Genomic DNA, 71,178 nt, shown 5'->3' on the forward strand with positions numbered 1-71,178 from the left:
TTACTGTGCCAGTGTTGTTACCAAACCCCACAGCCAATAACTCCTGAAACCCTGAAGTTTGTGCACTGTCTATACCACGTCAGAATGAAAAATGTCAAAATGTCAGCCTTAGTGATCAGATTTCCCCACTTGTCTGCTTGATTCACTGCCTTCCCCTGGGTTTCCATATAGCCCATTAAATAAAACAAACCCAAACCAGGCCTTTAGAGAAAGAAGGAGTTTGACATGATTAAGTAGCCTTGCTGGTAATGTGTGTGCAACCCACCCAGGTGTCTAGACGCTCTGAAAAACACAGATCATATTCAGGAGGAACAGCTGGTATTCCTCAAGTCTCTCTCTGTTGGACCTCGAATTAAGTAGGAACAGACCTTATCAATATGAGGTGATCCTCTTCCAAAGGAAACATCCACCGTGTTGCAGGAAATGAAGTTACTGGTTCAGTAGGTGGCACTCACCATTCAGATCAACACCACTTGTGTAACCCAAGAGGAAGTTTTGCACTCCCAAAGGTCCCTCATTTTGAACATTGGAGAACAAAGAGTTCAGACTCTCAGAGATTAAACCCTCACTATTCTTTATGATAAAAGAAAAAAGATCACTATCTGTGTCCTAACCAGATGGCAGTTTAGGCCAATGTTTATTGCCAATGTACCCTTTATAATAATAAGTTGGAGAGCATGTTTGCTTATGTAGCTTTTAGACAGTAAAATTGTGTTATGCCCTCCTAGGTAATAGTTAAAAGCTTAGCAAGATGTTCTGAGAAGGAACAATGACAGACTCTGGTAGGAATAGGCATCTGTGGAACTCCTCAGGACAAACAAGGTGCTATCTAGAAGATTATGCAGAGGTAGCATCTATTTCTTGGCCTGTTTTCCACACAATTACACAGCACAGCTTCCCTGGGCCACAAGCTCTTGCATGCAGAACAGTCAAAGATGACATGAGAGGAAAATGCAGATTAGTGTGGACCCAAACCCTCAAATTATTTAAAGGTGTAAGGCTGAGCAAAGTGAAAAATTGCAGGTTAAACACATTTAACAAGGACTCACAAGATGCTGTTCTTGTACAGATGTGGGATTGTAGGAGCTTGAGTGGTGCAGCAGTACAAGAAAGCCAAGGATGTGTGCTTGTAAACGTGGAGGCTGCTCCCATCTGAGGAGCTCGACACAGATAATATAACTGCTTGGGATGCTGCCAGAGCCAGGCAAACACCAAGAGAATCTTGAGGTATCCCTGTTGGCATGTCTTTCAATTGCATCAAATGTGTCACAGTTCTGCAAAACACAAAAGGTCTTTGCCCCACTTAATTGTATTTGAGAAAGTATTGCCAATGTTACTCCTAGGGGTAAAGGAAGATCTATAACTCAGCTAAGTTACAGCCAAAGAGGCTGCCCAAGGCATGAACTGTGGGTGTTCAGTGTAAGAGTGTTTAGCAAGGCCTAAATTCAGGCTTTAAGTGTTTTTATAAGACTGTAAATCACCTTAACTTTTATACACCGTGGCAACATGGGAGCAGAGGAATGTGGCTGGTCTGTGCTAGTCCCAGAAAAGGTCCTAGATGAGGTCAGCAGATTGGGCAGCAGACGTGCGATGCTGAGCCTTGGAGTAAAATGCTCACACTTGTATCTCCCCTGTGCTACGTGCATGCGACTAGGGCCAAGGGGCAGGAAACAAGTACGGAGGTGCCACAGGAACAGAACGCACAAGGACAGCTTGAACACACCATGGGAAGAGCATTGCAAAGCAGTAAGCAAACTGTAAAACACAAGTCAGACAAAACATCTGGCAGCTGCTTCAAATAGTTTTCTGTCTGAAGGGCAGACAAGCCTGCAATAGTTTCGAATCAAAACATGTGCAAGGACAGGATTAGTGCTCCAATGTGTTTTGTGCAAGCACTGAATGAGTTTTGTTCCCTTCAGCACTGTTTTGTATGCCAAGAAAGGTTTTGCTTTGGGTTAGGTTTTTACTTTTAATAAACTTGACTAAATAAATCCCCATGTATTTCCTTCTCCAGTCAAATGCAAGTTAGTCTCTGGCATAAGATCAAGAGCATTAGGTCTGCATGGGAAGCACATGGGAGAGGAGAGGGGGAGCATGTTAGGAAAAGTTCTTCATAATTGTCTTACCTTGTGCAGGGGAGAAGGTGTAACTGCCAAAATAAGTTCTTACAAGTATGATGCACGTCCTTTCAGTTTGCACATCTCAGGCACAGGGAGAGGGAAAATTGCCTTGTGCTGCAACTGGCAAAGGACTTGACAGGCACAGACTGACATGTAGGCTCCAACAGGAAAGTTGTTTGAGCTTAGAAGTAAATTCTTAGTTCAGCACATGGAGAGAATTGGCAACTGTCCCATCTCCCCAAAGTTCTTCTGTCTTGACAATGTCATAGCTTCAACCAAAACCCACAGTCGGTATGTCTGCTGGCACAGATACGCTGCACAGGAATGTAACCTGTACCTGAGACACGCTTTCCTTTTGAAAGGACTTACGACAAGACTAAAGTAATGACATACAAGTAATATGACAGCTACTGAACTCCCCACTGAAGACTCTCCCCCTTGCATGCATTTCTAGACTTGAATTACTTTTGCCAAAGCTCAACTTCCAGGAGTACACAAAAGCGACTCCACTGCTTGTCTGGAGCATCAGGATACAAAAATTCCCTGCAGAATTGCCACAGCACTTCTGCATCACCAGCAAGGCAACAGCAGGCAAACTGTCAAGGCCAGAAGCCTCCTATAAAACGCAGGAACAGTTCCATGTGCATAAACATGATTAGTCAGCAGCAGCAGGCAGATGAGATGCTGGCCAGCAATAAAAGGGCTCATTTTCAAGGAGGCCCTGATACGAGTAGGACTAGCAATTTTTAATGCTGCTCAAAAAGGAGTGTATATGCCTGCCATATGCCAGTGCTTGAACACAGGCACTAGCAGGCAGCCACTGATTCATTAGGACTTGCTAATCTGTGATATCATTTGTTGATTCCAGCAGGTCCAATCCCCATCTCATGACTTCCTCCACTGTTACCATGGCACTGTACATAAACACCACAGGCTCCCAGCCCTGAGCAGGTCATTTGTTTCAAATATTCCATGCAGCTGGAACACAAGCCTGTTTGGGTGTCTGGAGCTGAGCATGAACTAATTTCTCAGTCTTCTGCACCCGCCCCACCTTCTGCAGCCTCCAGAACCCCTCCAGCCACAACCCCAGCAAAGCAGAGGCAGCCTTTCCCTGAAAAGAAAGGGGAAGCTGGCCTTCTTCGCACAGAGCCAGAAAGTAAGTGCTCCACTCAAGTCCTCCACTACATGGAGCAAAATACAAACAGTTATTCAATGTTGCATGTTTAGGCTTCGGATCTACAAACCCTGTCTTCTACATGTGGGAAAAAACAAGTTTAAGCCATCCAACATTCACAGAATGCTTGCCCCGACTGGAGACAAAGGCAAGAAACCACTTGCTTTTTTTTATTAAGCTCTCCTCACCCAGTACCCTTATAAGGCAGTTTATAAGTATAGCTCTGAGCTTGAGATGAGCCTCACATGTTGTAGTGTTTGTGTGAACTGATTAAAGCATTTGGTTTCCACACACAAGTTGGTAGCTGCAGGGAAGACAAAAAAGCACGTGGACAGGAGAGGGAATGAAAGCCTTTGTCATAATTGACAGAAGTACCAAGTCATCTCACTTCCAGTCTGGGGAGGCTTAACCTCACCACTGATAGAATTTGAGAGCATCTCTGTACTGCACTGGTTGGAGGTGGAGGAGACTGAAGGCACAACCCACAAGTGAACACTTTGTAATCCAGTGTTATCTCCACCTCCTCACAGCCCAGGAATGAAGTCTCTTGTGCAAACAGATCTCAAAATGTATGAAAACACAGCAACTTATAACAGTGGGTAGGGAGTGACTGAAAACTAGTATCAAGTGACTTAAGCTAAATCAAGTTCATGACCTAAAGAAGTTACCCAGAACACACTGAAATCAGTCTGCCACTTTTCAAGCACACATCATACAAGAATGACTTTCCCAACACTCAGCTTAATTTGCCACAGCACCTTCTGTAATTCACTCTGCTGTTCTATGGGCTAGGGAAGCCTTTAGCCCTCACCATTTTTATTTTGCTTTCTTCTATCCCTCTCCATCCCTAACAAAAAGGACAGTCTTGGTATCAACATAAATAGGTTAGTGATTTATTTTTATAGGAGCTGCTTTTCCTGACAGAAAAAGGAAAGTTTGTTGTAATCTAGGAATGAAATTTGCAAACCTGCCCAATGCAAGAAGATAAGCAGAGCTCTGTCTATTGAACCTACTTCTAATCTATGCAAAGAAAAAAGAGTTGGGCTTTAGTAAGTCAGTTGTAAACCAAGTTCAGTTAGGAAACCAAGGCGGTATCTCATCACAGCCTTCATCCAACTCCATCAGGAGTAGCTATTACTTAGGGCTGTACAAAATCTGATGTTACCATCCCCTGCCACTCTGCACCAGTAGCTGCATCTTGACGTCCACCTTTCAGATGCTGGCTTTAAGCTGTTATTCTTCCAAGCAGAGATAAGGCCACAACAGCCCTTGCTTTACCTGTTTGAGCTGCCTTCTTTGGAGTAAGCTCACCAATCATGCAGAAACTAGATAGAGAGCACTCTACTCGATTCATGCAAATGAAAACCGACATCAAGTAATATTTAATAAAGTTTATTAGGTTACTGAGTATTATCTACAGTCATAAAATAGAAAGTCAGGATTTAAAACTGTACAAAGCAATGTACTGGTGAGGTGAGAAGAGATGGAAACAAGGGAGCACAAAGAGCATTAGAAGTAGGAAGAACACAGCTTCTTCCCTGGAGTTCTGGAAGACACTGGTTCAAGTTGAAGGCAACCAAGCAGGGCTCCACACACTGAATATTCTTGTGTCCCACCCTGTAACAGAAACTAGTACAAACCCCTACATTAAAAAAGAAATCATATAACATTAGATTAAAAAAGGGGCACATCACACCCCACCCAGTCTTGGCACCAAACCTGTGCTTTAAAAAATATACTATGCAAGTAGTTTATCTTAAAAAAGGTACCCTACAGCAGCTGTTTAAAACATGTTCTTATACATAACACCACAAATATATATATTAACATTTTCAACAACTAAACTCATTTGTACCTACACAGAACTGAAGGGATAACTCAAGAGAAAAAAAAAAAACAACAAAAAAACAAACCAACCACACAAACATTTTTCAAGACAAAGAAATGTGCAAAATAACCCCAGAAAGGCAGCATAGTAACCTGTGGAGAGGTCAAGAGAGCAGCTCCTGCTAGTAAAGGAGTGTCATCCTCTTTACTTGGCTACTGAGGTGAGAATCTATTTGGGATGTGCTGATTTTGCCTGAATTGCTTGTCCTCTTTATTAAGTTCTCTCCTACCCCCACCCTCAGCTCTAGAGAGGTTCAGTTTCTTCTTGCTGTGCCTGAAGATCATCCCATTGTTTTCTGGTAAAGTCTCACCAGCTACATTCTGCAGCTTCTGGATTTCTCATCTGCTGATGGGACTTCTGCAGCCACACTGCTGCCACGTTCTCTGGGAAGACTCCTACCCACAAGCAAGGAACAGAACTATTCCGGCTGCATAGTTAAGTGGAGATTACACTGATGGTCTATGACAGAAGAAAGCCTGGTCTGGATGCCTCTAAGCAGCTTATCTAAGAAGCGAATTCCCTGGCAGAGCCATGAGAGAAACACATGAGTATGTTTCTCTAAGGCCTTAACATGGAACAGGCTGTACAGAAGACAGACCTAAAATACAGGGTGTATAGCTGTCTAATAAATCCCAGCTCATACAGCCTGTCTCAGCCTACTGAGGGAGAAGTTCATACCTTCTCTGTGCTCACATCAGCAAGGGACCCCTGATCCCAGACTAAAGCCTGCAGTTTTAAGTCAGAAAGAAGAGAGCAGGTGAAGACACAGTATGACTGCTCAGTCAGCTCAGTCAAACCCACTAAGAGGCAGCAGAACAGAGAATGGAGCAGGAGAACTGAGCAAGCAACAGTGATAAACAAGCACACAGGATTCACTATGAAATAACATTAGTACATAGTGAGAAGTCCTGGCAGAGATACTGGCATCACTGACATCGCCAAATTAGAAAGTCTCCTGGTGGAAGGGTTCTTGTTTTTGGTGTTTCAGGGCTTGGGGTTGTATTCTTTAATATTTCTTTTTTTGGTTTTTAAGAACTCAGCAATTAATTCTTGGTATTCCAGACTCTTCCCAACTCTGCTGGTCACCGCATGCCTTTCCATTCTTGGAACCTGGTTTTAAGATTTCCACTCCTAACGCCTTCCCTTTCCCCACATTATGTTCTTCCCTTGAGCTGGTACAGAGAAACCATTCACTCCTAAACTCTACAACCCAAAGGATGCAGCGCAGCCTTTCATCAGGAGAAGCAGGGAAGCACAGAGCTTCTGTAAATGTTCCTTTTGTAAGCATGCTAGGGAAGAATTCCAAAGAACAAAACACTTTAGTTGTGAAACAAGGATTACTTGAGAGTTGCCAATAAGGGCACATGGAGATCTAAGCAGTGGCAGGAATACTTTGGCCAAGGAGTTCCAACAGTAGCAATGACACAAGGGTGGAGAGCCCATTGCTCAGTGGGTCAGCTGATATTTTTGCCTTGGTTCCAACTCTCCATCCTTGAACACGAAGGTCATTGGTAGAGCAGGTAACTCTTGAGGGATGCTGGCAGTGGCAGTGTAGGGATCTCATTCAGTCTTTCCTTGCCCAGAGCAAGCCTCACAGCTCGCCGACACAAGTCCATCAAAGGCAGTGGTTCAGCTGGGAAAAGAGACCCAAGACATTAATATACCAACCCACAAGTTACACTAGAAACCCCACACGGAAGTTCCCCTCTGCAATACCAGTTATTCAAGTCAGAATTCAACTTCTACCTTGTGCCACTTCCTACAGTATCCAAAAACCTTAAGATTCACTCAAGTAAAACACTGCAGCGCACAGTCTGATAGCATGATGTGGTATGAGTGGCCAGAAAGTACCATGATTTGTCTCATAGAGTAGGATAACAGCTGTCAACCCTACATTTGTATACATGCTTCCCATGAAAAAGCCATCTGTCAAAGCTTCACATCACTACTTGTACTGTGACATTTTCCATTAGAGGATTCCCTCCTGTGTCAAATCCGGGAAAGACATGAGCCTTTGGCTATCCTTTCTGCATCCTGTACTTACACACACCGAGCAAGATAATACTAGTTTTTCAGGAATGGCACATGGGGTCCTTTGATGCTGAAGGGTCATTCACAACATACAGGGTACTAAGGTCAAAGCCAGAGTTAACACATCACAGCTGCGCAGAAGGAAGAAACAGATTTAGTTTCTCACAGCTTCTGTCACTATGTCTGTCCAAGCTCACCTTTATACAACACACTGCTCAAGCCTAAGGGGTTTCTCCTCCCCCAAGAGAGGGCTAACACAAAGACATCCCAAATTAAGCAGATATCTGGACATCCTTCTAACAGCCTGAAGGCTCAGCATGCATCATTAGAAAGCTTCCTTTACAGACATCTTGGGCTAAACACAGACACACCTAAAAACATCCACAGGAAGTGGAACAATTTGGCTGAGAAGCTGTAGTTTTCAAGAACCTTGATAGAAGCCAACAGCTTTAACTTCCACTATACAAGCCAAATTAATCTGACTGTTCATATAACTGTTTTCAACAGCCGAGACACAGGGAAAGCTTTGTTTTCTCTGAGCATGGTCATGTTACTACATTTCTCACCAGAATTCGTTCCGTCAGTAAGGTGGACACAAGTTCGTCCCTTCCAGGTTCAAAGATAACAAACAGCTAACAGTGAAAAGCTGACGCAGAAGTGTTGTCAGTAGCCTCTGATCAGGCCACTGCTGATAAAGTAAACAGACTGCTCCATGTAGAAAACACTTCCAATGAGAAGTGGAAAAAAGCTAATTTTCATCTCATGTTTGGCAACAAGTCTGTGAGAAGGAGAGTTTGTAAGCTGAGGAGAGACTTGGTAACAGAGTCAGGAAATGCATGCTTGAATTGAGCTGTCTCCTCCTCAAATTAGCAGCCAGAGCTGAACTAATGCCCTATTCCCCTCTCCTTCCCGGCTGTGGATCACAAGCCGTTACCTGCTCCAGGGGAAGCGGCAGTGGAACGTTTTCTCTAGCAGTTCTCCAGAGTTCTCCCCATGCTTGAAGCACTGATTACTGTGAGGAATCACCTCTATATGCACCCCTCTTCTGCACTGATAGCTGGTTGGAGAGCAAACAGATCCATCAGGGCAGTGCTGTTGCTCCCCAAGCCCTGCCATGTCTCACACATGTTCTGTGCCACAAGTGAAACGAAGGCTCTCAGCCCAAAGTACTGCTGGTCTTGCCTGCTCATGACCTCCTTCAGAATCCATGCTGCCTCTTCTGCAGGGACAGGTCTTGACTGCTGGCCTGCACGTCTCAGCTCTGGCTGCAATACTGCAGGGAAGCCTGTTACTGGCAGCACTCCTCTGGCACTTCCCAATGTAGCTTACTCTTAAACCACTGGGATACAAATATGCTGTCTTCTAAGTCTGTCCCAATCACTCCTGCTCCGTATGGAGATAGCTGGGACAGAGGCATTGTCTAGCCAGCATCCCAGAGAACAAGGGGCCCTGACCTGAAAAGCCTATAGACATTAGCCTAACAAACATATTCCAGCTTAATGGCCTTAAAAGGAGAGATCTTCTTCCCACAGAGTTTAAGGACAAGAACTTTGTCCTCATCTAGTTTGTACTGATAACCCTGTCTGACAGGAGGACTCAAGACCAAAAGAGAAAGTACACATATATCTGACCTCCTTCCATTCACAACCACTGCAATCACTGGACAGTGTTGCTATTGAATGCTCAGAAGCAGTTAGAGCCAGACACCTTCTTTCTATCTGTGCCAAAATAGCATCCCGTCATTCCTGGCCTTATGCCCACAATTCACTCCTATGCTGAGAGCACATTACAACCAAATCCAATACTGGAGGTGGCCATTTCCTTGCTAAATGCAGTTCTGTGCCAACAGCTCCACAGACTTGCTGGCTTTGAGGGGAGCTGCAGATTTTGGCTTTGACCCTTCAGAAACCCCTGGATACTGTAAGCTTGTGTGGCACAACGAACTGGGTTTCTTTCTCTTGGTGAGAAAATGCTCTGCCAAGAGCTCTCTATCTGGTCTTGCTGAGTTGAAGCATATTTCCCAAAGCACTTCTGCTCCTATCCCTTTGCAAGGCTTTCCTGGCTACTCTGACAGCTCAGTTTTCGGGGTGCCCACTGTCAGCTTTGTTATAGCTCATGTCACCAGTGTCAAGGGTTTGCCATTGTTTGCCCAGCATTAGAACATGTTCTAAAGCACATATCAGAGCCCAGTATGTTACAGCCTTTGGGCAGACACTGTTCTGGAATGCAGGGGAAACACTGCTCTTTTCATATCAATACAGCCAAATTTATTTCACTAACATCATAAATCCAGATTTTAATCCACTTCCTTCACCTCTCTCCTCCACCCTACCCAGAGGACTGAGTCACAGTCTGGCCCCATGGGAACTTCTGACTATGAGAGATAACAGACTTTAGCACATTTGGACAGCGAAACTTATTACTAAACTTAAAGAGATTGATGCCCCTATTAGTAAAAGGCCTGGCATGCAAGTTGGGCTGGCTACAACATCCAGCCCCGCACTAGAAATGAGCACACCCTGCCCTGAAAGAAGCAGAGAAATGAGCTACTTTTTGGAATATTAGATTCCCATTTCCTTAAATAGGGACAGATCTTCCCACTCTGGCCTGCAAGGGATTTTAAAAGTCCCTTCATCAGCCATTTGAGGAAGAGAATTGTCCCTCAGTGTTTCCTGCTAAGGGACACCAGGATTATAGCCCCAGTAGTACAATTGTCAGGACATTCCTGTTGATACTTGGGTAGCAAAATAGGAAGGCTTGTCATGTCTAGACAGATTGCTGGCATCCCCTCCCCAAACCCTACTTACTCCCTGTAGTGCCTTAGGAACAGTACATGTGTACAGCCAAACTGTTTGAATTAGCCATTAAAGCTTCAGAGCTGTATCCTGTTCTGCCAGCATGAAGTCCTCACCTCTCTAGAAGAATAAAAACCCTCCCCAGGATGGTCTAGTAAGCCTGCACTTAAGTAGCACACGGATCTGTGCTGTTAGAACTAATACAAGAAGTTATACTCACGGTCAAGTCCATTCAAGTAGCACATCCGTATTTCACAGTGTCCCCACACCGCGCTTACCACTGGATATAGCTTTTTCCCTTTGAGTCCCCGAAATGCAACACCCATGTATTGCCCATCTACAATGAAGCTCAGTGTCCCATCATCCATGTCCAGAACCACCAGGAAAGAATCCGGCACAATGAAAGTTTCATCTGGTTCTAAGAAGGCAGGGTAGGTTTTACTTGGCTGGTTCTTGCCATCATGGTACAGTCTGTTGCGCCCTAGGTCCCAGCCCCAAGATTCATGGTTATTTCCTACCAGCGTCGTGTATCCTACTGAATGCAAAGGGGCATCTGCTGTTGCCACCCCGACCACAGCATGTGTGCCTCGCTGCCTCATTGCCCACGTGATCTGCCACACATGGAGTCCTCGGGTATATCCCACTTTGCCTCTGATGGCATCTGTACTCTGAGCCACCGGATGCCGGTGAAATATGAGTTTGTCATCCTCTTTCACAAACACGTTCAACGAGCGATCATCATTGTTCCATGAATGTAGTAACTGCACTTCATAGGACACTGGAGGCATGTCCAGTAGCAAATCCAGACGTGTGGGTTTGCTGTAGTCAAGTCCTTGGAGTTCCTGTTTCAGTGGCCTGTATACAGGGTCCCTCATATCCACGGTCTTTATCCCACCTGTGACCTTCTGACCCATGGTGCGTTCTGATTTTGCCTATTTATAGGCTCATGGATTTAGCCGGCCGCTCCTGCTGGCATTCAGCCCTACAGAACAGGTTGCCAGGAGACTCAGTCAAGATGTGCACCAGTCAGTATTGCCTAATGGATGGAAAGAAAAACAAGGGAAGAGTTAAACATCACCATACACAGCCTTGTAGGCAACATTTACAGAGCACTGCTTTAATCTGTTTACCCTGACAACTCATCCTTCCTTTCCACCAGCACAGCAGGGTAATGTGCGCTACTTATGCGGTGTGCCTGGCATAGCAGAGACAGCATATAAATCAAATAGATAGGTACAAAGTTTCTCATGTCCCCTTCAGAAAGGCACTTTCTGCTTCTTTCTCTAAGGAACGTATAGATTCAGCTCATCATCTCTTCACGCTGAACGCACTGCTGCTTATTACTGCGTCACTAACCCTTAAGAGAGCACGTTTATACTTAAGCTGCCTCCAGCAAACCTTGCTTTTGTATCATGATCACTTCTATGTTGTCCAGAAAAATTCAAGAGTTTAATCAGGCGGAAGACTTGGAACTCCATACACAGTAATGCTGCAGACATAAGTCTGCCCTGTTTATCTTCAGTTGGAAAGAAGACTGACAACAGGGTCTTGTGTAATTTTGCCTGGTCTTCCTGCCCTAGTTCATACCACAAGGTCAGGCTGAGCAAGACATCCCAGTGAAGACCCAGGCTGCCCACTGGTGTTCAGCACTCCAGCTTCTTCCAACCACCATGGAGAATTTCTCCTGCCAAAGCCATCTCTGTAGCTATCCACAAGGGAGCCAAAACACACAGAACATTTAACAGAAGAGGAATCCCAACAGCTTCAGTCAATTTCTCAAATATAGACTTGAGCTGACAATTGCATTGTCTTTGGACACTGTAGTAACGTGCTATAGCTGACTGATTGTTCCAGGGGAACCTCTAGGACATAAGCAACTCCTAGAATAAAGGCTACATACTGCAAAGACACACACAAGTAATGGCAGGATAACAACAGACAAGATTTTCTTCCCTCAGCACAAACCGTTCCAAAAGAGAAGCAAAACACTGAACACAAACCATCTCCCCAAAGCAGTGATCGAGGAAGGTAAGAGCCAAGAAATAAAAAGAAAAGCTTCTCCATCTGGAGAATTACAAACCTTCCACAGAGCAGCTTGGCAAAGCAGCCAGCAGCCATTGATACAGGTTTGAGCATCCTTTGCAACCCCACTACAGCTCTAAGTACCTTAGAGGCCTGACTGCAAAGCAGCAGACAAAACCTGCTGGGTCCAGCTTTGAGGGATGCCCATTCCAACAGCTATGGGCACTAGGGGCACTGCTGAATTACTGTAGTTAAAAGCTAATAAACCTGCTGTATGCTGCGCCTTGAATGAGTAGCTTCAGCTGGGGCAGCTGCTCTTCTCCAAAAGGAAAAAATCCCCGGCTTGAGAAACAGGATCCAGGGGGAGGAGCAAGACGCTTCTCACAGTTCTGCAGTTCTTCTTCCAAAGTTCAGAGAAACCTCTGAAGAGCTGAAGCCAGCTTGGCTAGAGATAGTACTAGCTCACTTCATGTACCTCTCCTCCAGCACTGCATCCACCAGAGCGTCTCTGCTCTCACTCAGCAACACAAACAAGCCTCTAAGGCAGCTGCCAAACTGGGGGCAGCTATTAGGAGAATGAGAAGTGGGAGGGGAGGGAACCAGCTTTCTAAGAAAAAAAAAAAAGTGTTATTTTAACATTTCCTGAAGTGAGGCAATCACACAGGGCTCCTGCCAGCTGCACTCCCAGCACTCACAACCAAGGACCTCATCTGGCATGGAAAACGGAGCATGAATCATATCTGCTTTAAAAAGAAGGTTACTGGACCTAAGAAGCAAAGCTTCAGCTAGAAGGTGACAGGGAAGGCTCATGTTTGCTCTAGGTTAGGGAGCAATTCACCAGCTTCCCAACAGGTTTTTACTACTAGTGCAGAGTATGCCATTGGAACCGCGAGCTCAAATTGTAGCTCTTAAGAGAAAGAAAACTACTTTTCCTTCCCTCTTTTTAAATATGGGAAGAAAAATGCCAGAGGGTCCTTAAAAGTCACATCCCAACACAAAAGCTGTCAAACAAAGGCTGTCAACAAGGCACTGGCTAAAGCACACTCAAATCTACAAGCAAATTCAGCTGTTGGAATTCTGATTAGGATAAAGCAGCAAAACATTGTTAGGAGAGAGGCAGATTTCCTAAGGGCTCTACAGTGTGCATGAGAGCACTCCGCAGGAAGCTAGAACCAAAGCAGACTGCAGGGCTATTGGTGCCGCCTGCTCTGAAGCACAAAATGCTCAAGAGAAGTAAGAGAACACAATTCTGTGCTCTCCATTAGCTCAACAATGCCTCATTCCTTATGGCTTGTTGCCTTTTGCCAACAAAAACTTCAGCATACTTTTCTAAAGGCTGCTGCACTAGAAAGGGAACCACCACAGTGAAGGACAACAGGGAGTTCTGAAGCACATGCGATAGGGATACCTCTCATTGCCTGCTTCAGAAAGAAAGCAGCTCCTCCTGAACACAAGCACCTTGTATTTGGTTAGGACACTTTCCCCAAGCAAACTATTAACACTAAATGAAGGACAACAGCTAGAAGAAAGCAGACAAAGGGGAAAAGGCAAAGACTGGAGCAAAGGGGTGGGTTGGAGTGAGAACAGGTCTAATGCTGAACACCATATGCCAAGATCAAAGTGCATTATGGCTCCTTATTAGGGCAAGGCAACAGTTCCTGCTCAGAGCTGGCTCCATTGTTCCTGGCACTGGTCTAGAACTGCAGGGTGGCACCTTGCCCTACAGCCAGGAAGCACAATTACACCCTCAGTCTTCAAAAGGAAAAGCCTCATCACACACAAGACAATACAGGTACTCTCACTCAGGACAGATACAGGAAAGCTCTCCCTCTTCAATGAATGGCTTAATGCCTTAGGCAGCTTGATATGAGACACAGCCAGCCATAAATGAACAGATGCACGAGGGAATTAGCTACTTCAAAGCCTTTGAGCTGTTCCAGGTTGAAGTACAAGTGTAAGCACTGAAAGTGCTTTTATCTGGCATTATCAACAGCTCAGGCTTGCTGCAATTCTGCTCTGCTTTGTAAACACAAGCTCATCCCCATGACGCTCTGTTCTGCTCCCATGCTATTTTCAGTTCTTTTGTTCACCTCTAGGCTTAAAAGCTTTGGAACAAGAGTGTCTCAGGAAAACAAATATTCACTGCTCTTTTCAGGGAGAATTAGATCTCCCTCAGTTTAGCTGTTCTGAGCAAGTAGGCAATTTGCCATACTAAAGATATGCCAGGTTTCAAAACCACTGCTTGCTGCAAATTGAGCAAGGCAGGAGACAGCAAAGGCATTTCAGAGGCAGATGTTGATGCCCCTGCTGCTGAATGGGGAGAACACAGCGCCAAAGAGTATATATGGCAGAGCAGAGCCGGTGTCCATCTTCTGTTTGCACATTGACATGAACCAGGCAAGATAACTGCCTATGCAGACTTCTCCAGCTGATGCAGTCACCTTGATTTAGTTTACCAGTATGTTGCGTACCATGGAACACAGGCATTCCGTGTGCCCATGGACACAGTTTACCCCCTTCAGCTTGCAATGAAGCTCAGGATGCAGCCAAGAACCCAGCGAGGGAGATGTTCTGCTGTGGATAGTTAAGACCTTTGTGATGTTTTGTCCCCCAGTATGAATTGAACAGCTAATCTTGATTTCAGTTACCTCCCTAGTGTCCCCCAAAACCTTGCCAGCATGATGCTAAGCAGGCTAAACAATTCACACAGCTAGGTTTAAAGAAGCCATCCACATTCAAAACAAGGCTCCTTACCGCTCCCTGATGATTCACCTCATTCCTACCTATTCAAACCCATTCACCTCATCCAAACACACACTAGAAATGCAATCCAAGCTATCAATATAGTGAACTTCAGCCAAAGAACAGTCACCCAAAATACCCTCACTGTTTTATCTGAAGCCAAATGGCTGTTCTTTCCCATGCAGGTTATATCACCCAGTGGGAGGTTACTTCAGGTACCTACATCTCAGAGTGATGTAAGAATTTTAACAGGCTGCTGTGCAGATTTCCAGCTCCATATGGAAGGAACTTGCACAGCAGCAAGAACCCTCAAAGTCCCAGTCTAACATATGCACACAAGGCAAAGTATTAGTACTTGCCCTTCAGGAGCTACTGTCACTGCTGGTTCCAGTAACTAACACAACTGAGCTGCCAAAGTGCTGCCAGAGGCATAGTATAGCACTGATAGTTTACAACTGAGAGATCCAGAGCAGAGTTCTTAGAAGCATCTCTCCAAAACAAAGGGAAGCAAAAAACAACCCCAAATTTATTGCAAGACACCTGCAATTTTTTAAGCGCCTGTGAGGCACTCGGCCACTGAAAACATCTGTGTTCTGGAGGCTAGCAAACCATTCTTCTTCAGTTAAACCTCACCAGAAATAAGGACTAGAACCACTTCAGTCACAAGAAGTTTGATAACTTTAGTTCGGAAAACCACTGACTCCTCACAGGTCCTCCCTTGTGCCCCCAGAACACCCATCTGGAACATCAACTCCAAGAATACATGAATGCTCTGAAATACCTTGATTCCTGATCCAGTTTTTCTTTATTTCTTCAAGTCGGTTGACTGTGGCTCTGTTTACCCCCTCCATAACGTTGAGTGTGCTGCTACACTGAGACCAGACCTTTAAACACCCTGGCATACTCTGGGTGCTCAACAGACAATGAATCAGAGCCCTACCATGAAGATTTCCAGCCTGAAACACACCTCAGGAAAAGGAAATATATATTCTGTACATGAGCATTTCCTTGCTTACAGCTTTGGAAAGCTGAGCTACAGCATCCCAGACAGTACTAACAAATGATACTAAAAGACAACTGCTTTGCTTAGGTTTCCATGATTTTTCTAGTAAAACATTAAGTAAACTTGGTCCATATTCTTAGGCAATGTGTTCATCCCACATGCCAACAGAAGAGCTACAGTACTTGTAGTTTGCTGACTAACCTGCTGGCAGCAGCTTACCTGGGGACACCTTTCAAATCATTCAGGTATGTGCACAACCTGTATGTTGTTGTGACTCCCCACAAACATCCTTCACATGATTCTAGTAGCTGCATCACCACCAGAGGTTTTCCCCTTCCTCCCTTGGTGGTGCTAGGAACACATCCCTTGATCATGCAGACCTTGTATAAAACCAAGCTAAAAGCAAAGATGGATCAGCAGTGCTACAGAACAACTGGGGTGGAGAGAGAAGAACTTGCATGCCCCAAATAGTGTTCAGATTTTAGCCGCAAAGGACCAGGATGCTCCATTTTCCCTGGTGTTAATTCTTAGCATTACAAATACACACCTGCTTTGGACTGGGTATTTCTGCTTACTGCAGAAGCTGGTCACATAAGCCTGGGACACTCCACTCAGCATTTATGCTATCATTTTGCCACATTCTGGCTTTAGCACCCTGCCCACCCCACTAAATACTGATCAAGCCTTGGGGAAAGAGAGTCAGCTCACCTATACAGTTGAAGTTTCAGTGCTGTGTTAGCAGAGACCAAGCAGCTATGGAAGAGATGACAGGAACAACTGCACTAACAACATGGTTAGGACTAGTTTGAGTGTTGCAACTCTGCTTAGATCAGGACTGGGCAGGCAACCTGAGTGCACAGCATTGGTTTTGGCAGCCAACAGCCTCACTGCTTGCGCCACACATAGGGTTGCCACAGGGGCAGCTTCCTCAGCCCCACCTACTGAAGAGCAGAGGTGGTTTGGATCAGCAGGTTGAGCTGCTGGCAGGGCTGAGGCCTCCACAGAAAGTGAAACTGCACTCACTGAGAGCACAAGAGGTTGGGCAAGGAAGAATGAAGCAAGATGGCACATGTCCCAGCAATCAGCAAATAGCCAGCACTGTCCTCCAGCAGTGTAAGAGGCCCCGGTAAGTGGCTGCTCCAGATACACCAGGGATGGTGAGAACAAGGCAGTTGATTTAGCTATACTATGAAGTTCAGCTGCCTCACTAAGCAAACAGCCTCATTCATCTACTAAGCAGACACCAAGAGCTCTGCTCCTCTGTACATTAAGCAGCTAGCATTAGCATGCCCACCTGAGACCTACCAGAAAAGGCTTCTGCCCAAGGAAGCCAGGAGCATGTCATCATACAATGCTGCCAAGACTGGCAACCACTAAGAAGTACTTGTCTGTACCAACAGAGCACTCCAACATTGCTCTCCTTGGGATAATTCAGACTGCAGAAGATTTCTAGCTACTTTTGCAGTGTTGCTAGGCAGAGTGATGAAGGCAGCAAGCTCTCTTACACTAGGGGTGAGGTGTGTGGCTCTCCAAAGCAAAGCACTGAGGTTATTTACAGCAGCACATCTGAGTAAACTAAAGCCTAAAGTAAGAACCACCCCCCATTTTGAACTCAGCACTTACTAGAAACTTAAGCAAGCTTCAACTGTTCACATACCCAGGCAGTTCCTGTTAACTGCACCACTGCAGGATCTAGCAGGAAATACTAAGGAACATAAGAGATGTTACTTTGCAAAGTATCTTGCAATGATGGGAGCAACCCAGACAAAAGGAGTTCAAGAAGTTACCACCTGAGATCTCTCCTGTTAAAGGCCAGTTACAAGCAGCAATTTTGGTTGCAGAGAAGCTACAACATTTCTTTAAATGAACACAGTGACCTTGGGCTGGTTTTCCTCAGAGAAAGTTTAGTGGAGGTTTCAGAAAGGCCATGAGCTCTGCATAAGGCAGCTCACAGGGACCTCAGGAATGCCAACTGCATGCTAAAGACCAGACACAAAGTCTCCTCCAGGCTCTTTAAAACAGCTTCTTAGCTGTTTAAAACAGCTTTTTAAATCAGCTTCTTAGAAGCAGGTTGCTCTAAGATGTCTGTGACAATGCCATCTTTGGTGGGCATCAAGTCAAAAGCATCAAACCTTTGGAGTCAAGTTCTCCTTTTCACTCAAACCCTGTCCTTAGTGACAGGCTCTTGCCTAGTAAGCCTCCAGAACCACAGTCAAACATGTTCTTCCACAGGCTCTGCCACTTATGACTAGTGTGTGTTTGTATCAGGACAAGGAGACTCTGGCTAGGAACAGTTCATATATTGGTAGTGTCACATCCAGGTGTTAGCAGGAGTCAAGCCATTTGCTCTGGGTTCCAAAGATCTTTGTTGTACAACAAATTCACTCCAAACATCCCTAGCATTGTGTAACACTGCCTCACAGCCAGACAAGTGCCTGTACTGCAGAGTAAATAGCGCTACATGGCATAAGAAGGCTTGCTAAGTTGAGGACTGGGCCCAAGAGAAGCCATGGTTAAGTGTGCACAGGGAGTAGAAAAGCTGAACAGACCAGAAAGCCAGCAACTGAAGCCCTTCTCCATAAGGCATGATGGAGCCCTAACTTAACCACCCCTCACTGAAATGACAGCTCTGCACTGAGAGATGTAGCCAGAGTACCTTCCCATGTCCCACACCTGCAGCACTGACCTTCCTTACACCTCTCCCCTTTGTCCTAACTTCCTGCATTTGTTTGTAGCCAACTGGTGAAGTCCGATTTTCCAGCAGCAAATTTAAATTCCATTCTGGCAAGTATTTACAGGCCATGGTTACAAATGCAGAAGACTGACTCAATGAACTTGGGTTCCAGGTAGAAATCAGCATCTCATTCTTGCTTCGTGCCACAAGAAAAGACTGTCACATGCTCAGCTGGCAGCCTAACCACTTGCCTGGGGCTCTGGAGTTAACAATACATACAAATGAATTACAGACATCGCTTGTTTTTAATGCACAAGTTGCGGGCAAGCTGTAGTGGGGACATGGCTGGTGATCAGATGTGTCAAGCTCAGCTTTGAACCGTAGATGAGCACTCCAGATAGATTCTTTTGGTGGAAATAACCAAGCAGCTGTGGTTTGGCAGTTAGGCCTGAGCTGAGATAGCACCTGTACATAGTGTTATAGGAGCAGAAAGACTAACACTGTAAGAACAGGGATGTGACAGCAGGGGCACAAAGCAGCGCAGCAACTGCAGAGAGCCTGGAAGCAACCAGTGAGTTGGTACAATTACTACACCCTTATGTACAGCCCTGTTCTCAAAGCGCTTTGCACACCAGCGCAGCCACTCTGGAGTGCAAGCTGTTTACAGCTGATTGCAGTGGTTTGAGCAGCTTATGGAAGGCTATAGCACTCCAGCTACAACATGTTCCACCAGCACAGCAAGTTCTCTGCATGCTTCAGCATGCAGATACCCACTTGGAGAACACAGCAGCACCAGATCAAGTATCTTCCAGACCAGGCAAGACATCCCTCCCACACACAGGGTTCTCATCACACTGGTCACATTTGGCCAAGTCATTTTGTTAACTCCCGGAACCACTTCCAGTCTAAACCTATCAGCCAAGTGATGCTTTTCCTCATTGCTTGTGGCAAGAATCCATTTTCTGGGGATAGAGTTTGCTTGTATGAAATTAAAACTGTTTGATATAACTATGGAAGGCTGCTCCCAGGTGGCTTTGAGTCTTTGCCTTAAGAAAAAGGCACTTGTGTCTCAGAAGAGCTTATTCCAAGGAGAGGAAAAGACCCAGTCTAGTGTAGATGTGCCAGCTGCAGAGGTCACCTGCAAGAGGCACAGTCTTTTCAGATTTAAATGCACTCAAGAGATGGCTTTATGATTTGCTTGCAGACTAAGCACTAAAGGAAATCACACAGGTATCAAGAAGAAAGGTGACAAGCCTCTTTTTTTTCACCTCACCCAGAGGTTCACCTTTCTTATGCCTTTGTACCTGTCCAACCACCTTCAGTTCATTTTTCCTGCTGTTATTGAGACTGCATATAACCAAGCTTCCAGAGGAAGCCTCACATCCCTGAAGGCTGCAATCTATGCCTGGCACATTGTAAACAGAAAACCCCAGTTCTATAAACAAGCTGCACTTGAAAGACTAGTTCATGGGACTGAAGTACCCACAACCCTGTCTACCAGGACTTGTCTTACAACTTCCCTGTCCTTTAGCACTCAACTCCATGCTGCTTTTCTACTGCCATACGTTCTTAAACAACAGCCTAGTTCCTCAATTCTTCTATAACCAAGGATTATACTTCTGTTCAGACACCACATAGTACTGCCCTTTGATAAGGGCTTTCAGAGAACAGGGCTGTCATTTTATCTGTACAAGGAGCTTCTCAACTCTAAGACAGCCAAGTGCTAACGCAGCCAGCATGGAATGTCCCACATAAGCTTATCCTCAGGACCTGGAGGTTAGAACGCTACTCGGGAAGAAGTCCTAGAATCTTCCTGGGCTCTTAGTCCAGCCTAAAAAACTCGAGGAAGAAGTTAAGCCTGCCTTTGAATTGTGCCTTAAAATGTTATCAAAAGATGGTCCAAGCAGTGTCAGGAAAACGAACAGGAATGACAAAGGTACCATCCCTGTCAAAGTTAAAACTACAGCAGTGGTCTGCTTTAGCTTCCCATTCAAACATATTTCAGTCACAGTGATTATGTTGGTCAGCTACTCAAAAACTTCTGTCTGAAACTCAGCTGGAAGCAGGGAGAAGCAGGGGAAGCAGGACAAGCTACCCCCTCACTACAGCTACTGGCTGGACCAGAGGATGATCATCAGGCCAGGTCTTGTTCTAGTGTAATGAAAACAAGTCTATTAGTTACCATGTTCTCTTCCTCCAGCCCTTCCCACTCCCTCACACTGCTGTACCAGTGCAGTTATCACTGCAATCACACTGAAGATGGATTTAGGGAACCAATCCAGGATGATGTTCCCAAAGCTGTTTCACTGCTCTGTGCTGCAGACATTTGCCCCAGCTCACAAGGAGCAGAAGCAAGCAGCAATTACTTTGACAGTCACTGCCCTCCAGAAGCCATTCAACAGGAGGAGCAGTATGCTGCTCCGCATTGGTATCTGTAAAATCAAGCCAGCACCTGACCAAATTACCATGCCTGCCTAATGTTTTTCCCTCCTTCCCTCAAGCACTGAAGCCAAACATCCCAAGATAGGCTGCATTTAGAAAGGCATTTCCTCCACAATTAAGCCACCATAAATTTTAAATAGTAGATGCTTATATTCAGAACTATTTGCATTAGAGAAGCCCACATAATCCATCATGAGCCACCCGCTCGCATTAGAATTCCTTGCTTTTAGTTATTCCCCCACTTAGTAATTTGCAGCCTACACAGCCCAGTGTCAATCCTCATGTCCATTGAAGTATCTTGATTCATTAATTTTGTCTGACAATCAGTAGGTGGGAAAGGGAGCAGTGGGTGGAAAGAATGAAACTTTGATGTTTCTGCCTCTATCCAAAGTTTCCATTCCTATATCAAAAGTGCTTTTTTGCCCAACAATATAAGCCATCAGGACAAAGGATTTAGTAACAAAGTCCTGCTTCCTCCTTCAAGCAGTTAATGCATTACTGTGGTTTAATGCTAGCAGCAGCTGGATTAAAACCAATCCATGTTCAAAGTCTCAGCAGTCACCTGCCAAAACTCCTACCTCCTTTCTAGGTGACAACAGGGCAGAGCAAAGACACTTGTGGAGCTGTATCTTGTGCTATGCTCTGCCAGTTCACAGGTCAGCCTCCTGTTTCAGCCATCCTTGGCCTAGAAGCAAAGTTTCAGGAAGCCTTTCTCATCTGCTATGTTTGAAGGAATGGGGAAAGTAACACAGCTGGGCTTGTTATAGGCTTGAGTAGATCTATGGTATCCCACTTGCTGGAAGTGCTAACTTGGAAGTCCTAAGTTTTTCCGGGCTAGCTGCTGTGCTGCTTTCAGTGGGCAGAATAAGGCAATGCACAACACCTCCATAAACACAGATCCCATCAGGAGTTGGATGAAGTCACCTAGTACACCCCAAGTACTAATACTTGAGAGTATTACTAATACTAATGCATGAGAACAGGAATTGAGCCCTTACAGTGTTAGAGTCACATAGGTTTGGGTATTATAGACATGAAAAGCAGCATTTTCTCAAACAGATGGCTTGAAAACGTAAGGTACACAGCAGATTGTGAGGATTCCAATCCCTCCTCCTAGAAGTAATACAGTATACAGTCAGGAGACTTGTAAAATCCAGCAGGATTCCTTCTCAGGAAAACCACAGCAGTTCAAGCTCTTTTAACATGAAGATTAGAGCTACCTCCTTCCTCTTTCCAGAGATGTCACAAGTACTGGTAACAGTAAAGCAAAAAACCCCACAGCAGAGCAGCTGCCAAGCACCAGATTACTCAGCCTTTTGCCCTCAAATAGGTTTATTGTGTCTGAAGCTTCAGTACATCTATCTACATCAAATACATCTCTGCCAGAGGGGAAATTGTGCAAGTGTCTGGTACCACTCATCAGCGCTATGGAAAAAGCCTAGTTGAAACTTAGGCTGAGTACTAGTAACAGATAAGCCTTGGTCCATTGCAACAGCGTCTCTTTGCTCAAGCAGAGCGCTGGACTCAAAGCGCCACAAACAGAACACTGCTCACTGCAAACAAGGGCAGAGCAGTACACTCAAACACAGCAAAATCAGGGCCTTCTGGTGCAGAACTGAGGCTGCATTCCATCCCTGCTGCATTGCCGCTCAGCGTGGGAAGCTCCAGCACATCACTTTCCTTGGGTCTGGATTTCACCCATCTGATGGGCAGCGATACCACTGTCAACCTGCCCATAGGGCAGGAGAAATGCTTTTTGTGAGAGTAGGAGGTCACTGAAAGCGTTGTTACGCACATATTGCTGCATCACAGGGAGAGAAGGTGAACAACAGGACCACAGAGGACACCCAACAAACTGCCTGCTATTGAGGAGGAAATCTAAGGCCCAGCACCCTTAATACCAGCAGGATGGTATTCAGTTCCTCCCAGAAAGCCGCTTTATCCCTGATATTTAAGGGAGCAAAGATTAGCTTTTCTCCTCCAGTTTTACAATTTATTTACATTTGCATCCTCAGCAGCTCAGCTGGCATCCTCCTCCTCATATTCAACATAATACTCTACTTCAAAAGTTCATCCTTCTCACCCTCCCTTTTACTGTCTGCATTTAGTCACAGCAATCCTGCCAGTCAGTAGGATGAATGTAGGAAGACTCCCATCCGGCCATGCAAGCTTGCTGCTATTTTTCTGGGAGGAAATAAGCCCCTCAGTCATGAACTAATGAGTTTCCTGACTGAGTCTTTTCCACCTGATCAGATACTATGACAATCAAATCATGAGACCTAGAAAATTCATTCTGTAACCCTGAGGCTTAATGCTACTCACGATCTGTGCATAGCTAGCATGTCTTTCCACACATGACCAGTGCTGGAGCTTAACCCAACCCATACAGAGCTTGAAGCGGAAAAAAAGAGCAGAGGAGGATGCAGTATTAACAAGCACAACTTCTCCCCAAGCTCTTTCCTTCCACCAGCTCATAAACTGCAGCCTGCCCCAGCCTGTACAGTAAGTTTCCCTCCACCCTTTCACCACCAGGTCAAGAGAGAACATTAACTGTGCTCCTTTGACCTGTCGTGATAGTCACATCCCTCTTTATAGAGGGGTTGACATCAGTCAAACTAAGTGCCACAGATACAAGCTCTGCAGTTTAGCAACTGGCTTATGTCTTCGTAAACATCCTGTAGTAAGCCTGGAAGGCAGAGAGCATGCTAAAGCCTTGGGCAGGAGTGTCTAAGAAGCAAAACATCTTCCAAAGATACATTTAACTGATCTTATGCTTTGCAATTCAGGACCTCCTGAGGTCCTTTCCAGCCTGGCTGTGCAGAAGATTAGCCTTGTTGGCTATCAACCACTAAAGCAGCCTGCCCATTTCCAGAAACTCCTCTGATAATATCAGAGCAAGATGCCTATACGAACTTGCTTCACAGAATCAGACTAATACAGGCTGGAAAGGACCTCAGGAGGTCTCTAGACCCATCTCTCCCTCAAAGCAGGGTCAGATTAGGTTACAGCTTTATCCAGTTACCTCATAAACCTACAAAAAAGCCTGTACAACATCTGGGCAAACCTGTTCCAGTGCTTGACAAGCCTCATGGTGACAAAACTTTTCCTTGTACTTAAGATTAAGCATCTTCCTCCCTGTTCAAGTCATTCCAGTTTTAGGTTGAATTTAGTGTTAAACCTCAGGTCAAATAAACCCTAAAGAAGTGAACATACTTCAGCCTCCTGTACCAGCTGTTATTGCCCCCTTAGTGACAGCACATTAAGCACTAAGCACAGATTAAGCCCACAGGTCTCGTCTTACCTTGCCACATGATAAAACTCAGCATTCCTCCAGGAAGTCTACCCACATCTCTTCGTTAAAGGCTTCTTAAACATTGGAAAAGGAAACGGATGTTACATCCTTGTGTATAAAGACCCAGTAGATCTTTCATAGCTTCAACTGTAGAGTCAGATCTTTCCTGTCCCAAGGGCTGTGGAGACTGAGGTGTCACCTCTCAAGACAAAAACCTCACAAGAGGAGACAGCTGAGTCAGAGGAAGTGATTTTTTTCATACTGTTGAGGAAACCAATCTGTTCATTTAAGCAAAATGATGGTTTTAGAAGTCAACCCCTACACAAGCATCACACAATCATGACAGGGCCTTCAAATTAAGTTTAGGCCTCCTAACCCAAAAACTTGTCAGATTCTTATTCTTCAGTGCCTTCACGCTTACCTGCCTGTAAGCAAAGAGGGGGCCACAGGAGGCTTTAAGTCTGGTGGGTTCAGTAGGATTAGGCAGGCATGAAAACAGCCACTTCCGAAGAAAAGCCTTTTGCAATTCATCTCCAAAAGCACCCGGCTTCTACCATTTCCCAGGAGGTATTTCCCTCAGCCCCTGCTCTCAATGAGACCTGGGACCCATAACCTGCATATCAAATAGTTCTTGTAACATGCTAAATGAAGCCAGCAACATTTTTTCTTCCATGCCCTGACCACTACCCAAGCCAGCCATGGAATTCTTCATTGCCCAAAGCGACCGGCTACATGAGCAATGCTGTAAGCTCAGCCTTATCCACCGGTTGCCCTCCCTATGAGGACAGGCATCTCCCCAGGAAACAACCCTCCCAGAGCAAGCAGCTGGGCCCCATCACCCCTTCACAAGCATTGCACCTTACAGGAACAGGGCTCATCTTTTTAAGTGAAAGATGAAAGCCAGAAGCTGCATGTTCACGAGCCTCATGCTCAGTACAAGTCATTGAAGGCAGGAAGGGTAGGGAGGGCAGGGTGGACCTTGAGCAACTCAGCTTCATCTATACCTCCCACCCAAAAATAACAGCCACTGGTGTTCCCAAGCAAAGAGGGAGCTGTATGTTAGCTTAGAGCAAGCAGAGTTCAGGAGCTTCCAACCCTCAGATTGGTTTCAAAGGAACACAATTACCTTCAAGATAAAACCAACAGTTTTATTATCAAAGTTAACAACGTACTTGGCTTTGAAATACAATTTCTTCCCCTGCATCAAAGAGCTGGTAATTTTAGTCTTGTAGCAAAATAGTGGAAGAAATGAAAGCAGCATCTGCTTTGACAAGATGAATGCAAGATAAAAGGTGTCTATGACAGAAAGCTGGCAGCAGCCTTATGTTTTCTATTCAAGCTTGATCTGGAAACAACAACCCTTAGAACAGAATAAAAGCTGTGGAAAAACCCTTTCCAAATCCAACAACATAGCCAGAAGATGCAAGTTCTCTTCTCCAATTGCTGCAACAGCCCATTGAGGCGAGGAGTCCAGACAAATCCCAACTTGCTATCCCAGTGTAATCAATCACCTTGGCTTGCTCAAGTCATGATATCCTCCTTCAGTTTCCAAATCCCTCTTTCCTCCCCTCCAAGTCTTCAGAAGGAAAACAGTTTCCCAGGGATCCCTTCGCAAAAAAGAAGCAGAGTCACACCATGGCAGAGCACCTCCGGATCATTTGGGTACAAATGGCTTGCAACCCAGCCAGCAGAGAAAGGAAAACAGCACTGGCATTCCTTGTCTGCCTGGTACAGTCTGTTCTTTGCAGAGGGAGCTCATGATCACCACGAGTTTCTTATACAACACATTTTTAGACATGCTCAAGTCTAGTCCTGTCACCAAGGCACAGAAGTTCATCACAAGTGTATCAAGGGTTGGTCAGCAGTGCCCTGATGTGGATTTACTGGCACTGCACACACTAGGGCAAGAGATGGTAGCTTTCACAACACAGAACCCATTAGGAAGTGCCGCCACGCTGTAGTGTACAATGGGCTTCCACTGGAAACAGACAACTGATGTTCTGCAATGCCACCTGCACCATCTGAACAGGGAGAATGTAATTGCCCTTGCCCACCTTGCTCCCAGTACCTGAGAAGGTCCCTCTCTCTTATCTGTGCAGATTCATTAGCTTTCCCAAGGGTCAGCTAGATCTGCCATCCTGAGGTTTTGGGTAGGGAAGGGCTGTTTCCTGCTCTTTCTCCATGCTTTTTAGAGGCATCAAGCTTCATCTGCTAGAGCTTGGGGCAAGCATCCGGAGAGGACAAGACAGCTAGCACAGAAGTACAAGGTACAAGCAGCTCACAAGAACCAGCTATGAAACATGGATCCAGTACAAGATTTGCAGAATCTAAATGCTGTGTTGATTACAAGCACACATTTATTGTTTTGCTTCAGCCTGGAATTCAGCATCGATCCTCATCCATCCACTCATTAGCAGTAAATATGAAAAGCTGCTTCTATCTAACCTTTAAATGGTTTGATAATACCAGAGAGAAGCCATCACAGTGTACTCTGCCTGACCCAACCCATTGCCAGTCTCTAGAAAGATGCTGCTCGCCTCATTCCTGAGGCAGCTGCCAGAAGCTCTAACTCAAACATTACTTATATGAGCAAAAACCTAACAAAAGAGCCAGATAAACACACAACAGACTAGTGCTGAGACATTCATCAACACTGAAACCACACCATCAGTCTGCTTAGGAAGGTAAGCCCTCCAGAGGCAAGAATACACACAAGGAGCCACCTCACAGCAGCTCTCAAAGTGCTGAAGAGGATATTCCTGGCAGGCAGATTACACAAGAGACAACTCCCAGTGCCAGCTTTACTGGAACACGCACAGCACCTCCCCAGAGCACAGCACCCTGGGATGGTGCCTCACTACATTTCTGACTTGTCATTAGCCAGAAAAAGTTTAATGACATGGTTGGACTCTGTGTTTAAATCCGACTGACCTTGGACATACCATAATTAGGAAGAGACACTGTACATCTCAGTGAGGCCTACAGCTGGGTGCAGGCACTGCATGATGCAATGTTTTGCTTTCACCATTACCTGAAAGGGTCCTTGGAAATTGCAGTGGTGGTTTGAGATAGGCAGAGTGACCGCAGCTTCAGCTGGGTTCTTACATCATCCACCAAAAGGCTTCACATAACATTGGTTTTCAAAAGCCTTTCTAGGCTGACTGCTTCAAGTTTTATCCCTATAAAAGCACAACCAGACAAATCAGATCTGAAAGCGCAGAATGTGCCAAAATGAAATGGATTAAAGCACATGATACAAACTGTGGCTGCAGGAATACACATGCTGCCTTCAGGACATCTGTACTGTCAGGTGGCCAAATATCCAAGAGCAACTTTTTCCTGGAAATAACAGTTGTGGTAATACAGAACAAGAGTTGTTTGCCAAAAACCATGACCAAGACTTGCACCTACAGCCCTGTTCACAGCTGCTTCACTACTGCTTGGTGTCCAGAGCAGCTGGTTCAAGTGGCAAGGAGTGCAACTTGTCCCTTAGTCTTACTGGGACACACTCAAATACATTCCTAAACCCCAGTTTCACTAGCTTAAGCTTCGTAAATTAAGTAATACTTTAAGTGGCTTCCTCATCACCTCCTGCGTACCAAAATTAAGCTGAACCTCAATCATTTAATCTGAGCAAGGAAGCGAATGTGTATGATTAGGTCCAACATTACTTTACATAATGGTAGTACCTCTTCATTAGAAATGAGCATGAAGTAACAGTTCACATCAGTTGCTTCAGCACAGGCAACTGGAACAACTGGTTAGGAGAGTCATGCTTTGAACAATATCATAGAATCATAGAAATATATTGCTGAAGAGACAGGATATATGGGCTCAATAAACCGATTTATACTGGATTTTGGTTGTGAACAGCTTGAAGTGTCACCTCTTCAGACAACATCTGAAAGCACAGACACTTTTACTCTGAGCCACTTTGGCATAATGATCCAGACTCACAACATTAAGTCTTGTATGGAGCAGCCCATCTTTACACCCAGCAACAAGAATGTGTCTCCCAAATCATCCACTCCCAAAAAGCCTCCCAGCTCACCGTTTACAGTTACATCAACAGGCTCAATGCTGGAACATGGAAAGACTGCAATTAGAATATCCATGACAACTTCAACATCAGTTTGAGGAGGGATACTAGAAGGAAAGTTCGCGTAAAGGAAATGGAACCTCCTCCCTTACATATCAAGCATCTGTCCTGATCTCAAGGCAGAGCACCGTACCGAAAATCTCAGTTCAAGTTTGTGTAGGCACACTTGGCTTTCTAGGCAGTTTAGTCTGACAGCAGTCCAATACTGGACCTCTTGGGAAGAGCAGTAAAAGCATTTAAACATTCTTTGCCTGAAAAGATTCTGCTTAATTTCACGTATCAAAGTCAGATCTAAAGCCTTGCTGCTCTTGTTGTTCAGGCTTAAACAGTTAAGTTTTCAAAAGCATTTTGCCCTCAAAAGTGAAGTAAGTGAGCACAGTTTGCAGCTCTACACAAGACTTCCCCCTACTACCCATAACTCTAAAGCAGATTGATCTTGCATACACAGTACACAGCCACATAGTGCATGAATCCAGTGAGTCTTGCAGAGCTGACTGATAAAAAGGTTTTTATTATAGTCTACTGCAGAGACAGTGGCTAGGTATTACACAGTGTTCATCAGGAAGGCTCCCCAACACCCCAAACAGCTTTGAAAAGATCTTTCATTTAAATTAGGAAGAAGCACCATCTCCTACAGGGAAGCAGAGACAGCCACTGCTCCATGTCTATTTTTGGATGACAGGGAATGCTAAAATGGTTTGTATTCCTTCTGTTTTCACCTTCCAAATACCCTGACACCACCACAGAAGCCTGAGTAAGCAGAGTTTGAAGAACATACATGTTCATCATCTCTCCCTTCCCTCCCTAGGGCTTCTCAGCAGACTAAACTGTGGGTTTCCTTTCTAAAACAGCAAAATTCCAGTACCTGTAATTAAGCCAACAGCTTTCTGCTGTGACTATTCCAGACATTACCATCTGAGTCTTTTCTATTCAGGTTACCCATCCAAAAACCTCTCCAACATGAGACAAGAAATAGTGCAACAGTGAGTGATGGGACAAGCTTGGTAGATATAAGCCAGCCTGAGTTGTCTTATCTAGGCATTAAACAGCTGCCAGTACTTTTACAGTTCAAAGGCAAGACAAAAGCTGTACAGTCAACCTATCCTCCCAACATACCGCAGTAGTCATCACAGGTCCTCGTAAGTCAACATGCCTTCTAAATAAGTGTTTAATATCAACATTTGTACAGTCACTTAATTCCTGGTGAACCAAGCTATTTGATGTGGGCCACAGAAAGCTCCCATGACATCAATGGAAAGTTTCCAATTAGGACACCAAATCTGAAACACATTAATAGAACTTAAGGAAGAGAGAAAAGGGAAGAAACCTTGTAGAAAGTTGAAAGATCTGTTCTTAACAAAGACACAGGAACAAGCACAAAAGATAAGCTGCCTTGCTTCTTCAGAGTTCAGTGAGCAAGAATTAGATCTTAGCACAGTACTGTTAGCTGCTCCCCGCTATCTAAGCTTGTCTTTTCTAAGGCTGGTCAGCCTCAGCCAAACTATGTTCAACTCTCTCAACTGCTACCGAAGTCCTCACTCCTTTCGAGGAGGTAGGATGGCTTTGCTAGGATTCGCTGTTTACAAGCATCAGTTGGAAAGTAATGAGGCCAACGCCACCCACCATCCAGTGCACCACAACTTCCCAAACACAGAATAGATGTAAACTGTCTGAATGTCTAATGCCTGGAATATCAAACAAAGCCACCACATCCAACAGTACTTTCCTCCCTTAAAAACCTCACACCAGAAAAAACTTGCCTTGCAGTTCTGCGTCTGTAGTCAATTCGTTACAGTACTACTAATACTCAAGTGTAAGCTGCAGTCAGCCTGCACACCCATCCCCTACATAATCCCAGTGGTTTGGTGACAGCATAGAATCCCAGACTGGTTTGTGTTGGAAAGGACGTTAAAGCTCATCCAGCTCTAACCCCTGCCACGGGCAGGGACCCCTTCCACTGGAGCAGCTTGCTCCAAGCCCCTGTGTCCAACCTGGCCTTGAACACTGCCAGGGATGGGGCAGCCACAGCTTCTCTGGGCACCCTGTGCCAGCGCCTCAGCACCCTCACAGGGAAGAGCTTCTACCTAATACCACACTAGGACTCGAAGAAGCTGGCTACAGAGACATTCATGTAGTATTAATTGGCATGTATTAATTGTACTGCCCACCTTTATCTGACTTGCAAGCAGAAAGGGTTACCCTCAGCAACATACAGTGCCACCTCTTTGCTGCCTGCCTGCCACCTCCCGGGCCATCTCCTTTGTCCACTCAGGCCTAAGGACAGGACTTTCATCTGATAACTATCCAGCACCACAATCCTGGGACAGACAATATCCATGACATGCTGGTTTTGTAGGCATCTTAGACATGCCAAAACAGGAGTACCTTGAGCACTACACTGGCACAAAAGCCATCTCGACAGTAAAATCACTGATGAGCTTTCTCCTCTACTGTTTCGCACCTTGGAATTGAGATTCCCATGAGGCCAAGCATTCTTTCAAGAATGGTCTAAACTGGCATTGTTCGGCAGATGTGAAGGCATCCTAATCCAAATACCATGAAATGCCTCCAAATGAGCACCGGTTATAATACCCTATCCTTCCTCTTCATCTAAATGGCCACAAGCTTGAAAACCATTCTCGGGTATCAAATACACAGAGGGATTTATCATCAGTCTTAATATATGGTATCCCTACATCAAGGGACAAAGACTAAAGGCACTTGACCAGTCACAGCCAAATTCCTTTTTGGAGAAGACATGTCCTTATAGGAAAAACATATCACCAAACATATGCAAGTAGACACAGCAGCAAAGGCTCTCGTCTTCCAAAGCTAATAAGCTCAGTAAGGCAGCAGATTCACTGAAGTTCCTTGTAGGCAAACGTCTGGATGTACCTGCCATCCTGGAGTGTCACAGCATACTTGGCAAGGTTCCCCTAGTTGCGCAGCACACTGCTCTGGCTATGGAGCAAGTAGGAGGTTGGTTGCACAACCCCAGCCTGCCTGCAGATGTGAGCTATTGCTCCTTCCAGGCTCTCTCCAGTCAGGTGTCCCCTCCCACTTAAAGTGTTGACACAAAGCTGTGCCTCTTGCCAATCCAGTTCAGTGTCCACACACCAGCTTTATCTGATTACTCAGATAAAGCCTCAGGATTTAATGTTACTCATGCTAAAAGAGCAGATTTGGGCTTGTGTGGGCACGTTATGACCGCAACAATCTCACTGGAAGGGAACATCTTGCAGCCACTTGGCATGCCGCATGCCCACAGGATCAGAAGCGTATGAGGAACACCAATGCCTCAATAAAACAGGAAAGATTCAGCTGGGAAACATGTAGAATGGACCTTCCAGGAAACCTCTTAGTTCCTTCAAAAGCTGCTTCTTGCTAACAGCAAGTTAAGATGGACTATTTAGCAGCTTCTTGGTCCTTGAGTAGATCATCTCAAAGTCCATTAACTAAGGCAGATATCAAGAACACACTACAGGATCCAAATTCTAGAATGAACCTCAGCCACTGAAATGGATCCGTATCAATAAGCATAAAATACACACTTTGCCCTTTCTTTTCCTCATCCCAGCATACAGCAAATCAAACCAACAGCTTGGAAAGCCAATTACCATGCTGGTCTGCCTTCACTCCCTGGATTTTCACCATTACCCAAGCTCAGAACCACTTCACAGCAGATTAGCTGCTCCGTTTTCAACTTCTCCACAGCAGCTGCGCATTGGCAAGACAGCGTGCCACATACCTAACCTTACAGCAATATCCTGCTGGAATCAGGGCCATGTGTGCAGCCCTTCTGCCCTTTTCCTCTTAGGCTGCTTACTAAGTTATGCGAGCAAGATCTTTGAGGTGCCTGAATCAGTACCAGAATCAAATCTGACACTGAAATCGCTTACAACTGCTTGTCTGATCCCTGTTGCAGGAGGAGCACACAGCACTCCAGAAAAGCTCTGAGGTAATAGGAGGAAAGCAACGGCTTGGCTCACAAAAAAGCCCCAAGAACTGTTCATTCTATTGATTCACTCCCACCCCAGCTCTATTTTGTTCCAGCTGGAAGTGCACAACATGCCACACGGAAAACCCCAGAACATCAATAGTGAAACTGTGTGGGACATCAGGCAAGGAAGCCAAATGTTTAAGCCAGGAGTGCAGAAGCTCAGCAGCAAGCTGCAGGGTATCACCACAGCCCAGCCTGCAGCAGCTTGTACCCATCATATAACCCCAGAACACAAAGTCCAAGCAACTATTTCCTGCCCATAGGAATCAAGCCAGGTACTTTCTGCATTTACACAGGCCCCAAATCTCCTCAGCAGAAGCATCAATAGGTTTCTTCTGCAGCCATTCAACAGTTCAGAGAAGCTAGGACACAAACGCTCCCAGTTCAGCTTACTCCTTAGCAGCTGGTCCAAAGAGGTTTAGGTATTCCTTTACATGGGCATCACTTGATGCTTTAAGTCCCAGATATACCATGGGATTAGTATGGAACCAAGCAATCCTTCCCCCATTGTTCACATTCAATAACATTATCAGTTTTGCCTTTAAATAGCATGGGGAGACTGTCTATCAGAGACAGGCACATGTAGAACTGCTGACAACATAGAACCAACCCTACCCATTCCACATAACCAGTGTCCCAATTCCTTCACAGTACAGACCAAAGACTACTGCTTGGAAGTATTTCAAGGGCCATTCTTCTCTTCCCACTGCGAAGCAATGCTTCTTTCCTTGCAACACAGCTCACTAGGCTATACCACAACAGACCCAGGGATCCTGAAGCACCATATCACCCTGAACTGCAATTTGGCAAACTCCGGGACTTCCTTCAAGCCTCCAAACACTGCACTTGGAATCCAGGCATTTTTCACATCTCCACTTAACAGAGTTTAACTTTCAAAAGGCCATTCAAACCAGAATGTATCCACAGTGAAGTTCTCTAAAGTTTAAACTAGGAATCTCTAAGCATCTGAGACCAGTGCAGCCTCCTCACAGAGAGAGCAGCTTGGCCTTAACCCTTGCTTGCTTTTCTTGGCTGTTTACCATTTGTGGCTCAGCCTTCAGAACTAAGCTGTTTCTGCAGTTTTTGTGCAACCAAGTGCCTTTGTACATTTATGGTGTCAAGGCCCCATCTGGGATCTCCTCAGGACAGATTCCTGACTTGATAACATACCAGCTATCCAAAGAAAGCAGTTTGAAACTAACATCTACACAGCTGCTCCGACTTACAAGCCTCATCAAATTCCCCTCCCAGGCTAAAAGCAAAAGCCCATGTTTGGTAACTCCATCCAGACATTACCACCTTCTGCCACAAAGCTCTCGAGTCAAGAGTTGTTGCTCTGACTTTGAAATCAAGCAGACGGTGGTGGGGTTGGGGTTGGTTTTATTGGTTCTCCCCCCCTCCCCAGTCTTTACTGTTTCGATGAGCCATAGGATACAACCCCTTAAATAAAACCTGGTATTAGCATCCCTCCCTGCCACAGGTGATCAGACAAGAAAAGCACTGGCTTTCTTTTCTCATTTAAAAACCCTAAAGCAAAATGTGGAGCGACTGAAGCAAGGCCACACATCAAGTCAGATATATAGGAAGGATTAGCCCACAGCTGTCCCTGGCTTGCAGCCCTACAGTCATCCCTCTAAACCACATTCCCTGGGGCACACACAATACTGTCAGCTTGCCACAAGCACCAGCTGGCCTGGAAAACTCTGGAGCTTAAGTCATTCCCAAGCATGACATGTGACAAAGAACTGTCCCCAGCAGTCATGAGACAGCACCAAGCACCCATCTCACTAGCCAGCACTTGCATCTGCTTATCCCAGTGGTCCAAAGCCCAAAACATGGAGTTAACATGCTAAGAAATTGTTCTTACCACTGCACTCTTGCTAAAGGCAGTCTACATCTACAGTATCCCAGGCATCCCTTGGGTTGGGACAGTTGAAGTTTTACCCAGTTTCAGCTCAATAGCAGGACATGGTTTCAGCTGGCTGTTTCGTCAGCACCTTTACTGCTTCACATGCTAGAGGCGGACCTCAACAGAGCATCCAGCTCACCCCATATCTGTTTTACTAGGGTAAGCCTGCTCTTTCCCTTCAATGCTACAGAGTTGAGGCAGCTTTGTGCCACCCCACTGCTACAGAAGCAAGCAGCTCCTGTACCATATTAACACCCACAATGAAGATTTAAATCACATTTGCTGTAAAAATCACTCCTAAGTCACACACTTTTTCCAGATCGGCAGCTCTGGAGCACCAATAACTCCTGAGCCTCTCCAGGACCAAAACCATCCTGGCACAGCCTGCTTCAGGGCTCAGACAGGTTTGTTCCAAGATCACACTGAACCCCTGTGTTCAGGCAGATGGTGACAGACTGTTTAGCAACAAGCTAAGAAGTCACTGTTGGAATGTTGCTGGCTTTCAAATTCCTCATAATAGGACTCATTTGCAACAGACACTATGGTTGACTTGAAGAAACCTTCATATTTAGGAAGGAAGAGCAGCTTCCAGCTTAACTGACTGCAAGGGAGGAAAATCAAGTCTGTCCTATGAAGCTGTACAGGATCTGTTGGCACTTTGGTACCTGGTTGGTTGGTTCAATCACTGAATAGGAGGAAGATTTCACTGCCACCAAGAACATCAATTCCTGCAACTAAGTCTCACTGTTTCGGTCTGCCCTTTGGTGGAAGGATGAGGGTAGACAACAGATTGTTCCTGACCTCTCAGCTCTGAGGAAAGCAGAAGCAGACATAAAAGAATGACATATGAGTTCTCCCAGTGGCATGCACCAAACCAGACACCCTGGTCTCCAGTAGCATGCTCTTATCCTGCAGACAACTTGGTTTGCACTTGTCCCATGTGTAAGACAAGGCTGCATCTCAGTCACACTCATGACTACATATATACATTATATTTCTATAGCTCACTAATTCCTCCAGGAAGGCACCCTGCCATGCACAAGAGAGAGTTTCCTCAGTCTCCTATCATATTCATTTGCCCAACAAGATGGCTAAATCTTCCCAAGACAGACCCATTATATATTCTTTCTAACTTGATTCTACTTCACTTACAGTAGGACCCTCTGGAACCATTTCCAGATCAATGCAATTTAATTTAGCCCAGGAGCTTCCAAAGCATTACCTATGACAGCAGAGCAGCACAGAGTTAAAGGGGAATCTCTGAACAAACCCTTCCCTACTTCTTTTAGAGGTGGCACTGCTTTAAGTAGCCACTGGGGAAAACCAGTTAACAGTGGAAAACGAGCATGTGTTTGGGAACTAGTACATTGGAGCTGGGCTTTCTAACAGTCAGTGGAGTGCTTGGCCATTTCCTGTAGCACATATCCTATCTTGGCTACAGGCAACTTCACTCATGCCCCCCACCATTCATTGAAACAGCGGCAGCCGTAGCAGTTACGAACACGGAATAACTCAAACGAAGAATTTCTGCTGCTCAGAGCAGTGTAGTAACTGGAAGTGAGTCAACGCCTTGACATCAACCAACACATTCTGCAGTGGCCACCAGCAGAGCAGTCCAGGGACTGCAGTTTAGTAACCCTGGTCCTCAGACACTTACTCACTTTTATTCCACAGGCATTACACAGCTTGGTCTGAAGCAACGAGGGTCTATCTTGTACCAGCAACTTGACTTGCTAAGTCACATCACATGCCTGCAAACGCAGAGGAGCACAGCAGCTATTTCCAAGCCAGCCAGCCACATAGGCCAGCCTTTGGCAGAGTCAAGTTTAGGGGAAACTCACACCAAAATAGCTCACTAGAGTAATCCTTGCAGGTCTTGTAAGCTGTTTCCCCACTGCTATAATGCTGCACCAAGCTACCAGTTGATACATGCACAAGCCTCCTTCCACAGGACGTGAAGATGCACAGCCCCACTGAGGTCATCTCACTGATACTCCCTGCCAGCACCAGTTAAACTTTATTCCCCTTGTCAACACAAGCCCTCCATGACTTCAGACTGTCAGTACACGTACACTACAACCCAAAACTATAAACACAGCTTGCACTGGCTTATCTGGTAGCATACCAGCTGCCAACTCCAGTGTACTCAGTGGCACCAGCCACAGAATTCAACTGAGACACAAACCTCAGACAGCCACAGAACGTACTCCCTTCCGCATCTAATAGTTTTCATAAACTATGCTGTAACTTGGAAGATGCACTGGCAGCGTGGTCTGCACTCAAAGCCTGGCATACAGCGTCCTCACTAGCTACAGATTCTTAATTCCAAGGAGCTTCAGGAATTCATAATTAGCCTTCACAAGACAGACTTGACAAGACCAGCAGCCCCTGCAGGTTCCCTTCACCCTGTCCGAGGAAATGAAGCGTAGGTGCCAGGGAAAAGCACATGGGAGAGCAACAAGCAGAGCACATTTTCCACATCCAGGATCTAGCAATCCTGAAGTGACTCCACACAAACACAGCACACAGCAGCTAGCCAGTTCCCAGAACACAAACCCTCGTCGCCAACATCTCCAACACAAGTTTACAAACAAGCTCCAACCACATTATAGTGCACTTCAGCAACCTCTAAAGCAGAGGAGAGAGGCTGCAAAAGCCTGCTGCTGATGCGCTGCAACAATACGATGCCCCCAGAGGGATGCACTGCTGAAGCTCATCCCTTGTCTTCAACGGGAGAAAAGTCTAAATTGCTGCTTTATGCTTCCATCATCACAACTACCATGCCAGGGCCAGGCACCGACCGAGCTAAGTGAGGCTGGTACAGTACCCACTGGTTGGTCAGAAGATGCTCTTCCACCAGCTCATTAAATGCTCCACAGCATCACCATTTGCTTTGTAATCAATAGCACAGCTCCATCACTTTCCCAGTAGCTCTCTTATCATTATATTTCACTACAGAAATATCCATCCTCATAGGCTGGGATAACCACTTGGACCCCATCCATTCTACAGCCAAATCTCTTTTACCGCAAGCCACTAGAAGCTCCACCGGCTGGTCCTGGTAATGTAGCAGTCAACTTACACCCAGCAAGGCTAAGCTGCCTCTATTACTGTGCTTGGCAACACGGAATCTGATGTTGAAATCAGACACGAAAGGGGTGGGAAAAGCAAAGATTGCTTCTGAAACAAAAGGTTCGTAAATCCATCCTGCATCACTATCAGGAAAAAAAAAGAGCTGATCTTTCTCCAAAGTAGCAACTCCCATTTTACAATCATTTTGTAAACTTCCTTATCTTGAGCAACGGCTCAGACAATTCATAGGTTTCTAATCAGGCATGGCCACCATCAGTCATCAGCCACACTGACTGCCCAGGCAAGGAATAGAGAGAACAAACGGCAGATCTCAGCATGAGGTTACTCTCCCCTCCTAACCACAGTCTAGGAACTCCAGATACAGGATTATATAAGCTCCCGTTGTATTTAGCATAGGTTTAGGTAGTAAAAACCCAGACATATTAATCAGGCCTTGTAAGGTGTGCTCCAGAGACCACCACTGCAACCACAGACACTGAACAAACAACCCGACTTCCTTAACGAGCTGAAGATCTCCGAACTGACATTATCAGTGTTTGCTTTCCAAATCCACACACACAGCTCCGCCAACCGGCCTCTGGCAGCCGCCCATCGCACGGCATCCCGCCCGCGGCCCCGGGAGCCCTGCTCCAGGCCCCGAGGCTTGCTCCGTTATTAGCCCCGGCGCTCCGGGCGCTGCTCCCCGGAGACGGGGCCTTCCACGCCCGAACCACCGGGGCTCATAAGCGCCTTCCAGCCTCACCGGCGGGTCAGAGCCCGGCTTCGCCCCAGCCCGGCGGGGGTCGGTTTGAAGTTGGCACCGATTCGGAGCTGTTTGCACGGGCTGGGAGCGGCGGCATCTCCGCGGGGGGAAGCGGGTCCGCTCGCCGCCACCCCGGCAAAGAGCCGCCCGGGCCCGCGGCCACCCGCTGCCATCCTCCTCCTCCTCCCTCCCAGCGGCTCCTACCGTTCCGGGGCTGCCGGCAGGACCATGGCGGGGGCCGGGCCGGGCCCCGCCGGAGGCTGCTCCCGGGGCCGCGGTGCGCAGCGGAGCGCAAGCGGGCAGCGGGCGGCTCTCCCCCGCCGCGGCGGGGAGGCTGGAGCCGCAGCACCCCCGCTCCTCCCGGCGCCAGGCGCGGTAAGGGGGGCCCGGCCCGTCACATGGCCCAAATAGCGCCCGGCCGCGGCCCCGCTCCGCCCCCGGCCTGGCCCGGGGCGCGGCCAGCTCCGCCCGGGCCCGCTCCGCCCCACCGCGGCCGGGAAGGGGGCGGGCAGCGGGGCGGGGCCGGGGGGAGCCGGCGGGGGTCGGGGGAGCGGCCGGCAGCGGGGACTGCGAGAAGGGGAGCGGGGAACGGCAGAGCCTGAGGGGAGGCCGGGGGGGGCAACCGAGCTGTTGGGTTCCGCAGCGCCCTGCGCGCCTCCGGGACGGCGGAGCGTAACCCCGGGTTTCAGCCCTAGCGCTGGCAGCAGAGTCGCTGTTCAGTGAATTGCATCCTCGGCGTCGTTATCCGTTGACAGAATGTTGCAATATTTGCATTGCGAACGCTCCAGGGAACGTGGGTTTGCTGTTTTAAAACTGATTTGTTTAGCAGAATAAAGCAGGGGAATACAGTTCAGTTCAGTCGTCTTTCAAAAAGCAGCTTTTTGGACAAATTTGACCCAGTAACGTCTCTTTGAGATGATTAATTTTTCAGTATCCCCAGACAAAACCAGTCTGTCTGCAGCAATACTGCTCGGAGCTATAAAGCAGGGAACTGTCATAAATTTAAGTGAGCTGTAGCGCATGGGACACCTCCAAGGACCACCTAAGCACTGCAGGAAGCGGTATGAGTGATTCAGGAGGTGGCCGCCTGCCATCTGAGTCAGTATGGAATGAATGCCCCTGAATGATGCTGATGTTACTGGGTTTGGGCGCTGGACATTAACATTGGGCCATGACCAGTTCTCATCACTGGTATCTTGGGGCACATGTGCAAAAAGGAGCAGGTTAATTTGTGTGTCCTCATTATTATGTCCCTATTTCCAGGGGACTTTGCTGCCATCTCAGATGAGCTTCATTTCCAGCACAGGGCCTGAATTCAAACAAGGTTCAATCACACGTATGCAAGTGCATTCCCCTTGCCTGCCTTTTAGTTAGATGGGATACTCAGCCATGCATTCCAGACTGTGCTCCTCTTAGGGAGTACATAATTGAGTAGTGAGGAAGGTGGTTCCTGGGTGTACACACGTGCTGGATCTCCGGGCAGGTTGGCAGAAGGAGTTTGACTCTGCTGGGAGCTGAACAGGCTTTTTGTCACACACGCTTCATGGCCCATACACTAATGTACATCTTGGTTATACTGGTGCTTACAAGGAAATAGTCCTGCAGCTGCATATGGGATGAGGTGAAATCGCATGGTCCCCAGGGACCACAATAACCACTGCCAGGTTGTTTCCTCAGTGAGGTGGTCACAGCAGGACACTCAGTGACATACAGCAGGGCAGGGTCCAGTGCTGAACACACTGAACTGTCAGAAGAGAGGACGAGGGGTGATGGTTTTAAACTAAAAGAGGGGAGGTTCAGGCTGGATGTGAGGAAAAAGTTCTTTACAATGAGGGTGGTAAAACACTGGCATAGGTTGCCCAGAGAGGTGGTGGATGCCCCATCCCTGCAGGCATTCCAGGCCAGGCTGGATGTGGTTCTGGGCAAACTGATCTAGTTGAAGATGCCCCTGCTCATTGCAATAGATGAGCTTTGAAGGTCCCTTCCAACCCAAGCTGTTCTATGATTCTATGAAGAAGTCAGAAATGCTGCTGAATCCATGTGTGTGTGCATGTGAAGTTATTTGGATGTGCATTCATATCTTTCCAGGACTGTGGCACCGTTTTGTTCAGCGTGCTGTGAAGTCCTTGGGGAATACTTGCTTTATGCCAGCTATTGTGGTTCATTAAAAAAAACACATTCACATTGAATTCATTACTCTAGCTGACCAGAAACACCACGGAGACTGTAGAGACAGCACAAATATGTCCTTTCACACCCCAAAAGATAGAAATAGGAGGAGTTTTATGTTAAATAGTTACATACTTGGGTAGCTTCTTCAAAACTACTTGGCTTTGACCTGGTCCTGCTCCCATTTAAGCCAATTTTCCACACTGATTTCAGCAGAGGAGGGCCCATACTCACCCAGAGACCCCACAAACATGCTCTGAGGGAGCTGAGGAAGGGTGCTGACACTGCAGACCAGCTCCAGTGTCTTCTGTCAGCTCGTTGTGTGAATCCAGCTTTGTTTGTGGAGAGTTCTTCCGATCTCCACTGTTCCAAAGACCCACTCCTGTATCTTCTGCCAGTGCCAAAGATGTTGGAGGAACGTGCCCAGCATACAGGAGCTGGAAAGCAAAACTGAAGTGTTGTCTGGGGAGACCCCAAACCTGGTCAGAATTGGAGCTCTGTGGACCAGATTCCCCTTTACAGGAAATCAATCTACTACACTTAGTAAAGTTGCCCTACTTTAAATGCTTTGGTTTATTACTGTCAGGGTGGGAGGTTGCTGCAATGTGAGAACCTGACTGGTGGGAGGTTGGCAAAGGCTCGCATGGGTTCATAATCCAGAAGGGCAGGGGGGAGGCAGTGGTTAAGCAGTTGCTAGCAGTAGCTCCTGATGCCTAGAGATGTGGATGGGGAATTTTCCTTTTCTCCCAAGCCCTTTTCCTCCTCCTCTGCTCTGACCCGGGAGAGTAACAGAGCAATGCCCAAGGCCAGGGTCCCAAGACAAGCCCAGGACCTCACTTGAGGAGACACAAAAGCAGGTTCTCCTTGGCCTGCCTAGCCACAGCTCCCCAGGGTCAGCACAGCATGAGCACCTTGTGCAGGAGCAGACATGTCATCACTGTTGTGAATGATGCCTGAGAGCTGCACGGGAAACTCAGCAGGCTTTGGTCTGCCTGTGAACTGAGCTGCTAACTCCAGTAGTAGTGATACCTGCCTCCCAGCGCTGGTCACCACTAAAGACCCATTGTCTCTCCCTGGGCACCCTACGGCACACTGCCATTGCCAGATGTGAGCTTCTTTGAGGGCTGCTCACAGTCTTGTGCACTAGTTCCAGGTGTGCAAGGGCTTCTCTAACAGAGACTGCTGCTCTTTACAGTGAGAGGGAGAAATGGGGTGGAGGAGGTATAAGAAAACAGCAGGGAAGTTGGAGGAAACCAGACGTGACAAGTGCTGAAGCAGAACTCAGATTTGTGGTGGCTTCTCGCCAGATGAGATCACAGCTCCTACGGAATCTTGTCTCCTTCTATTTCCTTAATATTTGACTTTCTTGCTTCCTCAAGAAGCAGGAATTGCTATCTTCAATCACTTGCTTTGAATACTGTCTACATCTCAAGCAACAGTGCAAACAGTGGTAGAGGGGGGTGACTGACAAATGCCAGCGTTCATGGTCTGCAACGGAATCCCTCTAAGCCTGTTTGGAAAACTAACTGGGGATGGAGCCTGGGTTAGAAGAGACCTTTCCAGCTCTCATCCTTGTGCTAGGATTATCGAAAGGGAGGTGGGATGGGGAATGACTTGGCATGCCTCCTTTCTTGTGGTCTGCATTCAGCAGTGCGGATTAGCTGTGGGGTCTGGAAGTGGGTCCCTTTTGAATGTCTGAAGTTAAGCACGTAAATCCTTAAGAGCACGGAGTCTTAGGCTGGTACAGACTTTGTACATGTGCTTTATGCCTGACTGAGACCAACCTTGCAGCTGTAAGCTGGTGGAATGTAGCAAGACAAAGGGGATGCTATTAGTTTGCATTTTGGGGGGTGTATAAAGACAGGCAGACAGAAAACATGCAGCTTTCTATGCTCGGGGGAGACAGAGAGAGTAAACACTCTGCCCGGAAACATGTACGTGCTGCATGCAGGCTCTGCCTGTGGGAATTAAGGGAGACAATGCAACAGATAGTGAACAATGAGTGTCTGTAATGTACAGCAACAAAGCCAAAGTAACCCAGTGTGCCGCAGAACAGAGAAAGAGGCTGTTAAAACAGCAGCCTCATGAGGTAGAAATCCTGCCAAGCCTGCTTAGAGGACAATCAACAAGCCCTTCTCAGCTGGAAGATGGCTCAATGTGGTGGAAAAAGGGTAAAGAGAGTGGGATGAAGGAGGAAAAAAGAGGCATCCCCAGGGGCCCTTTGCAGGAACAAAAAGCAGTCATCTTGCTTTTAGTTAGCCTCTGCCTGTGAATTCAGATGTCAGCACAGTCAATACAACACTCCGTGGACTGCAACACAAGTAAATGGGGCTTTTGAATGAAAGGAAACCCTGAAACCCTTTATCTATACCAAAGTGGAATCCAGGTATTTTGCTTTACATTCACCAGGAAAGGAGGGGCCTGTTGTGGTGTCTCCTGTCCCTGCTCCTTTGCCTTCAGCACAGGGTGCTGGGTGCGAAGTGGCTGCCTTAAAGAATGAGATGTACCTAACTGGAGCTCTTGGATGCAGAAGATGCTCTACAAACTTCCAATCTGATTTGGAGCTACCCTTACAGCATCAGCTGGTTGCCCAGTTACCTCTGAAGTATATGTACTACGGATGTCACTACCCCTTAATGCCAGGAGCACCCCCTTAAAATCATGGTAGCTTTACTGGCTGATAAGTGCAGTTAAAAGGACACATCACAACACTCCTTTTGCTCACTGCACCATATGTCACAAGCCTACAGCAGGGGGCTAAGCACATGGCTGCAGTCTGTGCATAAAGAAGCCCCTGGGAGTGGGGAAGCAGTTAAAAAAAGAGTTCCTTGCCTCCGATGGAGGGCCATGAATGGAAAAGGGTAACAACCAGGATAACACAGAACAGCAGCTGCGGAGTAGCTCCCATGGGAGCACGCAGAGCAGAGAGCTCCCTGTGCCACAGATCAGTGCTCATCCCTGCTCTGTGTGTGGCTCACAAAGAGCCGCAGAAGAGCTGGTGTGAGGGCCCAGCTGTGTTGGTCTGTGCCCCTGGAACCCGGCAGGACTGGGCTGGGAACGGCGTTTCCCCGCAGCGTGAGGGAGCAGCACCCTCTGCTGCTGGCAGGCTCGGCTCCAGAGCGCCTTTTCACTCGCAGACACCCAAGTACTTGCAGAGGGGAAGCAGCTCCGGAATAGCATCTACAGCAATGTCCCTCTGCGAGTCAAAACACTGCAGCGTGTGGGTGGTTTGTCAGACAGTTTGGTCACGTCCAAGCACTGCTGTTAGGAAAGGAGATGCCAGGCAGCATCTGCTTGCAGCAGATAATGGCAGAAGAACAGGCTCTGGCTTTGTGCTCAAAAGCTTTCGACTGCTGCTGTTCCCAGCAAGGGTTTGGCTGATCCTGTTTGATGGACATGACTTGATACATACAGGGATGCTGTAGGGTAAAGCACTCCATCCCCCCAGCAGCATTCCTCCGGCCTCTTCCAAACCTCCTATCCCCACGAGGCAGCTAATTTACCATTGCTGCAGAGCAGGAGGAAAGGGGAACTCAGGCGAGCAATGTGACTCACCCCGTGAATCAGTGGCAGTGTCCTGCCCTTTCAGCTCTCTTCTGCTAACCACAGACCAGCGATACCCATGGGACTGGGAACATAAGGACTCCTGACTCCTTTCCCTCTGCAATGCCACCGTGGGGCACACAGCGTGATGCTGTATCACGACCAAACTGGCTCTCTAGAAAGCTGTGGGATGATGCAGGATCCATGCGGTCAGATGAATCCTATGAAAGATGAAAACCACCCATGGTTTTTCCCCTCCCTTTTGCTGAGGACTTTTGCTTTTCCCAAACTGAGCTGTTTAACATCAGTCAGGTCTATCCCATAAGCACATTCCCAAATGGAATATGCACACCTCAGACAGACACAGAGTATTTGGTCTCTTCCTCCCGTTTCCTCCCTCTCCCTGAATCTGACCCCACATTTCCCTTCTTCATGTGGGGAAACTTATTTATGGTACCAGCTGCAGCTCCAGTCCTCCCCCAGCTCAGCCAGCGAGAGGTATCTGAGCTCCTATTCCACCACCAGGATGTCTGCAATCAGTAGGGGGACCCTGCCCGCATCTTCAATCACAGACAGGACTGGGCCAGCCCATAGAACATCCCCATGTAAGAAAAGCAAAGCGTGAAAAAAACGCCTGAATCCCCTTAAAAATAGGCTGGGATGTACAGAAAAGAACCTGCTGTGTCTGAGCACAGCTCTCATTTCAGCAACAGCACCACTGCTCCTTCACACAAGACCCAGATTGGTTTGTGGCTAAGGAGATGCCTATGGAAAGGGAGCCCTGTTTAAGGAAAATCTGAGGCGCTGCCTGGTCGCAGCTCCATGAGGACACAGCTCCTGCGGGAAATCCTCCCTGGCAGAGCAGAGCCGGCACGTCCCGCCGCAGGGAGCAGCCGGAGGGCACAGGCCTGGCACAGCGGTGCTTCCAGGGGAGCCTGGGGCTGCATTGCTACCGGACATGGTGCCAGCTCTCCACAGCGGGAGCGCCTGGAATGAACCGAGTCGATTCGTCACCCACAGACATTTCACAGGGCAGCTTGTTTGGGGGTCACTCAAATGGACTGGTTTTCACTCACTCCCCTCCATCTCCTTCCTCGCCTCTTTTTAGGCAGCAGTCCCTGTTTGGGGACAGAAAGGCAATAAACCAAACCCCTACCAAGGCAGGCGATGAATCCGGAGGCCAAATCCTACTGAGGATTGCCCTGAGCTGTGGCCAAAAGAGAGGTCAAGCACACCACCAAAACCTTTGTTTTGAAGAGTTTTGCTGCTTTTGCCACCAGTGCCTCTGCTCCCTGTTTGGGGAGGATTCACTCATCCTGTAACTGCTTTGGGTACCTCTTTTCAGTGCTGTGCAATAGTGTAAACTAGAACAAAATTCTCTCTAAACTAGAATTAAAACACTTCTGACCTGGATGTCCCAGCCCTATGGCTTGGCTGTTAAATCTCACCTGCACAGCCATCTTCCAATCTATAGGCATTTTAGTTAATTCAGCATTACCAACAGCATCAGAAGCTATCATACACGTCATAGCAACATACCTGGACACCAAAGGAGCGCTGGAGAGGATCTGGACACCGAAGAGGGGAAGACCCATATCACTTGGTACCATAGAAATGCTCTGCTCTATTAGCAGCCAGGAATGCACTGAAACCTCACACAAGTCTGTGAGTGACAGTGCCCTTTCAGAGGCCAGGCCTCTGTGCTGGGACCCTGCCAGAGCTTGTTCTTGAAGTTCAACTGCATCAGCTCAGCTCAGACCTTGAATAGATGATAGCTAAACACAGCTCTATACAGTCTATGTTATTAAGCAACTCTGTACTGTGATGATGGTATCTATGCAACTCAGGGAGTAAATACAGCTTAGCAGAGACTTCCAGAGACCCTGCAAAAAATTGGGTGATTCCATTTTCTCATCTTAAAAGGGCTTTGGCTGTTCCTCTGGGTTGCAAAGTCCTGGCCTCATTCGGATGATACACAATAAAAGAGTCAGTGAGCATTTAAGCCTGCACACCAGAAATCCAACGCTGTCTTCCTTGTACAACTAGAGCTTGAAAACCTCACCCACCCAAAGGAGAGAGAAAACCCCAGAGTGACCACCAGACGTTGAGAGAAATGAAAAGACACTTGCGTTAAAAACCATTTCTTTTTTTATAAATAAAATTCTCTATTACACAAGGCAACAAGAATCGCAACATTTTACTCGGGGAAAAAGAAGATTTTACAACTTGATTTATAAAAGTTGAAAACCGAATTACTTCCACTGTTAGTTTCCTGTAAAACGTACCAATAATCACAGCACTGAATTCTTGGAATGCACTTTCATTTAAAAACCCAATCAAATTGGTATCAATACTCACAGGAGAGAAGCAGACTCTAAGAAGTTACCCCAAGGAGTTGCTTTTGCAAGGAAAGGTTAACACAAGCTCGCTAGAAGGTGCATGTCTCCTATTAATAGCTTTCCAACACAAAAATAGCACTGCTTCCTTGGCCTGAGGCCCAGTGGATTTCTACCATTCTTCCTCATCAGATTCACTGCTCATTTAACCCTCTTCCCATCAGCAGCCTCTCGCTTGCCAGTCACAGATTCGATGTATTTAAAAAGACTTGGGTTCCATTTGGCAAAGGTGAAGTATTAAAGAGTTGAATGGGAATTGTCTGTGTAAAGGGAAAGAGTTGTACAAAAACCCCAAACCCCCAAGGATTCCAGACAGCGTTCACAGAGGAAAGCGTATGTGAGCTTTTACTGGCTTTAATAAAGTCTAGGGTGAATTTTGGGGTCCCCCATTAGAGACTTCACAAATGAACCCTATTTTCAGCTGGGAAGAGCAAAAAACCCCTCCACATGCTTATGTAAAAGTGCAAATAAACCTCTGTAAAATCAGTGCTTATTCCAATAGGTGCCAGCCAACTATTACCAAGCAAGTGTGCAGAAATAGGAAAACACCAATGCCACAGTCATCCATAAAGTAGTAATGAACTCTGTCATTCACAACAAGACATTTATTCTCACATAGGTCAATTTTTTACTCAAGCTTGTTCCTTCACACCAAATGAACTGGAATGAAGTTATTAACATGGCTGGTTTTGTTTCAGACATGAAAAATGATGTTTGAGTTTATGGACATACCAGACCTAAAACATCTTCCTCTGCACGGCTGTTTCAGCCACTCTGTTATATTCTGGAGCCAGTGTTTGCCAGCACTCATCTAGGAAGAGAGTTACTGCAGTTAAGTCCTAGGTGTAGGCTCTTACTCCGGCCTCCACCATCAGCATATCCACTTGACAAGCCAGTCCTGCAGCAAGATGCTCGCCTTTCTCCTGCTTTTTTTAGGCTACTCTCTTCCCCTGGCATTCATTTTCACCCCTTGCTGTTTGTGCTTGTAGTTGAGGCTGCCTGTAACCATGAAACAGGCAGGAGCACTTATTCATGAACACCCACAAGAGACGGATAACCAGCCATCCCAGTTGCCAAAACAGACCAGTTAAAGGCACTTGTGTCTCTTCTGCCTTTGAGCTCTTGAGAAAGCTACTCCTCCACAACCCCCCTTCCTTCCCATGCTATAGCAATGCGATGCGCATCAGTGCAACTCAGCTTAGTCAAATACAACATGACAACATGTCGACTGTAGCTCTTCTGGACCATCTGCAAGGTGTGGTGGGGGTGTCTGCCAGAAATCACAGCCATTCCCTGAGAATCTGGCCTTTTCCAAGGGCTTCTGCCAGGTTATGTTCTCCCTGGCTCTGTTGGCTGAGGCACTGCTGGGAGTACCAGGCTCTCTAGAGCTTGTGCAGTGCACTTACCTGTGCAGGCAGCAGAGGCAATTCTGATTTCTGCATCAATACAAGCATTATGCTGAAAGGCAACACCTCGTGAACCTGGCTGAATACAGGCTGTCTAGACCTGCCCGCCTTGCTCCATGTGCTGTCCGTCCATAGCACCTATTTGTACCCGGATCGGCATCTTCATCACTAGGATCCAGCAGATCCCTGCACAGGGAAGGATGTGAAGCCAACCCCTATTGCCCAGCTTTCTAAAGCAGAGTCTGCTGCTTTTCCCTGCAGACTTTAGGTCCCTAAAGGGTCACTAGACTCCCAGGTCCACTCCTGAGGTTCCTATTATTCCCTTGTGAGGCTCAGGGCTGTGAAGGGCAGCCAAGCCTGGCACAGCCCCTGAGCAGCCCTGCTGAAAGAGCAGGACACCTCACTGCTGCTTGTCGAGGTCCAGGCGCCATCTCCTGTCAGCACTGGGGTCCCTGCAGAGCCCTCAGGCCCTGGGTCACACACACACACAGCTACTTCTCTGTGGAAACAGGGCCTGCGAAGGTGAAAATTAGGACGGGGAGAACGGGGTCTTTAGGTAGGACTGGATGTCTTCAACCCCTCCTGTGAGCAACAGGACTACACGTGTCTATAACCACTTATTGCTGTCCTGTCAGAGATGCAATTGCTAGTTCCGTGTGCTCAAGGGATAAGCACAAACTTCCCTCCCCTTCTAAGTCAGTCTCTGAGTTCAAACCCCACCACCACCATCTGCAAACACTGTAATTACGTTAATGTGTGCTGTACTGACAGATATGTGGATAGTTTATAAAGCCGCCTCCCATAGTTTCACAAGGCACTCCATGCCATGGCAAGCCTCAATTCTGAGGACAGGGAAAAGGTCATGTCAGAGAAGGAGACAAAGACAGCTAAAGAAAACATTTCTTTGCTAGCTAAGCCCAAACAACTCTGAACACCAAGCTTTTCCCTCAACAATTATTGCACTTCAGCCAAATAACAGCTCTGTGAATGCCACATTCTTCACCCTGTCCCCATTATTCTAACAGCATAAAAAGCAATGTGTCTTCCTTCTCCATCCCCATGGTACCAGCTCTGCACTTAATGAAAGCAGCAAATTACTGCTTATAACCTCAGCCTCTGCTGCTGGGCAATTTGCAAAGACTCAGAACCACATGGGGCTCACAAAGCAGTGTCACCATTTAGGGGCTCCATACCACAAAAGCAGATGGGTGTCTCTGCTTCCAGCCATGGTCCATGTCTGGCTGACACCCACATGGGCTGCACACACACGAGACTACAGACCCATGGGCACAGAATCATCATTTTACTGAGACAATGACACTGCCCTGGCCAGACTGACCAGGGTAAGGGATAAACATGTTATCACTGTCTTCTAGCCTGAGAATTAAAATAATAACCATAAAATTTGGCAGGTACTTAGTGTAACAAGTCTTCTGTAGTGCCTGCGAGGTAGTTAAATAATGCTAATGACCACAAAGGCCTGAAAGGGAGAACAGAGGCACTTGAAGGTGAGGTAATCTGTCCAAAGTCGCAGTCAGAACCCCCAGGAGAGCCAGAAATGCTGCCTGGGGCTCCTGGCTCCTACTTAGCTCTGAGCACTGAGCCAAGCTCCTTTCCGGGCTCGGATGTCAGAGGCACTGCAGGCCACGGGGTAGAGGAGTCCTTCAGTGATGAAGCTGCTGCTGGCAGCGGGAAAACATGGACATTGTGTAGGAAAATCCACGCAGACAAGGGAGGAGGGACACTGTGAAGGCATCACCCCAGCAGAGCTTCATAATCCACATACCACACGAGCTGGCCGGCGCTGGGGCTGACACCCGAGGCGGGCCATTTCCTGGGCTCGTGGCCCACTCTGCTGAGCAGGGTGGTGATGTCGTGCTTGCCCTTCCCCAAAACCAGCACAAACACCCGCCTGGCCTTGTTGATGAGGGGCAGGCTCAGGCTCATCCTTTGGTGAGGTTTGACAGGGCTTTCAGTCAGCACCACAGTCTGAGCCCCTTCCAAACCATCTTCAGAGTGGGGGAAGAGCGAGGCAGTGTGCCCATCAGTGCCCACCCCCAGCAGCACCAGGTCAAAGCTGGCATTGGCCACCAGGGCCGTGATCTCCTTGGCGTACAGCTCCGTGCCCCTGTCCTCTTCCACACAGAGACGCTGGTTCAGGTGCACAGGCATGGGGTGGACGTTGAAGTAGGGCACCCTGACGCTCTGGAGGAGGTGGTTGTGCAAGGTGAAGAAGTTGGACTCAGTGTCAGTGAGGGGGACGCAGCGCTCATCCACCAGCCAGATGTGGGTGTGCTTCCATGGGAAGGCATAATGGTGTCTGGCCAGCCGCTGGAATAGGACCACTGGGCTTGAGCCACCCGAGAGGGCCAGGTGGAACTGCCCAGAGCGTGCCACAGTCCTGCTTGCTGCCTCCTCCATGTCAGAAGCCAGCTGGGAAATCAGGTCCTCAGACCACGCTGAGACCAGTGGGCTTTGCCGAAACTTGGACTGGATGGTCCTGAAGTCACTTGGCATCAGCCTCTTGTGGCTCAGCAGTTCCAATGGCTCTGCCACGGTGAATGCCACTTCCCCACTCACCATTTCGAAGTCTAAGAGGTGCTGGTTCTCCACACCCCCTGGGTAGAGGCGCAGGGGCTGGTTGGAGATGCTGTTCAGCAGCGGTGTCCAGAATGCCCAGGAGGCCAGCAGGTTCTCAGTGGTAATGAAGAAGTCCTTCCTGCCATGGTAGATGTTGGAGATGAGGACAGCGTATGCATCTCTCTCTTTCACAGGGACATACACATAGTAATCAGACAATGGCTGTCCAAAGATGCGCAGGTCCGACTGACCCACTTCTTCTCTCCAGCTGCCTTCTGGCATGATGGGCCTGAAGAGGTTCCTGCTCACCAGCACCGCAGGGGTGCTGAGGGCACCGTGCCCAATGTTGAAGATGATCTGCTTGGCTTTACACTGGCTGTGCCCTGCATCCCGCAGAGTCTCGCTCTGAGTGCAGTAGGCCCGGTTCTTGAAGAGAACACGGACATAACCCACCCGTTCATCCAGAGCTTTCCCAGAAGTGAGGAGGAAGGGGACCCCTTCCCAACGCAGGCTGCCACTGTGAACCAGCACACCTGAAATGACAGTGCTACCCAATTAAACCTCAACAGCAAGCAGATTTGAGGGGATCTCTACCACCTACCCAACATTCTCCTTCCTTAGCTCCCAGAAATCTTGGCATCCACTGTGTTTCTCGCTCCACATTCAGCCCTTTCATGATATCACTGCACTAACTGCCCTCCAGCTACCCCGCTGTGCTTCCCACAGGCCTGATAAGCCTCCTTTCATCTTGCATGAAACCAGTTTCTAAGCACGAGTATCACTCAGACAAAATCTTTCATGTTCAGAAGACACAGCGTGGCCAGAAATGGCCTCGTGGTCTACTAATCACAGAGAACTGCCAATGCTTTACCCCTCAGATGCAGAGCACAACCTGTCTTTATGAAAAGGCAAAGCAGTTTGCAGGCCACTTCTAAAAATAACACTGAGATCTTATCAAGAATAATGGGACTTAGCTCTTATGCAATGCCTCATTCCCTGGATCATTAGTAAACTAACACGATAACAGTATTATCTTGTTACACCTCCCAGTTGCCATGCTGGCGGATGCCTGGAGACATCCCTGTGTCAGCAGTGAGGTCCAGGGTCACGGACCTGGTATCAGCACACAAGGACTCCCATCTCCTGCTCTCCTCAGCTCTAGACTATTCCCCTCTCCAGGGCCCAGACCAAACTCTCACCTGCAAAGGTTGGTGTTGTGCTGATGTAGTCTTGTGCCTTCTGCAGTTCCTCCTGTACTTGGCTGGTATAAGCCTGATACTGACCCAACACAGCACTGTTTTTCTCCAGGCCCCACAAGCACTGGAAGGCCTGCAGCTTGCACTGCAGAACCTCTTCAGCCCTGCTCACGTTGGCTGGGAGCTCCATGGTCAGGAACATCAGGGCTTCGGTGAGGTGGTTCTGCAGCACGTCCCGGATGACTCCATACTGCTCATAGAAGCTGGTGCGGCCTGAGGAGGAAGAGGAGGTAAGATGCTGGTGAGCTGATGTGGTTTTCTTGCAGACTCCCCCTCTGCATGTGTAATGTGTGTGCCAAGGAGAACAAAGAGCACAAGCCCTGGCTGGTTTGCACCAAGCTCCTCTTCTCCTGGCCCAGTAATTAACTTGAAGCTACCAAGCTCAGAGAAGCTGTGGACGTCTCATCACGATGCGTTCAAGGTCTGGTTGGACAGGGCTTGGAGCAACTTGGTCTAATGAAAGATGTCTCTGCTCACAGCAGGGGTATGGACTAGACGATCTTCAAAGGTCCCTTTCAACCCAAACCATTCTATGATTCGAAGCCTTTGCTCTCCCTCCAGAGGAGCTTCCAAATTGTCTCTGCTACTAAAATAGAGATAAAAGGTTCTAGGGGACTGCTTGTTCTCCACAGAGCCAGACATAATCCTCCTTTTGGGTGCTTACAGAGCCTAAACCCAGCAGGAGTAATGCTCTTGCTGAGTTCACAAAGGAGAAGGCAGCTTTGCTTTCTTGGACTGCTCATGCTTTCAGGAGCTGCAGTCAGTGACTGGCAGCAATGTCCAGCTCAAACCTCCCACATCCAGCACTCCTGTCCCACAGGTCACAGCACCCAGGCCCTGGACTCCCCACAGTGTGCAGTTATACACTAAAGCTTTGACAGAGTAGCTGGAAAGCAGGGTCAGAGCAGGGACCCCAGCGGGTCCATGCAATAACCACTGCTCTTTGTTGTCTCTTTTCCCCTGTTTTCATGTACTAAGAAGGATCTGGCTCAGCCTTCAGAGACAAAATTCCATGCACAAATCCCTGCTTCTCCTCTCCTGCCTGACCTCTCATGCAGATGGGAACAGGGGGAGAAGGACAACGCACTTAGGAAGAAAGTGACTCAAACAGATGCCTTACTGCAGTCCAGCAGCAGCAGGCTGCAAACTGCAGACTGCATCACAGCCATAGGCTTTCCCTATTGATTGATACATTTATCTCCCTTGCTCTAATCCAAAGGCACATTCATTAATGTAATCAATGCTGCAGAACTGCTGGGAGCCAGGCTGCCAGCTGAAGCTGCACAGGGGAAAAAAGACATCGAATGAAAACTCATAAAATTGTTCAGAGCAGGGAGGATACAGGGCTGGGGCTATGCACACACAACATTGTTCTCCCTAAATCCCTCTGCAGTGCATCTCTCTCCCACAAAGAGGCCCCGGTGAGGTCTGGGCTGCAAAACCAAAGATTACTCAAGTTTGATAAAATTGCATTAATTGAGTTTGTGGTGGTAGAGGAAGGAATAGAGGGAGGGAGGAGAAAGAGAGAAGAGGAGGTAAAGCAAGTGGAGAAGCAATCCTGATGTTGCAGAACCGAGGGCACCTGACATCCCAGTAAGTGCTGCGGGTGGCAGTCCAGCCCGGAGTGCTTTATGCTGAGCACTGCAGAGCGGATGCTGCAGCACTGCAGGGAGGGATTGCAGCCATGTCCTTCAGCAGGAGACCCATGCTAGCAACTTGGATTTTCTCTCTGCAATGCTCTTTCTTAATACAGAGAGGAAGGGACGGAAACAGGCAGACAAACACAGGCTGAGCTAGGTACCTGGACTGACACCAACTAGCTGACAGGAGCAACACCCAGGCAAAAGATGCAAGAGCATCTTCCAAAGAACAGCACAAATGTATACTCAGTGTGAGCTTGGTAGCTAACAGGACAGGAATACAAAAGCGTTGTTGTTACAACAGCTGGAATGTTGCAGCTGAAGATTGCATCGATTCCAAATCCAGTGCTTTTTACCAGGATTTGGGATAGAAAGCTAGGTACAATCCCCCCCCAAACACTGCAACAGAAAAAGGTGGGGGATTCCGCCCCTGCTCCCAGCTGAGCTGCAATGGGAATCTTTTCTTGGAAGCAGCAATACTACCTGCAAGTGAGTCAGCCCCTAACGTAGTCTAAGAGTCCCTCTTTATCTCCAGGGAGCAGCATACTATTTATCTGCTCTTTTTTGTTACTGCCCCAGCACTACGTCAAGGGCCACTTTCACATAGGTAATGAAGCTGCCAGTTCTCCTCATCCACCCTAGCTCTGCACACTCGCCTCACCAACCTTTAGCATCCACAGTCTCTTTCAAGACAACCTCCATTCTTTCCACATGATGTCGGTTCCAAATTGGATCCAGAAAGTGTCGGTTCTGATCTCGAAAAGGCAGGATGTGGGCTACAGCCTGTGAAAGGAGAAATCAAAGACCCAACAAAAACTCACCACGTTGCCACAGTATCTCTGCCTCACTGCCTCATCCAGCACTGGGATGTGCCCAGCTCTGGAGCACTACCAGACATGTCACACAGCAGAGAGCAGAGTGGGTCAGAGAGGAGAAAATCAGCAATGGAGTGATGCATAATGGGGACATTAAAGGTTTTTCTGAGGCATTTTGAGGTTTCATGTGAAAAGGCTGAACTACAAACTGCAAGGCACTCAGTTTCTATCTGTCAAAGGACAAAGGGCTGAGTCAGACCATCCTGGGACTAACGCACAGTTACAAAGTGCTGAAATACGTCAGATCAGATGCTTGCACCACTAAAGCCATCAGCTCTTTTAGGGAGAAAAGGAAAAGAAAGGAAAGAGAGAAGAAATCCTGTCTCTCAGTAGAGATGCTCTCCTTGCAGCCAGACATACAACCCGCTGTGTAAAATGTGGCCACAGTGCCGTGGCTGAAACAAAATGTGGCATCACATTCCTCTAAAAGAACGTTGGCATGTCCTTGAACACATTCCCTCTGGGACAATGCAGCTCCACAGCCTGAGCTGTCCCTGCAGCAGCCAGTCCTCCATGCCCTGAGTGGAGCACAGGGCAGGAAGAAACCTCCTCCTAAGCATCCCGCAAAACTAGCATCCCATCAGCGACATCGTATATCAAATTAAAAGCTGCTTCTGGAAGCCACAGCTAAGCAGAGAGGCCTGTGTGTAATGAGACGGGAGAACTAGGAGAGGGAAAGTGCACTGCTTATTCAGCGAAATCAAAGCCCTGACCTTGGTGAGAAGACCAGATGAATTCTGCACCTCTCCTTCAGGCACACACACAGTTCACCCCTGCAGCCTGGCCTCCCTCGGGAGAGGAGACCTCCATCACTCTAACTTTGTGATGCATGTTTCCTCTGATCTGTGAGATTGGTAAGTACAGGATTCCATAGCAAATGGATGCTTGGGAACAAACTCAGTGGCTCTGCCTCGATTTGAGAGGGGAACAACACTCATTAGATGCTGAACTGACATCCAACACTCTCCCTGCACCAAGCCCCTCAACCTGCGCACTGCAAGCGCTCACCTGTTTGCCAAGGTAGTGGTCCACCCGGTACATCTCCTCTTCCCTGAAGAAGCTTGACAGCTCTGCAGCCAGCTGCTGGGCTGACTGCAGGTCGTGGCCAAAAGGTTTCTCCAGCACCACACGCAACCAGGCTCCTGGAGGGGGCCTGCAGCTGCTGTTGATGTGCCGGGCAATCTCTGTGTAGGCAAATGAGGGTACTGAGAAGTAGAAGATCCTCCCAGCCTCCTTCAGCCCCTCCTGGCGAAGCAGTGTCTCAATCTCTCTGTTCAGCATAGTGTAGTTCTCGGCAGTCTTCAGCTGGTGGTACTGGCTCAGCTTAAGGAACTGGTCCTTGAGCACAGCACATCTGTTGGGAGACTCATCTGGGGGACAGGACAGCTTCTTCAGCACATCAAACATCAACCTCTGCCCCGGCTCCAGAGCCCTCAGTGCAGCCCCATGGAAGGTGAAGCTGTGGCCGCTGCTCACTTGGTCCAGGTAGAGTTGGAATAGACCCTGCCATAAATATTTCTTGGCCAAATCACCTGTGGCTCCCAGCAGGACCACTGAGATGTGGCCCTGGGATGCTTCAGCCAGTGATGGCAGGGCTCCCACGAACAACACTGTGCACAGGACTCTTCTCAGCATCTTGGGAGAGAAGAGGTAGGTCCAGGAAGACTAAAGGACAGGAATAAAAGAGGGAAAATCCATCAATACATGTTATAACACTGCAAAGCACAACACGAGGTACCTGCTTTCCCATGGCTGAACAGCCAGGATGCCTGCATGGATTCTGCACCCTCCATGATTTGAACCATGGTAGTAACTGGGGCTCTTGAGAAGACTGCAGCCTCCTTATGCAAACCAAGAAGTGGAAACATCATATGCTTAATGTCTTCTGGTAGCATAAGCACTGTCCCCACAGCTGAGGTAAGGAGGTGTCAATGCCTTTAGCCTGTGAAGCTCAAGTCCATTTTAACACACATTTCAGAGATGGCTACAAATGAACACATGTGCCTGCAAATTAAGTCCTGCTTTCAACAACCTCCTGCTTAGGACTTTGCTCAAATGGTATTATATTCTCTTGGCATTGCTTCATGTCAATATTGTCACAGCAGCTCAGAGACAAGCACGACCACTGGCAGTTCCAGCACACAGGCTCCTCTTTAATACACTGACTTCAGTGACTCATGTGCAGCACCACTCTCATGAATGGAGCTGAACGAGGTCCTAATGAGCTACTGGGAGACAAATGATCTGATAAAACAACACAGGGCAAGAAGTTTAGTCCTTCAAATTGAGTCTAGACATGAGCCAGTTTGGATGCTGCTTCATGATGGTTGGGTATGTGGCCAGGAGACAATGTGGGGTTTGTGTTCTGCTACTGCAGCTTCCCATCACTGAAGCGTGCATGTCAGCACCCATTCTGGCCTCCTCCACTCAGCCCCCATGCAAACCACTGCAGCCAGCAGCAGCTGGACTCCCTGACCAAAATGCCCTTTTGCTCTTATTTATTCTTGTTTCTTTAATCCAACATAAAGTTGGTTTTAAGAGAAACGACACATTTAGTTCTTACACCGAGAAACACAGCAATGACTACGTCTCAAGAGAGATAATCCAGAACAAGTGAGTAAACCATTATGCTGTTCTCATTACATCAAGTATTACTTCAGAAGCTCTTACACTGGCTATCTCATTCTTTGGTTTTCCTGTTCAGAAGCTGTATTCAGGTGGAGCACACCCTTCACAGCACACAACAGTCAACTTCTCTAAAACTTCTGGTTCTGGTCAATACATTTATTCCTTTCATTTTTACCTATGTGGGAAAACCAGGCATTTTTTGACAGCAAGAGGAAAAAGTACATGGCTTTTTTATACTGGTGCAGTGGTAGTCTCACTAGGGTTTGCACTGGCATGATATACCATTTTAACATGGTGATTCTATGACCATACAACTGAGAAATGGGTGTTGGGTATGAGAACGAACATGATCATCTGCAGGCATAGATAAGACAGGAAAGTGTCTCATCAAGTCTTACATTCACAAACATATCAGGGTCTCCATTGCTCCAGTTATAGCTGTACATATGCTCTAGGTCCAAAAGCTGTTAGCTTCTACCTGCCCAGGCTTACTCAGGATTGCCTTTCCTAGGCTGGAGCAAAAGGCCTGGACCTTGCTCCCCCTGAATGGCAGGGGGATAAAACACAGATGTTGTCCTAGCTTGACTGGCTCTTACTTTGGAACGCCCCCAGAAAAGACACTATTCCATCAGGAAGACGACACAGGATCTAAATCACCCCAGGGATGAGGATAACTAAAGCAAAACAGGGAACTTCTGAGTATCTCTCCCTGTCTGTAGCTTGAACTGGTCTCTCTAAACCTCATGTTTCTCTCCCCAGCACTCACCTGAGGAATACAGGACCCTCACAGAAACTGCAGTGGCAGAAGTAGCTGGAAACTTGTCTTCTTCACAGCCCCTCCTGAGCGCAGATCTCTCTTCTCCTGTGGCAGAGCTTACAGCAGGCTGATCGGTGGCCAGGTGAGCAGGAGAGATAAGGGAGGCTGCTCCCTTGCTGGTAAATGGGAGGAAAGACCCAATTACAGCAGAGAAAAAAATGAACGTGTCTGTGACAGCAGCGTCCCAGCACATCCGAGCTCTCAGCCCATACACGCTGGCTGTGAGAAACCTGTTGGCTGCTGCTTGTGAGCAGGCAAAATGCCAGCATATGTGGCAACTCCTGCTCCCAGAGTGTCTTCCTGACTCCTCTGCTTTGCATGTGAGCTGAGTGAAGGTCTCCAACTGAGACCCTAGTGACCCTCCTCAGGAGCAGTCCCCACTCCAACTCTCAGGAGAAAGGGCTTCCCAAGGCTGCAGTGAGAAGGGGGCAGACCTAGTGAACCCAAGGACAGCACCCATGTGGTGCTGCTGTGCCCTCTGGGCACCCTAGCTTCCCTCCCAAAGGTTAGTTGGCACAGAGACTCCTTGGCTTTTCCTTCCCCATTTCCTGTATGGAAATCACTCAGCAGCTGAGCATCGCTTAACTGACCACAACTGCAGCCTGCTCTGCCACCATCCAGTAGACATTGCTCTGCTCCGGAGAACCCCAACCAGGTGTATCGTAGCCTGTACATCTAACTCATATCATCCCTCCTGGCCTTCCATTGTGACTGGTTCCCATCCCTCCCTTCTTGCTGTGTTATTTAAGCTCCATTTATCCACTTAGGGAATTCAGCAAACAGTGCTGACACTTGCAGAGGGGCAGCAGTGCGGCTCCTGCAGTACAAATAATTACCATTTCAAGCAGAGGTTTGCTCTTCCCTCCCCCACTATGGGGTTATAATGCACATGACAAACTTTCTCAAGGCAATAAATTAATATTTACACTTGCTTGAGCAACCTTGTTCCAGGAACTAAGAAGTCTGACATACTGCCCACTGCAGGCTGGCGAGTTACTGCCACGCTGTAGAGACTGGACAAAGTGCAGGTACCTACCATGAAGGAAGGGGTTTGGGTGGATCATACTTTTCTATGCACCCAAGGAAATGAATTACCCAAGTGGTTTCCTGGCAGATGCAGCTACCCAGTCACATGTATTCCCAAAGTGACTGAAACCAGTTTCACAACACTCCCAATTGCAAAACACTGCGCTTGCACTGCCCAGAATAAGCACAGGAAACCCAAGGATGTGTTTTACTTTCACATCAGGTAAGTTCCAGGTTGACAGGAGCCCACTGCAGGCCTTGGAAGCTCCCTTTGCTGTACGGGAAACATGAAAAAGACCTTTTTTGTTACTGTTGCATCCCCACTGAAAAACAATTGACATGAATAATTGCACGGCCTGGGGCTGCCACGGGCTGCGCACGGGTAACACAGGAAGGGAGAGTTACCAACGTTCTCTGAAAATCAGGATAAACGTACTGGATACGGAAACATCAGAGCAGGAATGCCCCCACCATCAGCTCCCGGGAAGGCCAGAGACTCACATTAAAAGCAAGCTGAGGGGTGGCATGAATTAGTGCTTGGCGTTTCCTGTCAACCATCCAGCGCAGCACGGACACAGCCTCACTCCACAGGGCAAGCACACCCTGGCCCCAGCACGGTGACAGCGGCTCGGCTTCCGAAGCCCTGGAACGGCAGGAGGACGGGGTTGGAGGGAGGAAAACGACGGGAGGGACCCGCATCTCATCACCCGCTGGTGGTGCCGAGCACCGGCGTGCGGCGGGCCCCGTGAGCCGCTCACCGTGGACAGCGGGAGGAGCGCGGGCACGCGTGGGCAGCGCGGAAGGAACCGGAGCCGCAGCGCCCGCGCACCCCGCTCCCGAAGCCACCTCCGCTCCCCGCCCCACGGGGGGCCGGGGACCTCCCGCCGCCCCTCGGCCGCGGAACCGGGCCAACACCGGCCCCACCGACGGCCGCCCCCCGCCCCTCCCGTGCTGCCCCACTCACCCACGCCGGGCCCGTGAGTGGGGCGGTGGCGGCGTCGGGTGCGGGCGGGCCCGACACAGCGCCCCGCCTGCCGGCGAGCTCCTCCCACCGCACAAAGACTCTGTGGTTGGCGTCGGATCTCACAGGGCAGCCGCGCTCGGGAGGGGGGGGAAAAAATGGATGGCTAACGGAGGTTTGGTGGTGCAGAGCTTCCCCCCTTTGTTAACAACACCCTTTGGCCAGCTCCGTCTGGGCACCGCGGCTGGGACTGTGCTCTGGGCACTGGTCTTAACGCCCTTCGACACACGGGGGTAGCATCAGATGTGTCCGCATGGTGCGTTCTGCTGTCGAGCAGTTGGGCTGCTGAGGTTTGCCATGTGCAGTTAGACCAGAACCTCAGTACCTACTGGGGCCAGGGGTTTCAGTAACCAAAAGAAAAACTCTCTGTTTTCCCCAGTTGCATTGACTGGTCTAACTTACATATAAATATTCTATTATATGTGTATTCACAGGATCCCAGACTGGTGGAAAGAACCTTAGAGCTCATCCACTTCCAGCCCCTTGCCACGGGCAGGGACACCTTCCACTAGAGCAGCTTGCTCCAAGCCCCATGCAGCCCGGCCTTGAACACTGCAAGGGATGGGGCAGCCACAACTTCTCTAAGCAACCTATGTGTGTAGATATATGTGAGTGTAGGTATATTTGCCTACAGATCTTGCATTGCTGAAATTATTGCGACTCTAGCATATGCCCTTCTAACTACACATGGGCATCCACAACTCCAGCCTTATGCTTTCTAAACAAAGGAAGTAGCTTGGAGTGCATTTCAGTTCAGCTCAGCAGTGCTTTTAGACGCATCGAGTTTTGGGATGGCAGGTGGAGTGATGAGAGGCAGACAGAAGAGAGGTATAAGTACAAATGCCCACTTGACCCAAGAACACACAGGGCAAAGCACTTAAAAAATGTCCTGGTACAATGTAAAGCTTGCGCTGGAGCTCAGCTGTTGCCTTCAGACCCACTGAGGTGAGCAATGGCATCAGTATTATTTCCATAGCTGGCTCCACTAAGTACATTGATGTATGGAAATCTTTAGTTGCTGGCTTCTAGACCTAAACAGGCTGTAGGCAGACTTCAGGCTCTCTGCTAGCGTTGGGCTCAGTGCTGTGCTGGGGCTCTAATTATGAATTCCCCTAGCTCCATATTAAGATGAGTATTAAAACCTTCCTTGTTAAGAGCCCTGGCCAGCCAGAGTTCACACATACCATCCTGGACTTCAGAAAAACGCTGTGTTTGCAAGCCATGGCTTGTGTGGCAATGGCAAGGAGTTGTAAAGCAGACTTACACAGCTAAATCACTGCAACTGTATCCCATCATAAATGGGATTACATTATATGGCAAGACTAAACACCATTCTTACCGTCTTTTTCACTCAGAGGTCTCAAATTATTTTACTCATCTAGATATACTTTACCACAACTCCTTTACAGATGGGGAAACTGAGTCACCTTTGACAGAACTGAGGACAGCACTGGGGTACCTTGCTGCTCAGGCTGGTAGTCTATCAGTGACAATATATATGAGACAAACCTTGCACTATATTTGTGATATAACTTTGAATTATGTTGACAGTATTATTTCTTGATGCCATAACCTTCTTTGCCAATCTATTCTGGAGCTTATTCCATCAGCATGTGTGCCTGGTGTCAAACAGACCCTTTATGGTGTTATAAAGGTGTCAGAGTGATGCAAAGTGCTAGCACCCAGGTTTATCTGCAAGATGCAGGGCCAAATTAGGGATGAGGGAGACTGCAGGTTACCCTGCTCCACATTACACATCGCTTTGTGATTCTGATCATGTTACTAATGCAGCTTTGGAGTAATTCTGAGTGCCTCTAGCAGCAGTCCTGTTCCTGACACCCAGCAAAGGGTAGATCACAAGCATAACCCAAGTGATTAAATTTAACAGATTAAACTTGGTGAGGGGGTAAATAACTCATCTGAAAGAGCCAGCTGGACAAATAACCCAGCTCCAGAGATCTCCCCTTACTACCCTCTGTGATATTGCTACACACTACATTTAGCAAGAGGCTTAGGGGAATCAGTGCTACATCCCATTGCTTTGCATTTAACCCATCACTGACCTGATGGCAGAGCTTGTTCAGCTTGCAGAAGGTAACCTGCATCTGTTTGGGTATGGCTGACTGTGAAAAGAGGTAAATGGGAGTCCCCTTTTGCGGTCCACTTTCTGTTCTGGAAGAGAAAGGGGGTTTGCCATCAACTTCAGCTGAAATCATTAAAGTGCAGATCTCCCTGCTGTGTATTTCTGGCACGCGGAATGAGATGAACAGCTGAAGCCCTGGTCCCTTAACCCTGTTGTTATAATAGATAGAGCTAGAAGCTGACAGTTGTCTAACATCTTCTGCTGAAAGACCATGTTTTCAGCTAGTTAGATGATGCCAGACTTCCAAACACTGAGGCTGAAATTGTAGGGGGTGGGCTTGCTTTAGGCAGTTGTTTTTTTGGAAGTCTCTGTAAAGAAATGGTGCAGCTATTTCTGAGCTGAAGGTCAGGAGATGAAATAGGTTTTTTAATCATGTTAAAAATATCTCGGTTGTTTCATTAAGGAGCTCTAACATCTCATAATTTGGGGCAAGGAAGATTTTATCCAGATGATGGCTTGGACCACACTGTGCTTCTCTCAGTGCCTTTTCAGACCTACTCAGATGCATGCTCCTTTAAGGGAAATAGGTCCAGTGTGACAGATGAGACATGTGGTGCCAATAAAGGAATAAAAGGTAGTTAGCAAGGGAAGGGGGCTTTAAGGAGCCTGGTGTTCTACAAGCAAATAGAAGCTCTGTAGGAAAAAGAGCTGCTTTGGGTGATGTTTAACGATGGTATTTCAGAAGAGGGCATATTAAGCTGATAAGAGCATGTTATCAGTTAGGAGACACCAACCTGTAAGCCCTGGGTGAAGACTGTGTTCTGACACAGCAGTTGAAATGTGGTTCTTCAGTTAGGCATGGGAAAAGCAATATAAAAAGTGAGTTTGATGTTGCAGGAGTTTGTTGCCCTTTGGTGTTGTATTCACAGCCTAGTCTGAAGGTGTGGAGACCTGAAACTGAGCCAGGATGGGATTTGTGCTGCTTTGAAGAGGTAAGGTGTGCTTCAGTACAGCAAGCTTTTGATGAAGTAATCTTAGTGGAAGCTTGCCTGAAATCTGCCAGATTTATGAGCCTCTGCAAAGGCATCTCCTGCCAATGATCTATAGATGTGGCTGGAAAAGACCGAGTAATCTCAGTGGATGCTTTATCATTCCTCGGTTCTTGTGTGTTGTTTCATGAGCTGGGAGCCTTGCTGCAGAGCTTGGTCAGTACCTGGGCTGAGGGACAAGCTTCCAGGAAAGCTCTGGAGTTCTAGACTCTCAAGCTCACATGATTTTGTGTAAGGCTGTGAACTCCTGCTGTGAAGCAATAAAGAAAGCTATACAGCAGCTGTGGTTCTTGGAAAATAAGGTTACTGGCTTGCGGCTTCTGGAAAAGCAGGCTGTAAAACTGTAACAGCAGCTCTTAAACTGGTGTGGGAGAGAGTAAGAGGTGCTTTGTTACGGCTACTGGGGCAAGTCAAGGACTTAGCTACTTAATGAGTTCTGGAGCTGCAATTGTGCTTGAAGCTTGTGGTCATTTGAAGCCTTGAATGGGCCTGGTAGAGGAAAACCTCTAGTTTCAAAATGGTAGGTTTAAATGCTGTCTGGTATTTAACAATGCCACCTCTGTATTGAGATGAGCTATGTTCAAAGCTGGATACACAGGAGTCCTGTTGTAGTGATGGCAGGTGAGGTCCCCAACACACAACTACTCCGGTGTTCTGTCTGCACAGCGTGGTTCTTAAAAGAGCTTAGCATCAAAGTAAAGCTGAGATGCTCCAAGGTGAGAAAGCGTTGGAGTGATGCTGCCTCTTGAGAGCTTCTGTTTCTATTGTTTGTTGACTTTCTTTTTTCAAGTGTGGCTTTTGAGCTGTAGGAATCATCCAGTGAAAGCCTTGCAGGTGCGCAACTGGAGTGGGGCAGGGAAGTGTCTTGGCACAGCTGACTTGCTCTGAAGCTAGAGTGAATGGCATTACCAGCTAATTCAATTACCTCTCTGCTGCTATCCCCAGCCAGTCATGGGACTAAAACTCGACTTCATGCCAGTTGTAAAGTTTAGTCACCAAGACTAGATGAGTCTTTCAGCAGCACTGCTGCAGTACTGATGCAGTCTGCCATCCCTCAGCAGCCAGGATGCAGCTACAACACGAGTACTCCTCAAAAGCAGTAACAAGGGGAAAGGAGCTGGATGTGGGAAGGAGGAGAGCTCATCTTCAAGTACTTTACCTGAAACAAACCAGAACTGATCAATCAAGTCAGCTGTGTCTCCTTTCTGCCTGCTGTTCTATCAAAGTGATGCTCTCATCAGCAGATGAAAGTGCTGGCATCTTCCCCAGAAATTCCTGCACTGGGACAAACTGCCTTCAGTCCCCTGCTCAGTCTTGGGCTAAATGAGGATGGGAATAGAATTTACAGGCTAAACATGCTGTTTCTTCATTGTAATGTAGGGAGATATTAACTTCTTGTTCATGAGGGCATAGGAAGCTAGGCAGCTTTGCTTAGTTTCCATCACTTGTGTCTCCTGAAGGCCTCTTAGTGCATTGACTAGAAGAGTCAGTTGTACCTATCATATCTGAGGAAGAAATAACCACAAAGCAACTACAGATTCTCACTGTCGTAGATATCATGTGTAGAGCTGGACTAAAATCTGTCTGCTCAAGATAAGCAAAGGTAGTTCACAGATGAAATGATTGCCTCCTCTCTGCCCTTGGTGTTCAGTGTCATCTCTCTGTGTCTGCTCTCTATCATGAGCTGCTCTCATTGTGGTCCGAACTGATTGTGAGCTTCAGCAGGTTTGAGTCTTTATCATAATGGGTTAATTTACTTCAAAAAGAAGCACAAAGCTGGTAACTTGTGTTGCTGGCTGGCTCTGACAGCTTCTGGAGTGCAGGAATTGAAACTGCAGGCCTCTGAGGGTTCAGCTGTACTGTGGCGGTACCTTGTCCGCTGAACAGTGCTGGCTTTCTCCAAATTCTTTGGGGCTGGATGAGTAAGAAAGGACTTTTCTGTCTGCCTTTTACATTATAAACCAAGAAGCCAGGCATGTAGGGAGTACTGTGATCACTGAGATACCTGCAAGTTCCCCTAAATGTGCTTGATCGGAGTTCAAGAGTTCCTGTATCTTAGATAGATATTGATGCAGATTGACACACAGAACTTGTAAAATTACCAGCAGAACAATATCTGTTATTCATCAGTTCCCTTATTAATTAATATTGGACATATTGCCCTAGATTAAAAATAAACCAAGCACAACAAAATTAATAGCATATGAATAACACACTTGTGAGAAGAAACCTTAGAACACATGGAGGCTTCCTAGTCTAGGAATATCTTGGCTCTTGCTTTGACATTCACATCTCCAGTCCTAGATTATCGTCTGAGTGGACAGTGCAACACTGAATGCCACTGTCTGCCTTTATCATTCAATAATAATTCAATATAGGCAGGTTAAAGCATTGCAGGAGGGTTATTTCTTCTATTCAAGAAGTTTTGGAAACAGTAATAAAAGCAAACCCACTCTCTACCAGCCACCTTTATGTTCTAATATAAATCATGGTCTAGGCAGTATCTGATAGCATAATACTGCAGCAGAGCTGTGCTGCACTTCATGTCAGAAAGCTGATCAGCCCAGGACTGCTGAACTGCACCAGTACAGCTGAGGAAAGTCAAAGGTTTTGTGTGAGCATCTGACAGCTGAATAGGAAAGCCAAGGTGGAAAGAGATCCCTCTGCCCTTATTTCACAGCCACATTAAGATGAGACTGATAAAGCTTAAACACAGAATCCTTCATCATAATGCATTTACTCTCCTAGAGCAAAGTGAAATGCACCAAAATGCATCACCACGTTACTATTAATGGACTGTGTTGCAGCAGCAAATTGGTGCAGAGTTTGGGATGGTACATGTTGTTCAGTCCATTCCTTGGCACTTGCACACGGGCTGTGCATTGCAGCTTTGTTTCATTAAGGTGATGCTTTGACTCATCTACTACAGATTAACTATGTGCTGCTGGTTTGTAGTGTAAGTGGCCTTGAAGCGCTGTTGGGCACTTCAGTAAATCAATGTTTTCCAAGCTTTTGGGCTTTCTAACACTTTCTTATCCTGTCTCTTAATGGGAACTCTGCCATGCAGTGCCTGTAGTAGTACAGTGGTGGTGGCAAGGCACAAGTAACCAGAAATACGAAGCCAAATACCTGGTTTTGTGTCTCTGTGCTCTTCTGTGATATTGTAAAATCAGAATTGGGGATGCTGTGTTATGCAACAGGTATAAAGAAGTAAAAACTGAGTCAGTCCCCTGAATCCCGGGTTAGACCTCTGCTGAGTTGGTGGTAAGGACTGGCATGCTGGATGCAGACCTTGGTCTACATATACTACCTCTTGCCTGGCAAAGAATAGGTATTCTGTGCCTTTGGATTACACAACTAACAGGCAAGCGTAAGCAGTCCAGTCAAAAAACTAATTTCCAAATGGAAAAGCAATAAAGGTGAAAAGCAAGAAAAAGGCTTTCCAGGCAATGCCAGGACTCTTTTGGATACCGGTATCAGCATATCTGAAAACTTGATCTAAAAGCTTTCAAGGGTGGTACCAAAAGGCAATAATAAATTTAGCTTGACCCTGATGTACACTTGGCATTTTGCTGTGGTGCATTGAAGTATGTGGATGAAAAATTAACATGTTTCAAAACTGTCACTTTGCAACTTGGTTCCAGAGCCAGCTTGCTGTAGAGCTCTTGCCCACATACTTTAAATGCTGCCTGGTTCAGTTTTCCCCTGGCATTACCCTTCAATAACCTTGAGCTTAAGTGGGTTTCCCCTTCCTCAGTCTCACTTAGCACTGGAGACTAGAATAACAGAAGCAGGAATCGTTAATAATTGGTAACTCTAGGATGTAAAGTCAAGTCTCTTCTCTGGACACTAGTTCTTTTGTTCCATAGTGCTGACTCTCACTTCCATGAAATGGAAGGAAAATGGACTGGTGCCTGTTGTCTCTATGCCCATTGAATCTCTCTGCCATGAAAACGGGTTGAATCCACGACGAAATGCAGGGATCTACACATCGTCATTAGCTGCAGCCTTCCAATGGCTTAATGAATGGAATAATTGAGGGATAACTTGTGTGTTCTGTCAAGCCACTAAGAGTCAGGAATTAAATGTCCACAGGGTAAAAAGCTTTCATAGGCCTGAGCTGGTTAAAGACAAGACACCTTTGCTGAAGTTAGCCATATGTCTTTGGGTCAGGCTTTACACTGTTCTGTGTAGCAGGAAAAAATCAGACCTGTTAAATGTTTGAGGAAGGTGTGAATTTTTGGGGGGCTTTTGGGAGTCTTTTTGTTGTTTAGTGGCTTCTTTTTTTTTCCAAATCAAGTATTTACACTTGCAATACCATGGGGAATGAGGCTTTTCCCTGTTCTTGTCACCCCTCTGCCCTTACCGATCAAAGTTAAAGAGCACTCTCCCTGCATCCCTCTGTTCACCTGCACATCCTCCCTGCGAGGATGCCCCTTATGGGTCCCTTCCAGTGGGAGTTATCCTATTCTATAACCTCAGCATAAACCCCTGCCTGCACCCCACACCTAGACTGGCTCAGGCAGGAGCAGAATATGTTTGAGAGGCTCCTGCAGACGTCTGCTTTGCTTTCCATTTGTGCTCTCGCAAGAGCAACATCACCAGGTGAGAAAACCCAGCAGGCAATCGCACGGCTCCTCAGGAAACCCGCCCGTGCGGCGAGCGCTTGCCTTTTAGACCCGATCCTATAGGATCAGGGCTCTTGCAGTGTCAGGGATTTAAGACTTTTTAACTCCCCCCTCCCTCCACCCCCCCCTCTTTTTTCCCCTTGCTTGTCTGAGCAGCTCTGGGCTCTCCCGGCATCACTTCAGTGCAAGGACCCGTCTGACACTACTTATGCCAGGTCCTGCCTCCCTCGCAGGAGAAGCAGTCGGCAACTTTTGCTGCTCCAGACAACGCTTCATCCCTGAGACAGCAGAGCTCCACGGAGTGGATCTGGGGTAAGAAGAGAGAACTTGGGAGGGAGGGAGGGTTTCCTAACCTGCTTTAATGGAAGCTCGTTCCTTTGCGTGCCCTTTTTGTAGGGAAGGAGGCATTTTAAAGAGGCTGTGGTCCTCCCTCCTGCGGGGTGGTCTTTTATAAGGGATGCAAGACTAAAAAGTCCAACTTCTGGCATGTGCTGACTGATTGAACTACATTCAGTTCCTTTCTGCCTTTTGAATTCTCCTTGGGACCAATATGAGGGAGGCTGAAGTCTTTTTATAAAATCCCCCTTTTTAAAACAAAACCCCAGCACCCCCCTTGAGCCAAACCCACTAAAATGACTTGTCAGGAGCTCTGGGCTTGCATTCTCTCTGCTGCTGATTTTCCAGGCTGGTTTTGGGGGGGCTTTAATGCCTCCAGGCTGGTGCAGTTGTGCTGCAGTCCGAGCCCTGTGCTAGGCTGCAGAGCATTGCAGGAGTGCATCAGGACGCGGGGACTTGCTGCTGATGCAGTACTTCAGGGAAGGAAACTTCCTTCGTCTTCCCTCCTTTTTCCCCCTTTCCCGACACTTCCCAGCTTATCTCCCCAACTGTCACTCCCTGTCATCCCCCCCCGCGAAGAAACTGGGGATTGTGTGGCGAGGTACCGGAGGACGAAGGAGAAATTGGGCACTGCAGCTTTAAGAGTGCAGTAGTGCCACAAGCTTTTCTCCTTCAAGTGATCTGCAAAGCGGCAGCCTCAGCCAGGGATTCCCCTTTCCATGCTCGTCCTGAGCAACCCGGAGCTGCCAGATGGACTCGGGGGGTTGCAGCCCCAACTGACTTGCCTTTACCTCTAGGATTGCAGCAATCTGTTCTAAAAACCCAGCTGTCTCCTGAGATGTGCAGGCTCAGACCTCAGCACCCTTCTCCCAAGAGACCGTGTCCTTGTATCTGCTGAACTCGCCTTAAAAGTGTGTTTTATGCGTCTAACAAAAGTGGTCCCATGACCTCCAGGCATTAATACCTACCTACAGCCTTCAAAAGTTGGATTAGCGTAGGAAATGGGTTAGCACAGCCTCTTACTGCACAACTTTAGGTTATGGTCCCTGAAGAAAAGGGCGGTGTGAGCACAAATTGTTAAAGGAATGGGGATGGAATTTTAACTACAAAGTTAAGAAATTCACTTGGACATAAATGTCTGCTAGGAACTTATTTTGCAAATATAAATATATCTCTATTAAATGGATATCTATCAATTCCAGAGTTTTGCTAACAGTGTGAATGAATGGGGCAAGGGGGAAATGCAGTTTGAGCAATTATCAGTGCTGTTGAAATAGCCATGAACTCAGCTGGGCTGAGATCCCTGCAGAGATGGACTTCAGAGTGTGACTGTGGGGGAGAAGCTGCTCAGCAATCAGTTGTTATAGCACATACTGAGTTAGATCCGTGCTGCTGCAGCAGAGTTGATGCTGGATGGCATTAGCAGCATCTGAAATGACTAAATATTTGGCTTCCCTATTTTAGTGATGTCTCTTGATGCCAGGAAGGGTGTTCTTGTCCCCACTGAGGCCGAGGCAATTACTTGTGTCTGCAACTTTATTTGAGAGTACTAGTGGATGTTTGCATTGATTAGATCTGTAATTGTGGTGCCTTTTTTATCTCCTGCTTGTACAAGGACTAAGAAAAGTCAGTGAGATCTGTAGGAAAGGTGTTCGCCTCATCACAGCGGAGGGGAGCTGGGACCAAAGCCTGATGTCTCAAGGTCACGCAATGCAATCTGATGGTAGAGGCAAGCCCCTGGGCACCCTCAACTGCAAAGTCATCCTCTTAAATTCAGTGCAACTTTCAGATCTTCCATCAGAGAGATCTCTGGCTCCAAGTCTTGAGGACACAAGGGGAGTTCTATATGCAAGGCCAAACCCTTTAATTTTACATTATGTAAATCACAAGTTAACTGAAACTCAGATGGTTGTGATGCAGACTTTATGCAGCCCGCTAATACTATGTTACTCCTGCTTTCCCTACAGCAAAGAGACTTAAATTCATTTGTAATTATGCACAAGTTTGTGGCATTTATGACCAACCACTCTAACTGGTAGAGTAGGAGCAAAATAAAAGTAACTGAGTTAACACCAGGCTTGATGTAAACCACCAAGGGATAACGAATGTGGTGGGGTGTTCCAACATATCGGTATTGTGCAGGGGTAATCAGCATAAAAGAATATTGGTCTCTGCCTTAAGGAAAACCAAATGGAATTAAAACAACCCCCCTAAAAACCCCTGTTCTAAAATTGAACAGAACAGACTTCGTCAAAGGTGACACAAGTGAAAGCATGGGAACTCTCTGGAGTTTGGGTTTCTATAAGCTGGCATAAGAGCCTCTTAAAAGGGTTCTTTCTCTTCATGTGTCCCTGCAAATGTGGCATGATGCATGTCTTCCAGACAGAGAAAATAAGGATTATTGCTGAGGACCGAAATGAGCCAAATCCAAGACTTGTGCATCTCCAAGAGCAGTCCTTGTGTTTAAGTGTTGTCATACTGGTAAATCTATTCAGGTGAAATATAACTCATTGCATGCTGCTGTAAGGAAATCAATGGCAAAGAAGCCTTCAGTGCTGAGCAACGGGAAGAATTGTTGCCATGGACAAAATAACAAGGATGGGAGGACATACTTTATGCTATCTATCCTCTTACATTCTACGCTGCCCTAGCAAGTCTTGCTCTGCGTGCCTGGGAAGGCATGCTCAGTGGACATTAAATCTTAACTAGAGTTCATAGCACCTCCAGTACCACCATAACTTCTGTGTTATGCCTACAGCATGATAAGATACCCAGAGAGTGTGAATGTAAGCCAGTGAGTGTACTGGAAAGCCTGAGTGCATAGGTTCAGTGCTTCTGAAATCTAGACTTTACCGTATTTCAGCTGATTTCTTCCTTTAATGCCAGTCTCTGATTTGAAAAGCAGTGATTTTTTCCTGACTGCTGCACTGATTCTAGAACAAGCTGTAGCATTTTTGGCTGCCTGGGGTATTTGCTCTATTTTTATACAAGTAAGGTGTCTTGAGAAAGTACTAGCTTTATAATGTGTAAGGAGGCTCCTTCCTAGTGCCTGCTCCTGGGGCTTCTGAGCTTGCACAAAGGCATGCCATATCACCATACATGCACTTTGTGGTTACAGTCAGCACTGCTACCAGAGCCTCAGATGACTGCTTCACCACATGTTTAATGAGTGGGACTTAAATGGTGGTTTTCTTGTTGCTACTGACTTGTCCTTATCTATTTCCAGTTGCTGGTATAGAAATGATTAAAAAAGATTGGGTCAAATGACAGCATGTATTTTTGGAGAAGGTTGTGGATTCTGTGCCTGCTACTGCAAAAGGCACGTATCCTTTAAATAGCTGGATGTGTCTACAGTTTGGTTTAGCTCTTGCCTTTGGTGCTGTCAATGCAAATGTAGTGTAGTGCAGCAGCAGGCTGCATGCTAGGCTGTAGGGATGTAGCTCATTTCTTTCTCCTCCTAATGCATGACACACTCTGTGGGTATTGCCTGGCACTGCAGCAAGCTCCCCTGTTGCTCAATTTCTTTCTTCCAAGTGGTCTGGTTTTACGAGTGAGGAAGCACAGAAGTGATGAGGATGGGTCTCTTATACAAAGTGGAATATAAAGCCTGCTGCTGGACCACGATTGGATGGTCACTGGTAATGCCTGTTCCTGTGAGGAACCGCAGAGATCTGCCTTCCCTCTGGATAATGTAAAGCG

At 47.3% G+C, this 71,178-nt stretch overlaps 2 protein-coding genes across 4 annotated transcripts; both read right to left on the minus strand.

The window, feature by feature from the left end:
* Positions 1-4,670: 4,670 nt before the first annotated feature.
* SPSB1 (splA/ryanodine receptor domain and SOCS box containing 1) lies at positions 4,671-38,412 on the minus strand. 2 transcript variants are annotated; one of them, XM_065696576.1, is made up of 3 exons: positions 38,231-38,412; positions 10,229-11,044; positions 4,671-6,815 (listed from the first exon to the last, which is right to left on the minus strand). In XM_065696576.1, the coding sequence occupies exons 2-3, from the start codon at positions 10,920-10,922 to the stop codon at positions 6,688-6,690; spliced, it is 822 nt and encodes a 273-aa protein (XP_065552648.1). In that variant the 5' UTR covers positions 10,923-11,044; positions 38,231-38,412; the 3' UTR covers positions 4,671-6,687. The 2 variants fall into 2 exon arrangements, with proteins under 2 accessions (XP_065552648.1, XP_065552649.1); XM_065696577.1 differs by lacking the exon at positions 38,231-38,412 and adding an exon at positions 24,193-24,267.
* Positions 38,413-45,868: 7,456 nt separating this feature from the next.
* On the minus strand, positions 45,869-59,076 carry H6PD (hexose-6-phosphate dehydrogenase/glucose 1-dehydrogenase). Of its 2 annotated transcripts, none has more exons than XM_065696373.1 (5): positions 58,864-59,076; positions 54,900-55,556; positions 53,682-53,799; positions 51,320-51,589; positions 45,869-50,653 (listed from the first exon to the last, which is right to left on the minus strand). In XM_065696373.1, exons 1-5 carry the CDS (start codon positions 59,059-59,061, stop codon positions 49,296-49,298), a joined length of 2,601 nt encoding a protein of 866 aa, XP_065552445.1. In that variant the 5' UTR covers positions 59,062-59,076; the 3' UTR covers positions 45,869-49,295. The 2 variants fall into 2 exon arrangements, with proteins under 2 accessions (XP_065552445.1, XP_065552444.1); XM_065696372.1 differs by lacking the exon at positions 58,864-59,076 and adding an exon at positions 57,286-57,375.
* Between the last annotated feature and the right edge of the window lie 12,102 nt (positions 59,077-71,178).

This window comes from Lathamus discolor, chromosome 16 (genome assembly GCF_037157495.1).
Source record: "Lathamus discolor isolate bLatDis1 chromosome 16, bLatDis1.hap1, whole genome shotgun sequence".
Classification (NCBI taxonomy): Eukaryota; Metazoa; Chordata; class Aves; order Psittaciformes; family Psittacidae; genus Lathamus; species Lathamus discolor.

Excerpts from the sequence above, each read along its gene's own strand:
- SPSB1 (XM_065696576.1), bottom strand. The coding sequence starts at position 10,922 with ATGGGTCAGAAGGTCACAGGTGGGATAAAGACCGTGGATATGAGGGAC. Across the intron at positions 6,816-10,228 it reads CTACTTGAATGGACTTGACC|CTGAACCACTGCCTTTGATG; the intron begins GTGAGTATAACT and ends CTCTTTTCCCAG.
- H6PD (XM_065696373.1), bottom strand. The coding sequence starts at position 59,061 with ATGCGGGTCCCTCCCGTCGTTTTCCTCCCTCCAACCCCGTCCTCCTGC. Across the intron at positions 55,557-58,863 it reads CCCCTCAGCTTGCTTTTAAT|TCTTCCTGGACCTACCTCTT; the intron begins GTGAGTCTCTGG and ends CCTGTCCTTTAG. Across the intron at positions 51,590-53,681 it reads AGAGACTGTGGATGCTAAAG|GCCGCACCAGCTTCTATGAG; the intron begins GTTGGTGAGGCG and ends CTTCCTCCTCAG.